This window comes from Sminthopsis crassicaudata, chromosome X (genome assembly GCF_048593235.1).
Source record: "Sminthopsis crassicaudata isolate SCR6 chromosome X, ASM4859323v1, whole genome shotgun sequence".
Classification (NCBI taxonomy): Eukaryota; Metazoa; Chordata; class Mammalia; order Dasyuromorphia; family Dasyuridae; genus Sminthopsis; species Sminthopsis crassicaudata.
In genome coordinates this window covers 47,156,758-47,223,626 of record NC_133623.1, presented here as the reverse complement: position 1 = coordinate 47,223,626, position 66,869 = coordinate 47,156,758, and the positions used below count along the sequence as shown (strand labels likewise).

General features: G+C 44.6%; 1 protein-coding gene across 1 annotated transcript; it reads left to right on the top strand.

Moving 5' to 3' along the window:
- Window positions 1-6,404: 6,404 nt before the first annotated feature.
- On the top strand, window positions 6,405-50,165 carry LOC141549021 (rho GTPase-activating protein 6-like). Its single transcript, XM_074278380.1, has 12 exons — window positions 6,405-6,456; window positions 29,512-29,670; window positions 37,300-37,359; window positions 41,971-42,224; window positions 43,475-43,670; window positions 45,053-45,108; window positions 47,002-47,152; window positions 47,480-47,628; window positions 47,783-47,953; window positions 48,842-49,050; window positions 49,490-49,698; window positions 49,915-50,165. The coding sequence occupies exons 2-12, from the start codon at window positions 29,556-29,558 to the stop codon at window positions 50,163-50,165; spliced, it is 1,821 nt and encodes a 606-aa protein (XP_074134481.1). The 5' UTR covers window positions 6,405-6,456; window positions 29,512-29,555.
- The last annotated feature ends 16,704 nt before the right edge of the window (window positions 50,166-66,869 follow it).

The following is a 66,869-nucleotide window of genomic DNA, read 5'->3' as shown; positions in this document are numbered from 1 at the left end:
GAATAGTCTGTATAGCGTATAGCACAACCTATTCTCGGCTCTGGATGATCACTATTTTCCTTTCTAAATGCTCATCTCTTTAATATATTATTTTTTTAACAGAGTATAATGATCAAATCTACTCTCACTACAATTTACCAGTTACAGCTTCCTCCTATTTGCCTTTCTCAAGGCCTTTAGTGCCTCTTCCATTCCAACTGATACATCAAACATGTCTGATGATGACCGTATATACATGTGTGTACCATTATGTTTCCGTAGTCCTCCACCTTTTCAAGGAAAGGAAGGAAATCCATTTCCTCTTTTTTTTTTTTTTCCTCTGGGGCCAAGATTGGTGATTACACACATTGGTCTCCTTAGATTCCACCCTCCCATTTTCTCTTCCATCAGAATTGTTTCAGTTTTGTCTTCAGAACTTCTCATCCCTTTTCTCTAATCTCCTGCAGAAGTTTAGACCGACTTTTAGAAATCTATTCTCCCCAAAGCCAGGAGGCAGGTCAGACTGGCTTTCTTCCCTTTTTCAGTCACAGAACCTGAGGTGGAGTAGTCACTTTCCCCTGAGGTTCCCATCGTCTCAAACTGAGATATTAAGGCACAGTAGACCTCTCAATGTTTTCTGCTAGGTTGCTTTATGGTATTCCTCCAGGGGAGATCACCACCTCTCTGAGGCCTTCCCAGATCCCTTCTTTTCACCTCCTCCCAACTGAAAGTGAAAATTGCATGCCTTTACTACATTTCTCATAGTACTTAGTTTGGCTTTCCTTTGCCCCATCACATCTCCATTTGAGGGAACATATCCCCGGTCTCATGGTTTCATACTTCTTGTCCCAGGGCTGTGGGCACTGAAGTAGACAAATTGGGGGACTAACGGGGAATGAGGAATAAAGAACTTAACAGAAGAACATATTGACTCATAAGAAATGGTCTCCAAGAGGGACCTATAAGTGATGACCTTTATCAGAGGTCCTGTCTGTGGGTGAGACATTGGAAAGGTAAGTTTGTGCTTTATCCCTTCCCTTGGGAGAAGCCCCCCCCCAAAAAAAACACACAGCACAAGCAAGAGAGTAAACAAATGAATTTGTGCAAGAAATTGTGTTAGTTCATCTTTAGAGAGATGACCACAAGAGCACCCTGCCTTATACTGGCCTCTAGTTCCCACTCATGGAATCATGGGATCATAGATCTAGAGCTGGGAGGATGACAACAAGCATTTTTAAAGCCCCTGCTATGTGCCAAGCACTGTGCTAAGTTCTTTGCAAATATTATTTCATCAGAGCCTTACAACAATCAAAATTGAGGTAGGATGCTGTTTTTTAGTTGAGGAAACTGAGGCAGGCAGATGTTAAATGGCTTGCCCAGGATCACACAGCCAGTAAATGTCTGAGGCTGGATTTGAACTCAGGTCTTCACTCCTCCAGTCCCAGTTCTCTCTCCACTATAACATCTGATGATTCTAAGGTCATCTAGTCTAACTCTCTCATTTTATAAATAAAGAAATTGAGACCTAGAAATGTTAACTGGCTTGGCTGAGGTCTTACTTCGTACCCCTCAACTCCCTTAGCTGCTAGCTAGTCCCTTTTCCAATGGCCATTTTGGTTTCTTCTTCCAAAAATGCATCCATGTCTTCTGTTTTGAATTCCAAGCATATACTTTATTCTCTACTTCTTGCAAAGCCATCCTTTTTGTTAAAGAGAATAAAAAAGAAAGTGAAAAAAGTAATTCAGCAAAATGAATTCAATAACATATGCTATGTTGCAAACCCATAGCCCCCCACCTCTTCAAAGAAGGGAGAGAGCATCTTTGCTAGCGTCAACCTTGGTCCCAGAGACCATTTTCTTTCTTCTTTTGAAATTGTCTGTCTCGAAACGTTTTTGTTTGCACATTCCCTCCCCCTTCCCATGCCCATCAAGCCCAGTATAATAAAAAATAAGAGCAAAATGAAGAAACGGTCCAGCAGAATTAAGCAGCACATCAGCTGGGTTTGACAGAATATCCAATGTCCCATCTCCATGGACCCCCACCTCTTCAGAAAAAGGAGGCAGGTGCATTTTCTCAACCTTTCCGGGGGGCCCTTGATGGAGAGCCCTGTTGCCCTAGTGTGACTCTCCCTTACAGTCCCTCGAGAGTTCTCCCACCCCAGGTCGTTTACTGAGCACGTCTGGCACATCTGCCCTCTGAGGGAGGCCAGCTGGTTTACAGAGGTGGCTGGGAACCAAGACGCAGGGTAGTGAACCTGCTTACTCACAGTCAGGGGTTCGATGAGTGGCAGAGCTCATGCTGGGACAGGGTCTTTCATGGCAGTCTGACGCGAGTTCTGAATTTGCCCCCATCGTCTCAGAGGTGAGTTGGCTCTCAAACTCATCAAATTGCAGCGTTAGAAAGGACGTGAGAGGGAGGGGGGAGAGTGAACTCCAGAGAAAAACAGCTATTCTCTCTCCAATAATCCCAGAGCCACGGGCTGCTCTCTCAGTACTTCCACGGAGGGAAGCCTTCCGAGTTGGCAAGCTCCACGGAGACTCTGGCTCCACTGCCTCATTTCACAGATGAGGAAAATGACCTTCTCAGTCAGAAAGTCAAAAAAATTATGTATTAAGCACCTACTGTATGAAAGGCACTATGCTAAGCAGGGAGAATCCAAAAAAAAAAAAAAATAATAAAGTAAAAGATAGCCCCTGCCCTCAAAGAGCTTATAATCACCCAGGTAGAATGGAGCTGAAACTTGAACCCAGACCCTTTGACCTAGCTCATTGGGCCCTGATTGCAGGGGGTGATTTAGAAATCCGTTTTAGATTCCTGGGGGACAGGCTGATGGCACCCCTGCAAGCCTTCCTCTGTCCTGAGCAATCTCCTCTCCCTCTTTCTAAGCATTGTTCTGAAGGCCAGTGATTCTGACCTCCTCCCCACCCCCAGGCTCTGGTAAAGAGGGTGGCTGGAGTTCTGGAAGGCCCTTTGGGGATTCAAGTCCCTTCTCTAACTTCTGTCCCATTTCAGCATTCTGCCTCTCTTTGAGATTACCACTAAGAGGTAAGTCATCAACTGGGAGTTTTCTCAACAGAGGTATTCAAGGATGTGAGTGGGGGACTATGGGTACGTAATGCTACATATACTGCCAGAGTTAATTGCTGTGCTAATTGGCTTTAATCAACTGTTTTTCTTCATTTTTGTGCCATTTTTTTTCTCACAAGGGATGGCTTATTAGGTAAGCAGGGGGAATATATTTGGAAAGGAAGATATAGAAGAAAGAAAAGATAGCAATGAAGATCAAAAAGAAAAGGAAAAGGGAGGAAATGGTTGTTGGGATCAAGGGTGACTCTTGAGAAAATCTGAGAAATCCACCTCCCTCCCTCTCTCCCTCCCTCCGTGGCTGAGGTGGGGGACCACAGGTCTAGAACGTCACACTGAATATGCTTTGGTTGGCTTTGCTGTTTTATTTTTCCTCACAAGGGATACTGGGTAGGTGGAGGGATCTATTTGGAAATGAAGGTGATGTTAAAAAGAAAAAAAAAAAAAAGAAAAGAAATGATAGCAGAACAAAAAACAAACGTAAGAAGTAAAAAAAAAAAAGGGGGGGGGAAGGCAGGACGAATGGCCATTGGGACTAAGCTTGACCCTAGAAAGAACGGAAGCCGGGCTCCCTCCCTTCTTGCAGCGCTGAGGGACTAGAGGTGGGGAACATCTCCTGGTTAACATGGTTGTCAGTTTTGTCGGACGGCCATTTTTATCTCTTCTAAATAATTTTTTTTTTTTTCCTTATGAGGGGGATGGCTCACTGGGTAGTGGGAGGGCTATAGGTCGAAAAACAAGCTGATCGGAAAAAAAAAAGACAAGATGGCAATACAAATTAAAAAGAAAACAAAAGAAGGGAAGGAAAAGGAAGGGAAGTGGCCATTAATACCTGGCTGGGTAGTAGAAGGGAAGATTTGCGAAAATGCACCGGCCTCCCTCCTCTGCGGAGGTGGGGGTGGGGGTGGGGAGGGCAAGGGACCGTGGGTGTGGAACGTGGCTTGCCCTGTCAGGCTGTGGATGTTTGGTTAGTTTTCCTGAATTTTCTCCCTTTCTTTTTTGTTTTGTTTTGTTTTGTTTTGTTTTATTCCTTATTGTGAGGGAGGCTTTGCTGGCGAGGGGAAGGGGGCACCCGTTCGGCCATCAGGCTGATAGAAAACCAGACGACAGCGAGACCAATGGAACAACCACTAAGTTAAAAACCACAACCTCCGCAGAGGGTCGCGAGGCCAGGAAAGGCCGGGCTCCTTCGGGATGGCATTATCCGAGTGGCCTCCGGAGGGGAGATGTCGGGGCGGGGAGGGCCCTGGGGACGGAGGCTGGCCTCGGGCAGGAGCGAGAACGAGGCCCGGCCGCCGGAGCGCGGCCCGGATTCCTACAGGTAGCCCGAGGCCGCCCTGGCCCCCGGCCCGGCTCTCGGATCGCCGATCCGACGCCCCTCCAAACGCGGCCCGGAGGGCGCCCGGACCCCCGCGGCACGCTTTCGGCCCTTTTAGGGCCGCATCTCACCGACGAGTCTAAAAACTCGGAAATCGAACTTAATGCAGTCAACCCCCCCCCCGCCCAATCCGACCCCCCCGGAGCGAGCGGCAAAATCCTTGGTCATGCTGCCCGGAGATCGCGGCGCTGGCCCCCTCCTGGGCGGCCAGCGGCACTGGGGCATGCGGATGGTGCGCAAAGGCGGATACACACGCCCCGAGGAGCGCTTCAGCACCCGGGAATGAGCTCTTCCACAGAGCTGCATTTCCTGGAAAAGATGAAGTTTCTCCCCTTTGAAGCTCTCGGCGTGTGAGCCTTTCCAGCCCGCACAGTCTCTGCTCGCGGCTGGCTGGGGATGCCGAACTGGAGTCGTCCCCCCCCGCACTCCCTCCTCTCCGGGGGAAGAGCTCCCGGCCCGATCCCTCCTTTCCCGGGGAGCGAGCTCCGAGGCGCTCCGCTCCCGGGCACAGCTCGGAAGTGGCCGCTCCGGAATCGCCTTCCAGCCCGCGCTCGTTCGCTGCGGAACTCCGGCAAAGGTCTGCGCTCCCGCGGGGGGCTTCGGGAGGGGAAGGGGCGCCGGGAGGGGCCCCGTGGGCCGCGGCTCCGCCGGGGGGCACCGGGAAGGGGGCGACTTGGGCAACTTCTCGACCCCGGCGGGGACCTGTTGAGTGGCACGATCGGCGGCGGCGGCGGCGGCGGCGGCGGCGGCAGGTGTCCTCTCCCGCCGCCGCCGCCGCCGTCGCCGCCAGCCCGATCGTGCCGGGGTCCCGAAGGGGCTCGTGCCGCCGCCGCCGCCGCCGCCGCCGCCGCCGCCTCTCTCGGAGCCGCATCCCCCTCGGCCGATCGTGCCCTAACCGCCGGTTTTCCCGGAGAGGCTCATCTGGCCGCCGTTTCTGCCTCTGGGGCCGTTCCCGCCACCTCGCACCTAAAGCTGCCGGTACCGGCAAGTATGTCTGGGGTGGGGGGAGGCCTGCAAAGTTGGGCTTTCCGGGGAGCCGCATCGGCCCCGGCGGCGGGAACGGCCCCACAGGCACGAACGGCGGCCAGATGAGCCTCTCCGGGAAAAACGGCGGCGGCACGAGCGGCCCAAGCGGATCGTCCGGGGTAGCGGGAGAGGCGCAAGCCGGGGCCGGGGCCAGAAGCGGGCTCTTGGTGCCTGCGGCCCCGCTACCGCTTCTCCTGCTCCCCCCTCTTCGTACCCCCTTCCCGCCCCCCCCCCAAAAAAGCGCCGAGCACCGGGCACCGGGAGAGCGGGAGCTGCGGCGGGCGGGGGGGGGGGGGACTGAGGGGGCGAGGGAGGAGGCGGGATGGCTCCAAAGCCGCAGCCCGAGAGGCCCCGCCCCCTGCGCCCCCCCAAAGAGGGGACGGGCGGGGCTGGGCAGGGCCGGAGGAGCTCCCAGCCAATCAGCAAGCGCCCCACGCCCCCACCCACACCGTCGAAACTTTGTCCTCGAGTGCGCAGCTCTCCCGCTTCACTCGCGCTTCGCTCCGGACGACGGTCAAGCCTCTCCTGAGCCAGCCCGAGCCTCTCCGCCTTCCCTCGGCGCCCCCCGGCGCCCCCGGCGCCTCGCGGCGCTCCTTTCCCCTCCCCTGACGCCCCTCTCGTATCCTGCCACCTATTTACCTCCCCTCGTCCCCGCCAGCCCCGCTGCCTTCCGCTGCCCTCGGCTATCTGCTCCCCCCCCCCCGCGCTGCCCCCCGCCCTCTCCGCTCCCCGTTCCCCCTTCTCCGCGAGCTCCGATCGCTCCCCTCCCCTGTCGCTTCCCGCCTTTCTCCGCTGCCGTCGGTGCTGGCGGAGCAAGCTTAGCGTTGGCCTTGCGCTTTTCCTCTCCCTCGCTCCTAGTTGAAGCTGCTTGTCCCAGGGCAAGGGCTGAGGCTGGGGGCAGCCGAGACCGAGAAAAGCTCAAAGATTGCCTTTTCTTTTAAATTCCTTAACGTTTGACAAGGTGCGCGTGTCGGGTCTTTCGCCCGAAGGTAACGACTTTTCTCTTTTATTCCCCCTCCCCAGGCTGCTCAGTGTGGGCGCAGGGAGTGCTAGCTGGGTGGGGGGGCATCCTAGCGAGGTGGGAAGAGATGGCGAAATCCGACTCCCCCGCGGCCTTTGGGGACCCAAGGGCCGCGGGCTATGGCTTTTCCATGGACTCCAGGCCTGGAATGCGTCGCGGTAGAAAGAGGGGATTTCGAGGCAGATCGGGGAATGGGGGGGGGAGGGGAGCTAGCGAGCCCTTTGTAAGAATTACGGGGGGCCATTTTGTAGGCTCTAGAGAGAAGGGCAATTTTAGAGATGGCCTAGACCGTGTTTGTGTGTGTGTGTGTGGAAACTGAGGTATCGTGTATAGGAGACGTGCCTCGGCTAGCGCAGTAAGTGGCAGAGCAAAAACTCGAAGCCAGGGCTCCAGAAAACAGATTGGGGAAATTTGACAGGGTCTGAGGCTAGGACTGGGTGTGGGGGGGTCAGATTTGCTCCTGGTGCTCGTTCGCCTTTGGAGCGGGGGCTGTCATTTATGAGCTTTGCGGGGAGGGGGGGCGAGGAGGGGGGGCAATTGCGGAGGAGCTCTGGGCAGGGACGTTGGCGACTCTGGCTTGGGATTTGGGCTCTTGCATGGATGCGCACTGGAGAGGACTGTCGGAGGAGCGAGCAGCACCTGTTGCCAAGGCTGGCTGTAAGATCGTCTTAGTGTTCTTTATATAGAATAGAATCAGTGGAGCCGAAAGGGTCTCGGGACCCCCGCCGCGTGCCAGGCCCCGTGGGGCTAAGGTCTAGGGCGGTCAGAAAATGTCGTCGCCTCTAGTCTCAGCTCTGTCACAGACTGTCTGTAGGGCGAGGCCCCCCCCCTTCCTTTTTTTCAGCCTCAAAATATTGAATATTGGACTAAATGATCACTAAAATCCTTTCTAGCTCTAGATCGTAGGGTCTGAGGCTGGACAAATCAGTGGGGGGGGGGCAGTAGATCTCATTTGGGGGGAGGGAAAGTGAGGGAGCTGAGCGAGGCGGGGGAGACGGCAGTGGAAAGGTACAGACAGTGGAGTGTGGACGCGACGGATGGGAGGGGGAGGGAGAGAGGGAGGGAGGGAGGGAGCGAGGGGTGGGGTCGATCGAGCCAGGAGCTTGTTTTGGTGCTGAAGAGGAATGGCTGAGAAAGATGGTGTGGGGGTGCTTGGTTTTCAGAGGTCCCCCAGATGATCAGCATGGGGGGAGGTAGAGGGTGATTATTGGGGTTCCCATCCCTTAGCTCCCCTCTTCAGTGTTAGCTTCTAGCTAGCCACTGGAATTTCTTTCTGACAGGACAATCCCCCTTCAGAATCTGAGAACCAAGCACCCTGGTGTGGGGGGGGGCGGGGGAGGGGAGATTTGGTCTTGTTGACCCTTGCTCATGCCCTGAGGAAGTGGATTGAGCCTCTGGACAAAAGGAGGGGAAGGGGAAGAAAAGCCCCATTTTGAGGTATATTTGTTGGTGCGATTGAAATGATGATAAATGATGATGAATAAATGAAATGATAAAAAAATGAAAATGAAAACAATTCTAACCTTGGTATGGTATATTTTGCTTTGCAAATTGCTTTCATGTATGTTACTGTCTTTCATCTTCAAAGCAGCCCTGGAGGGGTAATTAGGATAAAAATCCCATTTTACACAGGGGGAAACTGAGGCTCAGAAGTGAAGGGATGTGGCTGAGATCATCTAGTTCCCACGTCTCTTATTTTATAGATGAGGAAACTGAGGCAGTGAGAACAGGAAGGGATTTGCTCTTGGTTGCACAGCTAATAATTGCACCAAAAGCTAATTTTATTTGCCCCCCCCCGAAAAAAAATGATTTTCCGATCTTAAGAGATCATCTGGTCTCACCCTCCTAATTTTTAAATGAGGAAATCGAGGCACTGCGCTGCAGAAGGGACTTGATCCTGATGACGCAGTTAAAAAGAAGCAGAGCTTCCTGCGCCCCCCTCCCCCGAAACCGCTCTCCCCCCTAATTCCCCAGAGTTTAGCACAGTGCCGGGCACATTTAATCCATGTTTGTTGATTGAGAATACCTGATTTTCAGACTTTAAAGATCATCCGGCCCCACCTTCTCATGTTATAAATGAGGAAACTGAGGCACGACAGGCACTGACGCAGTTAAAAAGCGGCAATGCCTGATTTAAAAGCCGGTTTTCTCCCTCTCCCCCCGCCAAAAAAAATGGACTCTCAGAATTTAGAGATCATCTGGTCCCACCCTCTCATTTTACAAATCAGGAAATCGAGGCACGGAGACAGACGGGATTTGATCATGTTTATAAAGCTAATAAGAAACAGGATTAAAAACCAGTTTTCTATTGCCCCCCCCCCCCAATTTTCCAGAGCTGAGCACAGTGCTCGGCACATTTAACCAATGCTTGTTGCTTAAGAATACCTGACTCTCAGTTTGGAGATCTCTGATCCCCCCTCCCCATTTTACAAATGAGGAAGCTGAGACACCGGGGAAAGTGTTGCGCAGCTAAAAAGAGCCAGGACCAAGATTAAAAGACATTTTTCCCTGCCCCTCTATCCCGCCCCCCCCCCCCCATTCCTTCTACGCAGTCATATTAAGGCACACACACACACACAGGGCTGGAGGCTAAGGGATGGGCTATGATTCGAAGAGTCCCTGAGCAGAAAACCTGTCCCTCAAGTGTCTCAATCCATCACGAACAACCCCTCCCTTCCCTCCCCCCCATTTAGCCAGCCAGCCCCCCAGAAGCCCTGTGACGCAGTTCATATAGCAGCAATGCATCTCCTTGGTGTTTGAAGGGTTTTTTCCCACTCTGGTGCAAATCCATCAGGGAAGAGCCACACCCTCTGCACCTCTTGCCCCGCCTCCTCCTCTCCCTCCCGCCCCCTCCCCTTAGCTGGGACTAGTTTACCCCAGATTAGGAGCTACGCCCAGCTGCAGTGTGACGCAGGATAGGAGGAGGGGGCAAGGGCTCCAAGGAGGTGGGGATTGGCCTCCGGAGGCAAAAGTCCCCTCCTTTGCAGGGTTGCTGGAGGGGGGAGCAGCCCTTTCTGGGGGACAGTGAGGAAGCTTGAGCTGTTCTTCAGCCTAAGAATATTCTATCTTCAGAATTAGATTACTGGTTGTCTAGTTCAGTCCCCTAATTTTCCAGAGGAGAGGACCCTGCCCCTGTGAGGATGAGGGACTGGAATAGGTTCTCCCAGCTGGACATCCAGAGCTGCTTTGCCCCCTTTCAGACAACATCGGAGCTGGGATGTAGACCAGACTGTCAGAACTGGAAGAGACCTTGCACCAGAGGCTGTCACAGCTGGGAGGGACCTTGAACAACAGAATCTAACAGCCAGGGAAGACCTTAGCATATAGAGCAGTATCAGAGATGGAAATGCCCTGAAACGTCATAGATGCTTCATTTTACAGAAGAGAAAATGGGGTTCAGTGAACCTGGGAGAGTCCAGACAGAGCCACAGATTTCTCCTGATGCTAACACCACTAGCAGCAATAAGGACAGCCCCCTTTGGTTCATGTTGCTTTAAAGGCTTGAATTAAAATTGTCAACTGTCTGGCATTTAGAAGAAAGGCCTCCGATTTGATCTGATCTCCAAAAATTTGGATTTAGGCCCCTCCCTAACTTGAGAATCCGATGCCATTTCTGTGCCTCAGTTTCCTCATCTGTAGATAAATTTGATCAGGATTTCTCAAATTGTATGTTCTAAAGAGCCTGAGTGTCCCCCTGTGGTGTGAATAATGATGGTGATATGTGAAAATATGAAGTGATGCATGTTTCAAAATACATGCAGTGCTTTTTTGCTATGAAAATGAGCTTAATTTCCTCTATTTTCCTTCTAACTCACTTCCTCCCCTTTAGCCTAAGAGGTACTCAATATATCTAGAGACATTGAAAATGTTTGTTGAATTGAAATATGGCTACATAAGGTTGAGAAATATAGGCCTAGTATCTAGAAAATTATGTGATTTTCCAGCATCAATTAAACCTTTTAACAAAATCTTTGTAAAGATTCTAGATTTATCCATGAAAGCGCCACGCAGGCCGGGGGAGTGATCTGCCTGGTAACACGCAGCCACGACTCAAGACAAGTGGCATATGACGCTAGAGATAGTGCTTTTCCCACTAACTGCGTATGCTCCTGTTGGTCTATTAGCTTGTCATAAGCTCCATTTTGAGATCCTTGATTTTAGAGAGGTGAAGGGTTCCTTTTTCAGTTTATTATTTCCTTATTTCTTCCTTGGTTCAGTACTAGTCGGCTGGAAAAGTATTTTTCTGGTTGGTTTTGGTTTTAGGTTTTGGTGGTTTTGTTGTTTGTTTGTTTGGTTGTTTGGGTTTGTTTTTTTTTGGCAGTCTGAGGATATGATCTAGAGGTGACGTGTGTATATGTGTTTGTGGTGTATTATTGACATAATACATGCATTTATTTTGAAAAGAGTCAGCCATTGGCAGAAAATTAGAGCCTGTACTGGAGAGCATTCAGGGAGGGGAGGAGGCTATAATCCTCCAATCTGCCAATTTCTTACCTTCTCTGGCTCCTTTTTGTGCATGGATTATTAAACCATTGGGGGAAAATTGCCTATGAGTGTCTTTTTTTTTGCAACATCCTCTGGCATGATAATGGGGGTGGGGGTGGGAGTGGGGGGGGTGGAAAGTGTAAGGGGATGTTTGGCACAGTCTTGACTCAGAGCTTATTTCATATTCTGTTTGCAGCTCAAAAAGGGGCCCCTTGCACCATCCCCAGAAGTGGGCCTTGGGAGAAGGGGCGGGGCTTTAGGAATCAATTGCACAACTAGTGTGTGCTAGAATTCAATTCAAACAGACATGTATTAAGCAGTTCCAATTTGCAAAGCATTAGCCAGGGGATGGGGATGAAAAGATGGGGAAGATATTGCCCCTTTCCTCATCAAGGATGTAATCTAGTGAGGGTGGGGTGGGGAGGATGTCCACACAGAGATCACTGATTTCTTGTGGGATCTGGAAGTGCCAAGAGAGGTTTATGGAATCATAGAATCTGTGGGAGCTGGTAATGGACTTCAGAGACCATCCAGAATCTGTGGGGGCTGGTAATGGACTTCAGAGACCATCCAGAATGGCCTCCCTCTTTATCCAGAGGAAGAAACTGAGGTCCAGGAGCACAAATCTAGAGTTCGCAGGAACCTCAGCCTAAGTCCAACACACACACACACACTCTCTCTCTCTCTCTCTCTCTCTCTCTCTCTCTCTCTCTCTCTCTCTCTCTCTCTCTCTCTCTCTCTCTCTCTCTCTTTTGCAGAGGGAGGGGGAAAATGAATAGGTACAGTGACTTGCTCAGGGTATTGCAAGTGGTGATTCTCAGAAGATGAATTTGAACCCAGCTCCTGTGGCTTTAGATCTGGTGCCCTTTCCACTCTATCAGATATCTGAGATGAGGGAGAACTCACTTCTGATTAGCAGAGAAGGGGAAATGGAGACCATGGGTTTGGGGCTTGGTGGATCCATTTGGGATGTGTCAGAAAGATAGGTGAGAAGTGGATTGTGGCATGGGGAGGGCTGGCCTTGCACGCCAGGCCAAGGACTTTCTATTTAATTGGATGGAGGATGGCAAGCCACTGGGGGTTTCTAGAATGGAGGGACTCCGTGGCACTCAGGAGTCAAAATGAGGAAGCTCATTTTGGCAGCTGGATTGGGAAGTAGGAGAGATCAGAGACAGAGACAGAGACAGAGAGACCAGTTGGGAAAATATTCCAGGTGATCTGGCCAAAGAAGCCATGGGGGATCGGGGTAGGGTGTAGGAGGGGATGGGTTCTAGAAATTTCTGCAGTAAAATCTGGGACTGGGAGGGCTGAGGGGAGGGAGCAGGGAGAGGGGGCGGGGAGAGGAGGGAGGGGAGAGGAGTGTGTGCAGCGTGGGAGGATTCAAAGATGACTCAGTCACACTTGCAACCTGGAACTGAGGAAGGGTTCTCCTTCTTCTGCAGGTAAGTCAGGGAAAATGGTCCATTTCCAGCACTCCTCAGAGGAACAGATGACAGGCAATAGGTTTCCACTGTAGCAGGCGAGACCTCAGTTAGAAACTGAGGCACTTACCTCCGTGATGGTGCTGTAGACATCTCCTGTGCATGTGGCCTCTCTCCCAACCAGCATCTCAGGTCCTCAGTCCCAAGGATGCCATCTTGCCATTTCCATCGTGCCTCACTCTCGGTGCCCAATTTGGTTCCTCGAAGGCCAAAGTTGGGTGTCCAATGCCGAGGTAGGCCACTTAATTTCCCTCTCTTTCATGGCCACAGACCACAAGAGGGATTTGTGAGGAGCAAGCCAGAGTGAGTGGTGATGTCTAGCTGCAGCAAATTCTCCCTGTTTGACTCCGAGCTCCCAGCTCATGTCATACTAACATTGGGTGAGTAGCACTCTTTGCATGTTTGAGGTATGACATGGACCATTTTTCAGGAGGGGGGCTACTCCGTTTGCCTCCCCAGGGCCACAGGTGCTCCTCCCCTGACTATTTCAGGAACTGAAGGACTGGCAGTGCAAAAGGCTTGGGGTAGTAAAGAGAAAGCTTGTTTTGAAATCAGAAGGCTTGGATTCAAATTCAAACCCTGTTCCAAGCTAGCTCCGGCCTTGCCTTGCCACTTCAAAACCAAGACACATTTTGCTAATCTGGAAAACCAGGGTGGGAGGGAGAGCTGGGAGGGAGGGGAGAGGGGATCTTGAAGGTTCCTTCCAGTTCTAAAGATCTCAGATCCCCTGACCACAGCTGCGCGGACGCAGCGACCCCCTGTCAAATAGAAAGGCCAGAAGTCTATCTTCTGAAGCTGCCTGCCTCTGAAAGCAGATGATTGAGTGGTGTCTGGCCTCCTGGCTCTGTCACCAAACAGAGAAATACCCATAAATAAGATCCCAAGAAACCAGGGCCGAGGAAAAGAGGCAGGTGGCCTAGGAAGCCCTGGGTGCAGTCACAGGGGGACGGGGGACTGGCCAGGGAGTCCCTGACTCCTTCGGATGGCACCTTGGCACCAACTTGATATTAAAGTAGACTGAAGGAGGTGGTGTGGATGTAAGCAGTCAAGGGTGTGAGGGAAATGTGTTTTTCCCACTGTCAAAAAGTGGGGGGGGTCCTCTGGTGAGCAACTGCCCCGTTGACCCCGATTCTTTTGTCAAAGAAGAGTGATTGGCAATTGGGTAAGCCAGTGGCCATGTTGGCCCGGGGGGAGGGGGCTTCATGCCTCTCTCTCATGCCCCAAGCTCAGAAAAAGGGGGCCCAACCCAACCTGCTTGCTAAGGCCAGAGGACCAATGGCAGCCAGGGGGACACATAGCCAGCTGGGGGCTGAGGGAGAGCCCACGCTCCAGATGGCAGGGAAGCCCACCTAGTATTGTTGCAGGGCTTCCCTGTTCTATGAAAAGCCAGAATGATTTCAGAGATCCATTTTGGCAGCTGGCTGATGGGTCCCTGGACTGCTTTATGTATTTCAATTTCTGGAATGATATTGCTTGGAGATAGCTCCATTCGAGCCTGGGGAGGGTCTGGGGTAGGATGGGCTTTGTGGGTGATCAGAAGGAGGAGGCAGCCCCCAAATTAATAAAAGGATTGAGGAAAATAGCTCCCTGGGAAAAGAGATGAAGGGGAAGCCGAGTTCTAATCAAACCCACCTTTGGCAGCCTCTTTCAATTTTTTTCAATTCTATCCCCAAAATAATGACTGTCATCCACCTATTTTTCAGTGCCAACATCCTCCCTCAGAACTGGGGGTCCTCTCTGCCTTGGCTTAAGTTCCAGGGGCTCCCTTTCTCACTATGGGATGCCTGGGTTCTATGAGGAAGGAGAGGAAGGGAAATGATGTTGAGGAGAGAATAGGGAGCAGTGTAGGCAGTTGTACTTGCTGAGCACCAAGCTAGGCCCCCAGATGAAATCCAACTCTGGAAATGACTCAGCTAGGGTAACTTGGGCTTGGGCCCATTTTGGGTCTCAGTTTTACAGGCTGCTAACTAGCCCTAGCTTGTCATTAGGAAGTGCCCTAGCTAGCCAGCAACACTGCCCCTGTACAATTAGGACAAAGTGGAGGCCTCTCAATTGAGATATCCCTTAAAACTTTGCCAACTTTTATATTGCCCTTGTCCTGTTTGCCACCCCTAGAGGGCGTGCTCTCCCTCCCTCCCCCTCTTTCAGTGGCCAGATAAGGGCCATTGGTAGTTCAGTGACCACACAGCAACAGTCCCTGCATACTAAGTGGCTTCCTCAGGACAGGGCCAGGATTGGACATGGAAAGGAGGCTTTGAAGTGGACTCGCCCCCTCCAGGAATGAGCTTAGCAAATCACAGGCCCCCAGGAGGGGCACGCCCTCTCCCAAACCCCTATAGGCATAGCATGACCCCACCAGTTAGCAGCAGAAGCCCAGTCCACAGGCAGGGGAAGAGCCATCCATACAGAGTCCTTAAGAGAGCTAATTATGTGCACAGTGGCCTTGAATGGCTGGCACAGAGGCAAATGGCAAGCTGGTAAGTGCCCACTGTATACATCACCTGAACTACTAACATTGATCCAGTGCCTACTATGTATAGAGTCCTTAAGGGGCTGGTGAACAGACAAAGTTTAAATACTAAATGCCCACTGTGTACAGAGCCTGCCCAACTAACATTTATTGAGGACTTACTGTATACCAAGCTCTTAAGAGGCTGAGGGAGAGGCAAAGTTGATATTAATGCCCACTGTGTACAGAGCCTGCCCAACTAACATTTATTGAGGACTTACTGTATACAGAGTCCAGACGGGGTGGGGGAGAAGCAAAGTTGATATTAAATGTCCACTGTACACTGAATTTATTGAGGTCTTACTGCATACAGAGTCCTTAAGGGATGGGAGAGAGGCAAAGATAATAGTAAATGCCCACTGTGTACAGAGCCTGCCCAACTAACATTTATTGAGGACTTACTGTATACCAAGCTCTTAAGAGGCTGAGGGAGAGGCAAAGTTGATATTAATGCCCACTGTGTACAGAGCCTGCCCAACTAACATTTATTGAGGACTTACTGTATACAGAGTCCAGACGGGGTGGGGGAGAAGCAAAGTTGATATTAAATGTCCACTGTACACTGAATTTATTGAGGTCTTACTGCATACAGAGTCCTTAAGGGATGGGAGAGAGGCAAAGATAATAGTAAATGCCCACTGTGTACAGAGCCTGCCCAACTAACATTTATTGAGGGATTACTGTATACAAAGTCCTTAAGGGGCTAGGGAAGAGGTAAAATTAATAGTAAATGCCCACTGTGTACAGAGCCTGCATAACTAAAATTTATTGGGCACTACGGTATACAGAATCCTTAAGGGGCTGGTGATGAGGCAAAGTTAATAGTAAATGCCCACTGTGTACAGAGCCTACCCAACTAACATTTATTGAGGACTTACTGTATACCAAGCTCTTAAGAGGCTGAGGGAGAGGCAAAGTTGATATTACATGTCCACTGTGTACAGAATCTGGCTAACTAAAATTTATTGGGCCTTACTGTATATAGAATCCTTAAGGGGCTGGTGAAGAGGCAAAGTTAATAGTAAATACCCACTGTGTACAGAGCCTGCCCTGATAAAATTCACTGAGGTCCTACTATGTATAGAATCCATAAGGGGTTAGAAGACAGGCAAAGTTTAAATATTAAATGTCCACTGTTTACAGAGCCTGCCCAACTAACAGTATTTGGAGCTTACTGTATACAGATTCCACAATGAGCTGGGGGATAGGTAAAGTTGATATTAAATGCCCACTGAGTACAGACCCTGCCCAAATAAAATTTATTGAGGACTTAGTATATACAGAGTTCTTAAGGTGCTGGGGGAGAGGTAAAGTTAATAGTAAATGCCCACTGTGTACAGAGCCTGCCCAACTAACATTTATTGAGGATGTACTGTATACAGAGTCCTCACGGAGCTAGGGGAGAGGTAGTAAATGCCCACTGTGTACAGAGCCTGCCCAACTAAAATTTATTAGGCCTTACTGCATACAGAATCCTTAAGGGGCTGGTGAAGAGACAAAGTTAATAGTAAATGCCTACGGTATACAAAACTAAAATTTATTGAGGGCTTAGTGTATGCAGATTCCACAATGAGGTGGGGGATAAGCAAAGATAATATTAAATGCCCACTGTTTACAGAGCCTCCCCAAATAACATTTATTGAGGTCTAACTATGTATAGAATCCTTAAGAGATTGGGAGACAGGCAAAGTTTAAATACTAAATGCCCACTGTGTACAGAGCCTGCCCAACTAAAATTTATTAGGCCTTACTGTATACAAAATCCTTAAGGGGATGGTGAAGAGGCAAAGTTAATAGTAAATGCCTACTGTATACACATCCTGCCTAACTAACATGTATTGAGAAGTTATTGTATAAAGAGTTCTTAAGGGGCTGGGAAAGAGGCTGTATACTGGACAGTTAGAAAGACATGGTCAGACACCACCACAGGAGGGCGGGAGGAGTCAGAGCTGATAGCGCCCCCTACTGGTTCGGTCACCACATAGCAAGAGTGCCTGCATACTAAGTGGCTTCCTCAGGACAGGGCCAGGATTGGACATGGAAAGGAGGCTTTGAAGTGGACCCGCCCCCTCCAAGAATGATCTCAGCAAATCACAGGCCCCCAGGAGGGGCGCGCCCTCTCCCAAACCCCTATAGGCATAGCATGACCCCACCAGTTAGCAGCAGAAGCCCAGTCCACAGGCAGGGGAAAAGCCATCCATACAGAGTCCTTAAGAGAGCTAATTATGTGCACAGTGGCCTTGAATGGCTGGCACAGAGGCAGATGGCAAGCTGGTAAGTGCCCACTGTATACATCACCTGAACTACTAACATTGATCCAGTGCCTACTATGTATAGAGTCCTTAAGGGGCTGGTGAACAGACAAAGTTTAAATACTAAATGCCCACTGTGTACAGAGCCTGCCCAATTAACATTTATTGAGGACTTACTGTATACAGAATCCTCACAGGGCTAGGGGAGAGGTAAAATTAATAGTAAATGCCCACTGTGTACAGAGCCTGCCCAACTAAAATTTATTAGGCCTTACTGTATACAGAATCCTTAAGGGGCTGGTGAAGAGGCAAAGTTAATAGTAAATGCCTACTGTATACACATCCTGCCTAACTAACATGTATTGAGAAGTTATTGTATAAAGAGTTCTTAAGAGGCTGGGAAAGAGCCTGTATACTGGACAGAGAGACATGGTCAGACACCACCACAGGAGGGCGGGAGGAGGTAGAGCTGATAGCGCCCCCTACTGGTTAGGTTACAACACAGCAAAAGTCCCTGCATACTAAGTGGCTTCCTCAGGACAGGGCCAGGATTGGACATGGAAAGGAGGCTTTGAAGTGGACCCGCCCCCTCCAGGAATGATCTCAGCAAATCACAGGCCCCCAGGAGGGGCACGCCCTCTCCCAAACCCCTATAGGCATAGCATGATCCTACCAGTTAGCAGCAGAAGCCCAGTCCACAGGCAGGGGAAGAGCCATCCATACAGAGTCCTTAAGAGAGCTAATTATGTGCACAGTGGCCTTGAATGGCTGGCACAGAGGCAAATGGCAAGCTGGTAAGTGCCCACTGTATACATCACCTGAACTACTAACATTGATCCAGTGCCTACTATGTATAGAGTCCTTAAGGGGCTGGTGAACAGGCAAAGTTTAAATACTAAATGCCCACTGTGTACAGAGCCTGCCCAACTAACATTTATTGAGGACTTACTGTATACCAAGCTCTTAAGAGGCTGAGGGAGAGGCAAAGTTGATATTAATGCCCACTGTGTACAGAGCCTGCCCAACTAACATTTATTGAGGACTTACTGTATACAGAGTCCTCACAGGGTGGGGGAGAGGCAAAGTTGATATTAAATGTCCACTGTACACTGAATTTATTGAGGTCTTACTGTATACAGAGTCCTTAAAGGATGGGAGAGAGGCAAAGTTGATATTAAATGCTCACTGTGTACAGAGCCTGGCCAACTAAAATTTATTGAGGTCTTACTGTATACAAAGTCTTTAAGGGACTAGGGAAGAGGCAGTCAATAGCAAATGCCTACTGTATACAGAACTAAAATTTATTGAGGGTTTACTGTATACAGATTCCACAATGAAGTGGGGGATAGGCAAAGATAATAGTAAATGCCCACTGAGTACAGACCCTGCACAAATAAAATTTATTGAGGGATTACTGTATACAGAGTCCTTAAGGAGTTGGGTGAGAAGCAAAGTTAATAGTAAATGCCCACTGTGCACAGAGCTTGCCCAATGAACATTTATTGAGACCTTACTACATACAGAGTCCTCAAGGGACTAGGGGAGAGGTCAAGTTGATAAATGCCCCCTGTATACAAAGCTGGGTCAATAAAAATTTATTGAGAGCTTACTATATACAGATTACACAATGACCTGGAGGATAGGCAAAGTTGATATTAAATGCCCATTGTATATAAGCCTGCCCAAATAACATTTATTTAGGACTTACTGTATACAGAGTTCTTAATGGGCTGAAGGCAAAGTAAATAAGAAATGCCTACTGTGTACAGAGGCTGTCCAATTAACATATATTGAGGCCTATCTATATACAGAGTCCTTAAGGGGCTGGGGAAGAGGAAAAGTCAATAGTAAATGCCTACTGTATACAGAACCTGCCCAACTAAATTTTATTGAGGACTAATTGTATACAGAATTCTTAAGAGCCAAAATTGATAGTAAATGCCCACTATGTACAAAGCTTGGCCAATACAGGTTTATTGAGGACTGCTTGTATGCTGATTCCACAATGAGCTGGGGGATAGGCAAAGTTAATATTAAATGCCCACTGTGTACAGAGCCTGCCCAACTAACATTTATTGAGGCCTTACTGCCTACAGAGTCCTCAAGGGACTGGGGGAAAGGCAAAGTTGATAGTAAATGCCCACTGTGTACAAAGCTTGGCCAATACACATTCAATGAGGGCTTACTGTATACAGAGTTCTTAAGGGATTAGCGGAGAGGCAAAGTCAATAATAAAGGCCTACTGTGTACAGATTCTGCCCAACTAAAACTTATTGAATTTTTAAGGGTCTAGAGGACAGGCAAAGATATTTTGTAAATGCCCACTGTGCACAGATCCTGCCCAACTGAAATTTATTGAGGCCTTACAATATACAGAGTCCACAATGGGTTGGGAGATAAGCAAAGTTGATATTAAATGCTCATTGTATACAAAGCCTGCCCAATTAAAATTCATTGGGGACTTACTGTATTCAAAGTCCTCAAGGGGCTGGGAGAAAGGCAAAATTGATATTAAATGCCCAGTGTGTATAGAGCCTGCCCAACACATTTATTGAGGCCTTACTGTATATAGAGTTTTTAAGGGCCTGGGGATAGGCAAAGTTAATGGTAAACACTCACCTTGTGCTTGACAAGAAATAAAGTTCATATTAAATGCCTCCCATGTACAGAAAATGTCCATCTAACATATATTAAGGGCTTGCTGTGTACAGAGTCTTTAAGGGGCTATGGCACAGTGAAAGTTGATATTAAACGCCTACTCTGTACAGAGCTTGCCCCACTAACATTTATTGAGTGCCTACTGTGAACAGAGTCCTTAAGGGATCAATGAGAGGTAGTGTAGATATTATATGCCCCCTGTGTACAGAGCCTGCCCAATTAACATTTATTGTGGGTTTGCTGTATGCAGAATTCTCAAAGGGCTGGGGGAGAGGCAAAATTGAAGGTGGCAAATACTCATTGTGTTCAGTAGTCCCCAGTAACCTTTATTGAGTGCTTACTAATTATAGAGTCCTAAAGGGCTGAAGGAGACAATGTTGAGTATTTGTTCATGAGTGCCTACTGTCTACAGAGTCTCTTTGTCTATCTTTTATTAAGTGCTTATTGTGTGTGCTACCCTATTCTTAGAGTTTGAGACAAACAGAGTTTATAAGGTTAGAGGGTCAAATAATCTCAGGAGCTATCTATTCTAACCGCCTCACTCTGCAAATGGGTAAACTGAGCCCCAAAGAAGGAAATGACTTGCCTAATATCACACAGGTAATAAACATCAACACTGAGATATAAGGTTAAGATAAACAATTCAACAACCAATTATTAAGCATCTACTGTATTCAAAGCTTATCCAGCCAACTTTTATTTAAGTGCCAACTGCAAATTGAGTCCTGGGCTGTGGGAGATTCAAACTTGAGGTAAGCCAATTCAACTATTATGCATTTACTAAGTATAAAACCTGGTCTACTAACCTTTATTAACTTCTTATTGTATTAGAGGACTGAATTAAGGTTTGAAGAGATGTATAGTTGAGGTAAATCAACTAAAAAATTGTTAAGCACTTACTGTATAAAGAGCTTATCTAAAAAGAGTTATTGAGTACTTAATAGAATCTTGTGCTCATGCTTACTTTATTAAGCACCTACTATGCACAGAGTCAGTGGACATTTATTTATTAAGTACTTTCTCTGTGTAAAAAGCCTGTGATCAGATTTGGTGGAGATAGAAACTTGTGGCAATTCAAATAGATTAATTTATTAAGTGATTGCTTTGTATAAAGTCTAACATATATTAAGCACTTACTGTATGCTGAGCTTTGTGTCCTGGGTTAAAGGTCAAATATTTCATTTAAAAGTCATTCATCAAACATGTCCAAGTAATATGCATTAAGTATCTACTGTGTAGAAGATTCAAAGTTCAGATGATTCGACTGTTTGTTGTTAAGTGCCTGCTGTATACAGAGTCTCAATAATTTTTATTATATGTTTGCTGTATATAGGATTCCATGTTCAGTTTAAGGTGCTGATATAGAGTTAAGGAAGTTCAGTGAAAAGTATTTATTAAGTCCTACTGTATACAGAGCTGTCTAAATAACATACATTACATATATATATACATACATATATATACATATATATGTGTATATATAAATATATATACATATATATACATATATATGTGTATATATAAATATATATACATATATATGTAAAATATATATGTATATATTATATGTATGTATGTATGTATATATATAAATTGTATATGTATACCTGCTATATTTAAAGACCTGTACTCCAGGCCAGGGAAAATACAAAGTTGCGATAAATGAATTCATCAGTTATTTATTAAACAACTACTGTATGCAGAGTCTGGGTAATTGACATTTATTAAATTATTATTGTTTGCAGAGCTCTTTACTCATGACTGGGGGCCATGTAGAACTGAGATAGTTCAATTAAAAATTCTTTAGTAAGTGCCTGTTGTGTGCAGAGTCTGTTCAACCAAAATTTATTAAACTATTTGCCAAGCTCCATGGGAGATGCAGAGTTGAAACAAATCAATTTAATAACGAATCACTAAGCACCTACTGTTTGCAAAGCTAAGTCAACTAATATTTATTAGGCATTTAATATATGCAGAGCTTTTGACCCAGGGCTGCAAAGATGTAAATTTGAGATAGCCATTTAACCACTATGTATTAAGCACCTATGAAAAGATCAACTAATCCAATTCAAATCCTATTTGTTAAGCATCTAATGTATAGAGAGCCTAATCAGATGTTGTTTATTAAATGCTTATTGTATATGAAGCCATGTGCTCAAAACTACAGGGCATGAAAAATCAAGATAATTCAATTGATAGTGATTTATTAAGTCCCTGCTATATGCAGATCAGGTTTAAACAACATGTAGTAAGCATCTCTGTGTACAAAACCCCATGGGAGATGCATAATTGAAAATGAATCAATTTAACAATCATTCATTAAACACCTACTGTTTTCAGAGGCTGGCCAACTAATATTTAATAAGTGCTTGCTGTATGTAGATCCATATGCTTAGGGCTAGCAAAGTGCAGAGTTGAAAGAATTCAATTCAGCAATGATTTGTGATTTATCGAGCAGTACTCTGAGCGATCCCTAAGTGACTAACATATATTAAGTGCTTATTGTATACACAACCAGATATTTAGGCTGAAGAATTGCAAAGTTGATCTAATTAAATTCAATATAGATTTATTAAATTCCTGCTTTTGATGGAGCAGGATCAAACAGCATGTATTAAGCACTTATGGTTTGCATAGTTTTTTGGGAGATGCAAAGGTGAGATAAAGCAATTCAACAATTTATAATTTTTCAAGCTATACTCTGCAAAGCCTGGTCAACTGACAAATATTAAATGCTTATTGTATACAAAACAAGTGGTCAAGCTGAAAAGCCACAAAGTTGATCTAATTCAATTCAATAAAGCTTTATTAAGTGCTCCACCTTTGGTGAAGCAGTATCAGACAGCATGTATTAAGCACCCATTGTTTACATAGCTTTGAGGGAGATGAAAAAGTGAGATAAATCAATGCAATTATTGCTCATTATGTGCTGAATGTATGCAAAACCTTCCCAGGTAACATTCATTAACTGCTTATTGTATTCAGAGGCTTGTTTATTAATTATGTATTCTATGTCAAGGCTAACCAACTCACATTTATTAAAGGTTTACTGTATGTATAAGCCTGCCCTCAGTATTGGGGACAATTAAATGTTGAGATCATTCATATTAAAACTAAGTTATTTATTACTTATTGTGTGAAAAGCTTGTCCAATTAACATTTATTAAAGCTAGTGTAACAGAATCCTGTGTTCTGGACTGAGGGAGGTACAAAGTTGGGATTATTCCATGTTATAGTCATTTGTTAAGTGCCTACTGTGTGCAAAACATGTTCAATTAACATGTATTAAACATCTGCCTATTCTGGGTAGCTTAGAGAAGCAAAAAATGAGGTGTCAAATTCCTAACTATGTATTAAATACTTATATTCAGAGTTTATTCAAGTAACATTTATTAAGTGCCCACTCTATTCATGGGTTCAAAGAGATGAGAAATCAAGATGATTTAATTCCAACCATTTATTAAGAGCCAACTGTTGGTAAACCCTTATTTAACCAATCCATCTTAAGCACCTATTGTGTGCAGACCCCTTTTAATCTGATCTGGAGGAAGTACAGAATTGAGTTAACCTAATATAGTAATTACTTATTAAGTATGGTATTCAAAGTCATCTCACATACCATTTATTCAGCACTTATTGTATGTGGTTCCTGTGTTCAGAACTGGGGAAGATGAGAAATTAAGGTCATTTACTTCAAAAATCATTTATTACATGTCTACTGTATACAAGAGGTTATCTAACTAATATTTATTAATTGCTTGTTGTATGTAAAACTGATTAGGGGATACAAAGTAGAGATAATCCAATTCAACACACATTTTAAAATGCCTTTTATGTTCCCCACCTAGCTAACTAACAATTATTGAATTCTTATTGTGTCCTGAGCTCTGTTCTCTCGGAAGGGGAAAATGTAAGGTAGAGATACATTGAATCAAAAACCATTTATTAAGTGTCTACTTGAGCAATAGTCGTCCAAATAACATTGATTAATTGCTTGCTGCATGCATAGGTCCAATTTTGGGGACCAGGGAAAATACAAAATTAAGAGATTTCAATCAAACACTACAGGCATTTATTATGCTTCTACAGTTTGCAGATCCTATACTCCAAATTGGAGAAGATACGATATTGACAGAATTCTTATTAAGCTTCTGCTAGTGCAGAGCACTATGCTCTAAATTAGGAAGATACAGAGTAGAGAGAAATCAATTCAACTCAAACATTTATGAAATATTGCATAAAACACTGTGTTATCTCCAATCTGTGGAATATGCCACATTTAGGTGATGCAATACAATAAGCATTTAAGAAGTACTTACTGCATGAAGTGAGATGGAGATACAAAAAATAGATGAGAATGATCCCAACCCTTCATGGAGCTTATGGGACCCTTTATGCCAGAGTAGTTTCTCCTGTTCCAAATTTAGTAGGGCTTCCCTGACTGACATTTGCCTGTGTCAGGTTTACTAAGACAACATTGTCCTTGAACTGTACTAAATATTGTTGACTGCCCTCTGGGGTCAGCTCAGCAGTGCTTGGTATAAAAGTACTCAGAAACTTATCAGTGCCCTGAACTCTTAAGAAATGGCCACCCACTTGGGTATGATATTCAATGACATAAAGATAGCCTGCAAGTTGGCACAAAGTTTTCTTCATGGCTCCTCCAAAGAGGTTGGCAATGGCTCCCATTTCTAGAGCACTTTAAGTGAATCTAATTAAAATAAGAATATCTTGTTTCTACCACCTGTCTTCTATTGGGCAAGTCATCTCATCTACATAGGAAGACTCTCCTTTCTTCTCTGTAAAATGTGGAGGTCAACTTAGATGACCTCTAAAGAACCTTCCAGCTATGATATTTGATGGCTCTGTGGCAAACTAGCCATGCGACATTAGGCAAATCACTTCCTCTCTGGATATCAGTATCCCCATCTATAAAATGAGGTGGTTGGACTATACAATCTCTAAGGTCCTACTGAGCTTTAAACTTTTTGTTCCTGTAAAAGGTGCAGCAAAAAAAAAATGATTTAAGTTGAATCTAATTTCCCCACAGAAACAGTGGTATAATAAGGGTTGTATTAGTGACTCAGGAGGTCTGAGGTTGGTCTTTCACAGAAATGACGACAAACATCACATTTAATCAACTATAAACGATCTATCTGTACAGTATAAAGCTATCTAACTTGCATGTAATTTAATTAAGCATGACAACACACTAACCAATTACAAACGATTTTATTTAATATAAGATAATATCAGGGTGAAGTATACAAGGTCCTTATTTCCTTGATAATTCTTGCTTTCCTTTAATGCAGCAAATCAAAAGGTGAAATGTCATTAGGCTCATGGAATTCAGAATGGCTTTTTGAGGGAGATGTTCATAACTATTTTGAGAAGACTTTGGGCTACCCTGAGATTTTTGGAGAAATTAGTTCAGGGATGTCTATTTGGTGACCCTTTTTTTACTTACTTCAGACACCTCTGAAGAAAGTGGTGATTAGAGATCAAGTTATTATTCTTCCCTTGTTCAAAAAGAGAAAGCCTTCGTGCTTTCTTTAACTGCAATTTCATAAGTATAAACAGCATTACCTTGCCCTTAGGTTTTATAATACATAACCTGTCATTAAAATACATGAACTAACTCTCATCAGCAATGGATTTTTCATCCCTTTTCTTTGCTTTATAGCACCCCCAAACTGACTTGGTTGGGGGCCAAACCAAAAAGCCTATACCTTAGTTGTCCTCAAACTTTTTAAATAGGGCGGCAGTTCACTGCCCCTCAGACTGTTGGAGGGCAGGACTATAGTAAAAAAAAAAAAAAAAAAAAAAGAAAACTCACACTCTGTCTCCGCCCCTCAGCCCATTTGCCATAACCCAGCAGGCCGCATAAACGTCCTCAGTGGGCTGCATGTGGCCCTCGGGCCATAGTTTGAGAACCCCTGGCCTATAGCATTGAGTTGGGTCCTGAATCTACTTTTCTTTAAGTATTGCCCATTGTTTTATGATAGTGTGTTACAACCATTATCAGAGTACAGCTTATTCTTTTGATCAGCCAGCTTTGAAGGACAGAAGATAAACTGTGACCCTAAAGTCACAATATCCTTTTTGAAAAACAAACTTTAGGAACTCATACATTCAAATGAACATTTTTCAGTGTGTTCACCTTAGGAAGGCATACAATTCTTTAGCTCAAACTATTTCTGAAATTCCTCCTTTGGCTTTCAAAAACACCAAAAACAAGAAAATTAGTTTTTAGAGTTACTAGAACCCAGCTAGTGAGTAGTAGAAAAGAGAGTTAGATGCCCTAGGGAGCACGGGGAAGGAAAAGATAAGGCAGAAAATTAAATAATTGACAATAACGGGCTGTAATAATGGCAAAAACCATGATGCAGGCAATGAGAACTGTGGGCATATAGGAGAGAGCACTGTGGCCTAGGACAATCAGGAAAAACTCCCTGGAAAATATGGCACTCAAATTGGCTCTGGAAAGATGGATGGGTTTTAAATTAATGCAGAATTGGGAAAGGGAAAGAAAGCATCAAAATATCTTGGCATTCCATTTCTTGGAAGTCCATTGGGTTGAAAGAACAAGACTATTTCTAAAGTCCAATAACTTAGAGAGTATATATCCTCCCTAAGAATAATATCGTCCTTATTTATATTCCCACTTTTTGAATAATAATAATGTATCTATTTGTTGATATTCCATCTTATTGAATAACAATATATCTACTTATACCCCCTCTTTTAAAAACTAATATATCTATTTACTTACCTCCCTTTCGTAGGAATAACAATATATCTATTTCTTAATATTGTCTCTCCCCTTAGAATGGTAGCCCCTTGAAGGTTAAGATTTTTTTTTTTTGCCTTTCTCCAGTTCCTAGTACAGGGCCTGGCATATAGTAAGTACTTTAATAAATGCTTACTTGCTTAATAAAAGCTGACATTCAGAAGGCAGTGTGCTATAATGGATAGAGAGCTGGCCTCATGGTTGGGAAGAACAAAGTGAATGATAAAATGCAGTGTAACTGTTAGGAAAGAAGGAACGTACTGAAGGCACTGAAGGTTTAGAGCAATGCCCTTAAAAACCCTGAGATAGCAACATCAAGAAGGACCATGATTGTTCATAGAACCAGAGCATCTTAGGGTTGAAAGTGCCTGGCACATAGTAGGCCCTGCTACAATAGAAGCTTTTAAACTTAATATGGCTACAGATGATCCTACTGGAAAGAATCTGGAAAGAAAGATTGTGACTTTCTGGGCAAGAAACAAAATCTTAGGGGCACAGATGGTGTTTCATCACATTATATTCGCCCCTCCAGAGAAGGGGTCTAGAAGGGGTTATTCAAATACTTCAGGATTTGTGAAACAAACTCACCCAGGAGGATGGGGTCATGAAAGGCAGCTTCCCTAGCTCCTTACAAAACTGTTGTCAGAAATTTTCCTATTTGTTATTTCAACTCAGGACCCACTGGGTGACAACTAGCTAATCTGTTAAAATGATCTGAGTTAATCTTTTAATCCAATTGTCTCAGATCCTCAAAATGCAGGATACAGTGGGCTAATAATACAACATCAGTCCTCCTTGTGGTTTAATTCATTAATGACTCTTGTAGTAGTCATTTCAAGATGAAAAGGAGCGAGAAAGACACAAGACTGAATGGGGAAGAAGGATACATTGGGGGGGGGCAAAGAGGAATTGTAGGATTTAGGGCTAGAAGGGTTTCTAAACATTGAATTCAAACCCCATAGAAACATCTACGTGGAGTAATGGATAGAGATCTGGGTTTGGAGTCTTGAGTTCAAATCCTGCTTCAGACACTTAGTATCTGTGAAAAAAGTCACTTACCCTTTGTCAGCTGAGTTTCCTCAGTAAAATGGGGTTAACAATAGCACATACTACTTCACAGAGTTGTTGTGAAGATGAAATGAGATAGCATATATAAAGCTCTTTGAAAACCTTCAATCAGTACAGAAATACTCACCATCATTATTATTTTTTTTTTTTTGGTGAGGCAATTGGGGTTAAGTGACTTATCCAGGGTTACACAGTTAAGTGTTAAGTGTTGGAAGCTGGATTTGAACTCAGGTCCTCCAGACTCTTGGGCTAGTGCTCTATCCATGACCCAGGATCATTTTCAAAAGAGGAAACTGAGACCTTGAGAGGGTGAATGATTTGCCCAAGATCACATGGTAATGAAGTAATCGAGTTGGGATTTGAACCTTTGGCTTTTGATTTGAAAAGCTGAAGTTCGTTCTTTTGCTCTGTGTCTGCTGTCTTGGAACATACTTGAGATAAAACTGCATAGGTGGCCTCCTCTCTTGTTTGTTGGGAAGCTTGACTAACCTAGAGTGAGGCTTAGGAACAAGTTGGCCAATGATGCAGCAAACATATAAAGTGTTGAGTATCTCCGATGGGTCTTGCCTTACGCTTCGCATCTTTCTCCTGCTCTGCTTCTGGCTCCTTTTGCTTACTCTCCAGTAGGGCCTACGAGGGTTATCCTCCCCTCGTAGCCTCTAAGCTTTGCTCCACCCTTCCCAGCCTTATGCCTTTTTTTGAGATTTATTCTTCTATTGCTGGGCCAGAGGAAATGACCATTTTGGGGGGGGAGGGCAATTCATATCCGTTTGGTTTCCTTTTAAGATGATAAGTTCTTGGGCTGGTTTTCAAGAGTTGTGTGGTTTCTTGTGTTGCTCTTTCTTTGTGGGGATGATCTTAATCCTGATGGCTAGGGGTCAGAGTGACCTCCTTCCATGATGGGATTGCTGGGATGGGTAAGAGCAGATGGGAAACCCAACTCCGGACACCTAACGACTGACACTCTGGGAGCCAGGGATCTGGATTGACTGTCCCCAGAAGTGGAGTGATGTTGATTACAAGCCATTGATAGCACTGTTGAACAGTGCTAGACAAGCCTAGATCCCAGACTGCCTTTGGAATCCTCATCCAGATGATGGAGTACAGGGGCAGGGCAGGTTGGAAACATGGAGTGTGCTATGCAGGACCTGACTTGGAGTCAAAACACCTGGATTCAAGTCCCCGCTGTTATACCTCTGAGCTGTGTGATCCTAGATAAGCCATTTAAGTCTCTCTGAACCTCAGTTTCCTCCTATGTAATAGGAGGCTAGTAATACTTGCGTATCCTCTTTCATGGGAGGCATAGAAAGCACTTTGGAAATTTTGAAGCTATCATAATTGTAACCATCCCAGATAGAGTGCCATATTAGGGAACCCTAAACAACTGGGGGTCTGAGTCTCTTGAAAAGGGGGAATCAGGGCAAGCCAGTTGAAAGGAGTGATGTTGATTACAAACTTCCCAGGTTTGCTGGGGGCTATCTCTGCCCTTAGATCCTCCACTGGAGAACTAGAAGTAGAATAGGGTGAGAAGCTTAGGCTTTTGTTTACTACGACCACAGTCTGTGGTTCCCTTTCTGCCTGAAGCATCTCCCCTCCCCACCAACACCCCTGCTTGCCTTCTCACCACCTAACCAGCTCTACCCCTCCGGTTTGGTCCTGTGACAGTGAGACCATTCTGTGTGGCTCCTTCAACCTGGAATCAGAGGACATGCTAAGGAGATGGTCAAGCCCAGAAGGGGCAACTTAACAACTTGCTTCTCTGTTTTTGTGCTTTCTTTAGTGACTACTCTCGGCAGCATCCCTGGAATCGGAAGAGGCCTAGGGATGCAGGCCGTATTCATTCAGAATCTCTCGGAGCTGGAGCGTACCAGGCTTCGGGAGATAGCCTTCTTCTGCCTTCAGGAGAAGAATCCCACCTGGCCCATCAAGATGCCCAAAGGTAAGACCAAAAGGACCCAAGAAGGGCCATTGAAATATTTCTCCTCCCACTTTTGTCTTTGACTCTCCTGGGCAACTGGAAAGATTCTCACCAGCTTCTCAGTCTCAGCCAGTCCAGGCTCCAGAGGGGAGGGGGACAGGGCTGTTGTTATGGGAGGTTTTGGAGAGAGGACCCGGATTTTCCTTTCAGTTCTGCCACATCATCATCGGATGCCTTAGGACAAATCTCCAAATTGCCCTCATTTATAAAATGAGGGTACTAAAATGGATTTTGACAGGGGCTGGAAGGCTGGCCCTAATCTGCCTCTGACACTTATTTGCTTTATAACAGTGGGAAAATTGCTTAATCTTTCAGACCACCCCCTAGCAATTCTCTAAAACTTCAACAAGATCAATTCAACTTTTCTACAGTAAGGGCAGTTCCAGATCCCTGCCCTCCTCACCCTCCAAAAAACAAAAAGAAAACAAAGCAGCAAAAAGCCCACAAACCAATCCCAACCTTATCTTTAGCTCCGGAAAGTACTTCATCAAGATCTGTTTACTAAGGCAGGTGGTAGAATGGGAGAGGCACCTGGCTTGGAATCCAGATCTCAGAATTGACTTTACTCGTGATTCTGGTATGATTTTGAAGAAATCACTTCCTTTTCCTTAGAGGTCAGGTTTTACTCTGCAAAATCAGGGTGCTAACTAAAGTGATCTCGAAGGTTTGCTTTGGCTCCTAATTCTTTACAACCACACCATACCAGAGACCACTGCCAGGCCTGGAGGATTGCTAAAAATCCTTTCCAGCATCTTCATTTGGTTACTGCATCGGAAGCAATTTCATCACAAAATTCATTGCAGTTGAGTACAGGTGCCCACCACTCTGCTTTATACACGATCGACTAGTGTTTTAAATTGGATTTTGAAAGGATTTTAGGCAAGCTGCAGGTTGGGATGAGAGATGAGTGGAGGGTGAGGTTCAGGAATCAGCCTCTCCTGTTGAAGGTGTCATCTCTCTCTTTGCCAATCGTGTTTGGGAAAGTCAATTCTGAGCCTTTTGTGATGACTTAAGCACCTTCTTGCTTATCCTCTTACAAACCCCTAAGCTCTTGCTCCTTATGTTTGAGACTAGTAGTCAAGCAGAGCATGGGGGATAATAATATCAATACTTATTGGGAGCTGCACAGACATACTACAGTGAACAACTGAGTCAGTAGCCTCAGTCGAACTTGATTTGCCCCGCAGTCCAGTTGGCACACATTGGCCGGACGTGCCATGGGCATCCAGTTGGCACACATTGGCCGGACGTGCCACGGGCACCAATTTACTGGAGTGGCCTGGGGTCTGGATTTCACTGAGCTGGGTAGGTGGTATGCTGTAAATACAGTCTTCATCAGTTCCAGTTGCCGTGGGCAGAGGCATTAAATAATGCATGTCATTGTCGGACGGTAATAACACTGCCCAATTATGTGATCAAGGCAGCTTCAGACCCTTTCTGAGGTAAGGAATTATCTGCAGGCATTAGGGCTAAGGTAGCCATGATCATCCCCTTCCTTTCTTCTTCTTCCCCCTCTTCCCCACCTCCATCCTCAAGTCAGAGGGATAGAGATTGCTATGAAACCTTTTGCATTGACTGATTTGGAAATGACCAGAGTGAAGAGAGGAGGAAGCCCAAAAGTCCACGGTGGGTGGGTATGTGTCGTGGAAGGGAGGGGTGATGATTGCCAAAAACATTCTAAACATTGGTCAGTCCTTTGTGCCAGTTACATCTTCAAAAAGTGACCACCCACAAACAGATTTGCCTCCCCATTGTCCTCTTTTGAGAGAGTCAGTAGAGAGAGTAGTAAAAGAAAACTGGATTTTGAGCCAGAAATCTTGGCTCTGCCACTTACTAACCATATATCCCTAGGTGGAACCTCAGTTTCCCTTTCTGTAAACGTGGGATGTTAATTTTTCTCCTGCCCACCTCCCAGAACTTTTATGAATAAAGTGCTTTGTAAAGCCTAAAGCACTCTAGAAATGGGAAATATTATTTTTGCCATTTTGACAAGCAATTTAAAAAGAGACATGCTAGGGCTAATGGCACAGTTTCTCCCTTTGAGCAAACGATCTTGAAGGCTCACCCAGCCAATACTGCTAGCAATGGCGGTTGTGTAGTCCAAGCCCTTGAGAGGCACCAAAGGATGAAGAATATTTCTCCTGAGAACCCAGTCCTTGGGGACACTCAGTCCCAAGGTAAGGGCTGAATGATTGATAATAGTCAGTAAACAATATACAGAGCCATGTGATAAGGGGTCCCAGGCAACAGATAATGCAGAGAAAGTACGCGCTCCACTTAAATGGTTGACTCTAATGTAATTCTGAGAAACCCTAACATAGATGGCTTGGTTATTTGTGTCTCTCTAATTTCCCACTCGGAATTACATTCATGTTTGGGTAGCTTGTTGCTGCTCTTATTATTTCGAAGAGATGTTTATTAAATTTCCTTTATACTAGGACACAATCATTTGGTTTTCTGGTTCTGCCCATCATTCTCTTCAATACCCCCTCCTTCTTCATGATTCTGAGGCAGATGGCCTTTGAATTCTGGGTTTGGGGTGCCTCTCATTTGGGGAAACTAGAGTTGGGGGGCAAGGAAGGAGCAAGGGAGGAAAATAGCCCTTTTTCTTTCCATTTCTTTAAGCTGTTTGTTCCTTTTCCATTCCCTATTCCATGGTTTCCCCCCCACCCCGCCCTCGGTATAAAGAGAAAAGAATATTTCTGGGTTCACATCCCAGTTCAGCCACTTACTATCAGTATAAACTTGGGCAAATCTCATCAAAATTCTAGTTGTCAATTTTCTGATCTGCCAAGTGGGTGAGGGGAGAGGAGGAATGCTCCTAAGTGATCACTATTCCTCTGGCTTTAAAATCATGTTATCTTGTTGTTAAGGAAGAAACAATGGAATGCTTTGTATTGAGGGATCATTATACCTAGAAGGTCTTAGAGGCCATCTAGTCCAACTTCCTCATTCAACAGATGAGGAAACTAAGGCGCAGAGAATTGGACTTGCCCAATATTACATAGGAAAGAAGTAGCAGAAATGGGATTCTAATTCAGGTCCCCAAATCCAGGGCCTTTCTCATGCCTTCTGAAGTCCCTTCCAATTGGGGCAATTCTTAGATTTAAGCAGAACTTTCTGTTTACAAAGCAATTATGTGTACCTTATCTCATTTAATCTTCTCAGCAATAATCTGAAGGTATGTTGGGCAAGCATTTTCATACTCATTTTATATATGAAGAAAACAAGGTTTGGAGGGGTTAGGTTGTTAAATGACTTGGCCGATGGCTTACAACAGTGTCCCATAGTAAGGCGGAGCTTGACCTTGAATCCAGCTCTTATGACTTGTGCTATAAGTGGAAAATATAATGAATTTGTAGTCTGGTATCCTGGGGCTAGTGTGAGCACCATCCTGTATTAGCTATGTGACCATGGACAAGTCATCCAACCACTCTAAAGCCTTAGTTTCCTCATCTATAAAATAAAGGGATTTGACTATATGACCACAAATAATTACTCTAGTTTGAAAATAAGATGATAGTATATCTCCAAGTGTAGTAGAAAAGACTACAGCATGTTGCCTTCTGGAAAAGGCACTTTCTTGCCTCTTTCTTGTACTAAAACCCCATTGGCTAATGTTGATGGGTTGAACCAGTTTGCTCAAGGGTTAGAACCTGTCATTTATGAGATCAAAGCCACGAGTTCCATTTCTGTGTTGGCCAGTTAGCTATAGAAAGAAAACAATTCTATTCCATGGTCTGGACTAGACTGACTCGTTCTAGATTGGCATTCTCATCCTCAGTGTGAGTTATCCCCATTACTGGAAACCGGAGCCAAAGTGACCATTCTTTCTCTTGATGGTGGGTGCACAATGTTTCTCTATGCAAGATAGTCCATTTTACCCCGGGAGAACCATAAAGGGAGAATCTGCACTTGTGGGTCTGGAACCTCCTATTCCCAGTGGAGTGGTTGTGCTAATACAGTCAATTAATTGCTCTCCTGCAGCTCAATTGCTTTGTTGTGTGACTGACTGATGCTTTGGCTCATTTGGCTTGGTTGGGTGCCAGTTCCTGCTGGCGCTGCTGAATTGCTTCAGGTCTATTTGGCAAGCACTGCTTAAGTACCAGCTGTGTGCAGAGCACTGTATTAGGAACTGGGAGAGATGCAAAGTGTAAATGATTTCACTCAAAAAACAGTGATCAGGCATCTACTGTCAATCAATTAACAAGCCTTTATGAAGAGCCTCCAATGTGCAAGGCCCTTTGGTAGGCACAGAGGATACGAAGACAAAAATGGGGGGAAAATCCGTCCCTGCCCTCAGGGAGCTTACATTCTATGTACAAAATAAATAGGAGGCTATTTTGATAAAATTGTAGAGTTCACCTAAGACAAGGCTCCTGCCCTCATGGAGTTCACAGTCTAGTTGACTGATGGAGGGAATCTCGTTCAGGAGCCATGGGGACTATTCCCGAATTAGCGGGAGACACACTTGTCTGCCTTCTTCACATTTCATTTCCTGTCCCAGTGCCTTTGTACTTTGTACTGGCTGTTTCCCATGCTAGGGATGCCCTTTCTCCTCACTCCCATCCCTTAGAATCCTTTATTTCCTTCAAGGCTCAGCTCAAGTATTTTTCTCCTAAGTGAGATCTTTTCTGGAGCCATCCCCCCATCTCCAGCCGCTTTTTCCCCTAAAAATATCTTGCACATATTTCATATTATATATATATATATATATATATATATATATATATATATATATATATATATATATTCCTGCTTTCTGACTCCTCAATACCTAATACAATGCTTGGCACATAGTAGGTGCATAATAAATGCTTGTTAGTTGATTGATGATCACTTGTCAGAGATGCTTTAGGGGTTCTTAACCTGAGGTCAACGAATGGTTTTCAGAGGGTCTGTGGACTATGATGGAGAAAAGTTTGTATTTTTATTTTCATTAAGGTCTAATTAAAATCGAGCATTTCCTTCAATTATGAATTTTAAAAGGCACCCATTATTCTGAGAAGGACTCCACTGGTTTTTACTAGCTTGCCAAAGGAGCTCCGAACCCCCAAAAGGTTAAGAACCTCTCCCACACAAGGAGCTCACACCCTGGGTGGGAAGTAAAGCAGATAGTCTCCAAAATTGCTTCCAGCCCTGCGAATCTCTGATTTCTCACCCGAGTCTGATTTTTTTTTTTCATCTGTGTGGGCTGAACTCGGTGAGATTGAAGGTAGAGACGACTGGCATCGGTCTGATAGCTGAAGGCACTGAGCAGAGCTAGGGAGTCAGCATGGCAGTACTCGGCTTGGGGCATTAGAAGCTAGAGGCAAATTGAGGTTTGAGGGCATCTCCTGTTCTTTTTAATGAAGAAGAACTAGGACCTTAATATGAGTCAAATTTAATAACATGCAATCCCAGATTTGAGTCCTTACTGGGGTCACATACTGAGCCTTAATCCTATCTCCAGACTGAGTTCTTGACTTCTGGCTCGATTGAACTGTGACCTTTGCCCTAAACTGGATCTTTGCCTCTGGCTCCAGACTGAGCCCTCCAGTGTTATAGGGAGAAGAAAGTACTCTTTCTTTTTCTTTCTTTTTCTTTTTTTTGCATATCTTTTGTTTTTACATCACCTTCATTTCAAAATATATTCCTTCCCATTCCTTTCTCAGAGAACCATAACCTACAAGCAAGAATTAAAAAGTGAGAAGAAAAAGGCAGTTCAGCAAAAGCAATCAACTGAGCCTGGCAGTGTATGCACTATTTCACACCCCTAGTCCCCCTCCTCTGCAAAGAAAGGAGGGGCATTTTCTTATCTAGAAGCGCATTTTTATGACATTGGATCTCCCCAACTCTGCTTTCCCTAGTCACAACTCCCCCTTCATCCCTGCCCCCCCCCCCCACAAAGCCTAGGTGATACGTGACATTTCCATAGCTGAGGTTATTGAGGAATTAGGGAAAGGGTGTCCAGAATTAAGAGAAGTGATGAGAGGGAGGAAATATGAGCGGAGAAATATAAGCCAGCAGAGAGGCTGCCCGAGGGGTGTATTGCTCTCCCCCCACCTCCATTTTCTTCTCCTGGCTCTTAGAAGGTTCTATGGTGAATCTTGCTGGAGAGGAAATGGTAAACAGAGGGAGACTTTGAAACACATTGAAGCTTTTGGTCCAGGAAGGCAAATGTGGAATTAAAAGCCAATAAATAACTACGAGGAAGCTTTTTGGTGCTGTTCCAGGGCTCCCTGGCCTCTGCAGCTTCCCCAGAATCCTGCTCAAGTCAGGCTGAGACTTTTATAACTACTGCCAAACTGACTTTTCTGCAGAGCCATGGGGCGTATGCCTTTTCCTTTATGGACACCCACTCCAGAAGCCTCCCCCAGCCCAGTGCTCTGGACTGCCTCTTTTGGCAGATGGAAACAGACAGAAAGAAGGAAAGACAGTCAGACACACAGAGATAGAGAGACAGAAGAAGAAGAGAGAAAAGAGACAGCAGACAGGAAAGAGAGACAGGAGCAGAGAGGGAGGGAGGGAAAGAGAGAGAGAAGGAGGGACAGAGAAGAGAGAATCAGAGAAGAGAGAGTCAGACAGGCAGAAGAAGAGAGAGAAAAAGAGACAGGAAAGACAGAGACAGGAGAGACACATACAGAGAGAGAAAGAGAGAAGAAGAGAGAGAAAAGAGAGAAGAGAGACAAAGATAGAAAGAAGAGAAAAAGGAGAGAGAAAGAGAAGCAAAAGGAGGGACAGAGAAAAGAGAGAATCAGACAGAGACAGAAGAAGAGAGAGAAAAAGAGACAGGAGAGACAGAGACAGGAGAGACACAGAGAGAGAAAAGAGAGAAGAGAGACAAAGGTAGAGAGAAGAGAAAAAGGAGAGAGAAAGAGAAGCAAAAGGAGGGACAGAGAGAAGAGAGAATCAGAGACAGAAGAAGAGAGAGAAAAAGAGACAGGAAAGACAGAGACACCTAGCTTGTGTTTGGAGTCCCAGGAAGGGGGAAGTTGCCACTTCCTTTCTTGGTTTTCCTTAACAAATATTTTTCCCTCTCATTTAGACCATTTAGGCTTCTGGGCAGCTTCCAGCCATTGCTCCTAGATCTGCCCTACTGGGCCAAGTGGAATGAGTCTAATTCCTCTTCGCCAGCCCTTCACAGACAGCTAGAAAATCTTCCCTTAAGTCTTCTCTTCTCTAGAATAAACACCCCCAGTTTCATGTTTTGACCTGTAGCTTTCTACCTGACATAAACAGGAAAAGGGAGAAGTTTACAAGAAATCAGTTTTTTTTTTTTGGGGGGGGCTTTAAAATTAAAATGAAATCTAAATTATTATTAGCTTCTAGTAGGGACCAAATGTTAACTATGGCCATAGTGTTTGATGGTAGAGGCATATAGAAGAGAAACAAGTGATTCCCATAGCCAGCTGGCCTGTCTCATTTCCGTAATAGTAGCCTACCAGACTGGCCTTCCTGTTGGACCTCCTAGGTGGGGGCCTTATAGGTTTAGCTGCCTCTTCCCTCTCCTCCCCGCAAATGAACTTGCCCAGGATTCTTAAGGCTCTAGAAAAGGATGGTGCTGAACCCATATTTTTGATTTGTTCCCCTTTCTTTCTGTAACTTTAGCAAACAAGAAGGGCAAATTCCTTCGCAAAAGGTTGGATGTTCTAAATCGTGACAAAAAAGGTAGGACCTCCAGTCATTGCCTGTTCTGGGTTGCCATGATGTGGGAAGATAAGAGGCGTGGGTAATATCGCATGATGCTGAGCATGGGGAGGGCAAAATTTGGGAGTGGGGTGGGGAGTGGGATTCTGATGTGACAATTCCAAGGATAAGGGGTGAATGGGAGTTTTGAATGGGGGCTATTTTCCATTTTGCCTTTGTACCCCCCCAGTGCCTAGCACATTGCCTTGTGCATAACAGGCATTTAATAAATTCTTATTGAATTCAACTGAATAGGGTGGGGGGGTGGTCAGTGGAACTCAGAACTTGACAATGGCTGTTCTTCTGCCATCACCCCTCTTGGGCAAGTCCCAGAATCCTATAAATACTACATCGAATAAAGGGAACTCATTGAACACTTCTTTCCAAGACTACAGATAGGGGATACCATTTCCACATGCTGTGGAACAAACTCCTTAGAATCATAGGATACTGGAGGAGATCCTGGAGACCACTGAATCCAACCAAGACCAGACTTGAGCCCCCTCTACAACATTCCTGACAAGGAGACATCCAGCCTCTGCTTGAAAGCCTCCAGATGATCGTGGGAATCAATCATCTCCTTGATCTGCCCATTCTCCTTAATTGCTAGCTGTCCAAATTGTTAGCCATGATAATGTTATAATAGATAATTGTTATCTAAGAGAAATATTTAATGATAGCTAGCCCAAGTTGTCCTCTCTGGAACTTCTACTCATTGCTCCTCTTGTAGCCAAGCAAAACAAACCTGTCCCTCTTCCATAGGACATCCTTCAGATGCTTGGAGATGATAATCGTGTCCCATCCCACTCCAAGTGTTCTCTTCTCCAAACTAAACACCCCCAGTTTCTTCAACTGATCTTTAGAAGACCCTTCATCATCATCCTAGCTCTCCTCTGGACATGCTCCAGTGTGTCAAAGTTTTTCCTAAAATGCCGTTCCCAGAACTGAATTTAAAGCTGGAGTCTTTCACCTGGATAATGTGGAAGATTTTATCAGATGCTTTGCTAAAATTTTATTTTTATAAGCTCATACTATGCTTTTATGATTTTTCTTTATTACCTATCCATATTTTCATCTCTTGTACATGACCTTAAAATCAAAGTTAGGATGAGTCCCCTGTGCATCCACATTGTTCTTTTCAGACATCTCTCTCTGCCTTTTCTTCCTCATTAAAATTGTTTCATTTTGGATAGTCTGAATTTCATTCTGCTGAACTTCTCATTCTTCCAGGGAAGGCTTACACAGCAGAATTCTAGGCTATGTTTTCCTTTTATGAAAGGAAACATTTTCCTTTGAAATGTGCTCTCCAAAAATCTAAGATAGTATATCAGATTATCCCTGATTTCCCTCCCCTTTCATAAAATCTGAAATGGAGTAATCACTTGTCCTCTAGGTTCTCATTATTTCCATCCCAGAAATTAGTTTCTCTTTATTGTTGAGAATCACATTTAGAATAGAAATTTTTCTTCTTCTTAATGACTCCTTTTCCTTCTCTTGTTTCTTTCCCCCTTTTGTTCAAGCCCTTCATCATCTCCAACCCTTCTCCTTCAGGTTGAGCTCTCTCTGTCTTCTTAAATTTTTCAAGTTCTTCCAAATTTCCCCTTACCCCAAATCAATCTCTGATCTTTTCCCCAATATCTTCATAATTCCTTCTCCTTTTCCTTTTTCAACCCAAATATTTCTCTTATATTCTCCTTAGAGTTTCTGTCTAGGATTCTTCAGTCCTCTGTACATTCCTCTGTTTTTCACCTCCCAGAAGCCAGCCTGACTTAGGTCGAATGGGAGATAATGAAGTCAGAACAGCTGCATTAGAATCACTGCTTTGCTAATTACTGCCTTTGTGAATTAGCATGAATCAATGTTTTAGGGCCTCAGTTTCTTAATCTGCCTCTTCATTAACCTTTTAGAAACTCAAAATTCTGATTCTTCAGAACATAGTAGTATGTGTCATACAAGCAGACCACATCACTTGAAAAACTCTAGTGTTAAAAAGATAAGTTTTTCCTTCCTGGGGGAAACTTGGGATCATGGAAAGTATTGTATAGTTTTCCAAATGCAATCTAGATTGCTCTCATCTAATCAATTCTGAGCACTGCCATCTACAATCTAAACAATAGGCATTCTATATCCAGTTGATTTTTCCCGTGTGCATTATAAGGATAAATTCTTCTTTGAGATGATTGAGTTCATTTAATAGGCTTTACAGTATTCTTGAACTTGATATAGTCCAATTTCCTGCAGACAAGAGCATGTGGAGGACTTCACCTGTATAGATACAGGGAATATCTCTTGTATTTGGCTTCTGTTCTGGACATCTTCCATCATGAGCAAATAGCTTTTGTGATTCATATGCCTTTCTGTTTCATGTTTCAATTGATTTTTAAAAATCCGCAGATTTTTTTCAACAAAGTCCTGTTTTATCTATTAAGAAGCCCTGCGTGGTATTAACATGTGCATGGGAAACACTTTGTTGCAGGAGAGTCTTTAAGCCTGCATTCTGTTCTACCCAATCAAATGCTTTTAAATAATCAACAAACAATACTTAGAGTGGGATCTTGTACTCCTTGAACCTTTAAGTCAAGTATGAGATTGTAAACAGTGTCTATTGTAGAATATTATTTATAAAAGCCTGCCTCATATTTTCACAAAGGATGCCTTCGATATGTAGGTAGATTCATCTCATAAAGATTTTGTTGAGATGAGAAAGTAGGCTTGTGGGTTGGTAGTTATCAATAACTTCTCAATCATCTTTTTTGTAGAGTATTAACATCCATGATTTTTTCCCACTTGTTTGTTATCTTTCCTTTTTTCAAATATTTTGGGTTTTTTTTTTTTTTTTTTTTGGTCTCTCCATTGTGGTGATTGATTTAATTTGATTCAACTTCCATAGGAATTAGTGATAGTCCATGTTAATGTCCCTTGTTCCTTCATCCATTTATTAGACATCAGTAGCCATTTAATTAGGTCAGCTTGGAACTGTTTTGATTGTATACCATGCTCACTTTTCATCTTTACACTTTTTTCCTAATTTGGTATTGATTTTGATCTTTACTTTAGCAAGTCAGTAGTCTTCAACATGACACCTGTGTCGGCAATAAGTTGTTTCATGTATTATAAGAGAAAGTCCGTTTCATTTTTGAGATGTTTCTTGTGAATGTCATTTTTTTTTTGTTATAAGCATTGCAAGATAAGATGACCAACTACTCTTTGAAATGATATTTCTTGTCTTTAGAAGTACAATGAAATCAACTTCATTTCTTTCCTTGTATTTTTTGGTATCATTTATAGTGAGAATGTCCAATATTGGATAATTTAGTTCCTTCGATGCTTTCACATTAGTTGGGGAATGGACAAGCAAGCATATCACATTTAGAGTGCCAACAGGTTAATAAATTGTCTAAAATAGTGTGATTCTTAGCAACTTCTACCCCTTTTCTACAGCTTTACCATTATAATTCAAGAAATGGAAGGGAACCATAGAAATCTAGAGTGCCATTTTGTATTTTTTTTTTGTTTTACAGTTTGCCATAGCCAAAGAACCTATCATCTAGATTAATCCCTCATGGTAAGGTTGTCCCCAGACAATCAATTAAAACTCAAGTAAGGGAACTTGGAGTTTTATTGTTCAGTCATTTTCAATTGTGTCCAACTCTTCATGACCCCATTGGGAGTTTTGTTTTTTTTGTTTTTTGTTTTTGTTTTTGGCAAAGATGTTTGAGTAGCTTGCCATTTCCTTCTCCAGCTCATTTTACACACGAGGAGACTGTGGATTAAGTGATTTGCCCAGAGTCACAGAGCTAATAAGTGTCTGAGACCAGATTTGAACTCAGGAAGATGAGTCTTCCTGACTCTAGACCTTGCACTCTATCCACTATGGCACCTAGTTCCCCCTTAATCTGGAAGTTACTGTCAGCCATTCCCTGAAGAATCACCTAAATTCTGTGTAGAACTCTACTCAATACTCCTCAAGCAAGTAGTAATGGAAGTAAAGAAGTTTCAGACAAGGACAACTAAAGTAATTGGAAGGATGGAGTGGTGGTGGCTATATGAGCCTGGCCAAAAAAAAAGTTGAGGCTTGATGTTTCTAGGCTCAGGAATGATGATGGAGTTGAGCAAATAAATTTGTTTATCAAGCTCTGGATGCTAAGTGGAGGGAGACTCTTGGAAAGATGAAAAGGAAAAATTTGGACAAAACAAAAGTCAAAATTTACTTTTGGGAACTCCTCTCCAGGGAGGATATAAACTAAAAGGACAAACAGTTTGATACGTGATTGGATCAATTTTTGGGTGACAGATCTGGACTGAGAGCCAAGAGATCAGGGTTTGAATCTCATAGCCACTGAGCAACGGTGGTTCCTCTTCCTTCTCTTGGCCTCAGTTTCCTCTTGTATATGATAAAGGGGTCTTACTGCTTAGATGATGTCTAAGATCCCCTTGGCCCTTGATCTATGAATCAATAATCCCTTGAGGGGTGATTGACAAGTCTTGAGTTCTAGCCACCTCTGCAAATTCCCATGAGCACACCCCTTATCCAAAAATGTATGCAGCTATCTTCCTGCACCTTCCTCTTTTGACCCAATTTAGTTTCCCCAGATAATGCTCAGACCTTTGGGATCCCCCTCTCCCAAGTCATTGCCAACGACTTGGCCAACAAACGGCAGAGGGAAGCTATGAAGGTTCCTCGGAGACAAGGCATTGATGTGGAGGCTTCCGTGCTTCGGTTCCTCACTGAGAAACATCGCCAGTGCATGCAAGGAGAACACTCCCTGCTGGGAGCCCTGATGGAGTATCACAGGGAGCCTCTGACTCCTCTGTTTGCAGATCATCCTCCGAAGATCCAGAGAAGGGTGAGTTCCAAACTTAGTATGGTACGAGGAAGTATTGTGTGTGCCTTGAGTACTATGTAGAATTGGGAGTTGTGATAACAATTATTCCAGAGAGGGTACTACCCTCACAAGGTTAATGGAGAAGGGCCAGAACTGGCTTCTCTGGTCCTTTCTTGGTGGAAGCAGCAGTAACCTGAGTTCTTGGACACTTGTCCTACAGTGAACAGTCTTGGATGGCTTAAGGAAAGTGGTTAATTTATCTAAGTGAGTATTGCTTAGGAAGTTATCTTGAACTTGCATGCTTTTTCTGATTTAAAAAAATTAATGTTTTTAACTAACACGCATTTTAAAAATTAATCTGTCCCTTGTCTATCGTTCCTTGTCCTTCCTTACTTTCTTGAGCAAATTAAAAAGAACCCCCCCTCAATAAAGCCCTCAATATCTAGTCCGGGAAAACAAATTCCCACATTGGCCATGTCTGAAAAAAAATATCTCTTTCGGCATTTTAAGTTCATCTCCTCTCTGTCAGGAGGTGAGTGGCATGTTTTGTGTTCATTCCTTTGGATTCGTGATTCATCATTGTGTCGGTTGGAGTTCTAGAATCTCTCAAAGTTGCTTTTCTCTGTGACGTTATCATTGTACAGATCGTTCTACTTCTGCTCACTTTGCTGTGCATCAATTCATAAAGGTCTTCTCGTCTTCCTCAGAAATTGTCCATATCACTGTTTTAATGGCACAATAATATTCCATTGCATCAATACATCATGATTTGTTTAGCCATTCCCCAATAGGACATCCCTTTAGTTACTGATTTCTGGCTACCGTAAAAAGAGCCACAATGAAGATTTTGTAGGTTCTTTCCCTCTTTCTTTAATTTTCTGGGGTTATGTCTATTAGTGGTTTATCTGGGTCAAAGGCTACGTACAATTTGGTTACTTTCTGGGAATAGTTCTAACTTGCTTTCTAGAATGGCTGGACCAATTCAGTTCCACCAACTATGCATTAGTGTATCTGTTTTTCCATTAGCCCCTCCAACATTTGTCACTGTCCTCTTGTCATCTTTGGCAGTCTGATGTGTGTGAGGTGGAATTTTAAAGTTGTTTTAGTGTGCATTTCTCTAATTGTGCATGGCTTCCCTGTTACACATTTCATGCTTCCTGGTTGTCTTGGCAGTTTCCAGGAGAATCCCAGTGGGGACAGAGTGGGGAGGGGACCAGGCTTAGAGTCCTCACTACCCAATTCCTTCCTAGAGTCTCCGCATTTTTCTGCAGGGGGGCTTATCTGTTGACTGCATTTTCGATTTGGATCAAGGCAACTCGCGCCTATTGGAGGCCCTGCAGCTCTCTCTCCCTGCCAGTCGGGAGAATGTAAAGCTCATGGGCAATGAGGAGAAGTTGGGGCTCAACCCTATTTTCCGACAGGTCCCCGTTATTGTGGACAAGTGTTGTGAGCACATCGAGGAGCATGGTAAGGATGTGAGGGAAGGAGGGAGTTTTAAGTGGGGTGAAAAAAATAGTAAAATGGGTTTGAGCAATGTCCAGTCATCCCACCTTTTGCTACTGCATGTAATCTGATCACTTTAGATATAAGCAGCACTAGCACAGAAAGAAAAGGAAAAAAATCCATGGAAGAAGAGATTAGGGAAGTTCAGTTTGGTGAGGAGAAACTACTCCTACCTTTGTATGTTAGAAAGGTCCTCAGAGCTCATTTAATCCAACCTGCACCTGAATGACAATCCCATACTCTCCACAACACACCCAGCAAATGGTTATCCAGTATCTACCTCAAGACCTCTAGTGACATAGAGTTTGTTACTCCAATAAAAATAGCTGAAGTTAATTGTTACTAATCAGGTCTTTCCTATCCAGAACTTGGTTAATTGATTTGCAAAAATACATAGGAATTTGTTTATTCCCTTTAAAATTTCATATCATTAAGTTTTCCAGCCATGATAGAATTGTGTAACTTGATTATCTCATCTATCATATTTGCTCTGCCCCCAGCTTTGTGTTCTCTGAGAAAATGAGCATCCCATCTATGCCTTTATCCCAATTAATGACAAAAATGTAGGCTGGCCAGGACCACAGAGTCCTAGTGGCTCTCTAATTGAGGTTGACATTGTTCTCATCTACCAAGACTCTTTGGAAGTATTTTTTTTTGACTAGCTAAGAATCTACATAACTGTACCTCCCCACAACTTGTTCACAATGGCATCGTTACGGATTTTGTCAAATACTTGGTCAAAATCAAGACATACACATCTATGGCATTCTGCTGATTTCCAAACTTAGTAACACTATTTTAAAAGGAAATGCAATTAGTTTGACACGAATTATTCTTCATAAACTCATTAGCTCCTAATTATCATGGTGTGTTTTTTTTTCTAAATGCTTATAACCTCTTAGTTTAATTGTCAGTTCTTGCTAAGGATTGATAGCAAACTGAGTGGTCTACAGGTTTGCGATTCCACCCTTTGCTATGACTTTTTGAAAACTGGAATGACATTTGTGGTCAGAATATGAACAATTCACTGATCGAGGTTAAAACTCAGCATAGGGCTGGGGTTAGGAATAAGTCTAGAACTAGGAGCAAGGTTTAGTCTGAAACCAGGGTTAGGCAGAAGCCCCACACAGAAATTAACAATACAGCCTAATGAGATATGGAGATAAAAGTGAGAACTTCCAGAGTGCTACTCCAGTAGATTCCAGAGCCATGATTTCCATCAAAATGACCCCTGGATGAGAGAAGGAATCCCTGTCTTGGCAGTGGACAGTAGGCATCAGGAGGTGGATAGTGGACTGGCATTTAGGGCTAGTGTTGCCCCATGTCATGTCTGACTATTCTTTCAGGTCTGAAGACCCTTGGGATTTTCCGTGTTGGAAGCTCCAAGAAGAGAGTGAAGGAGGTAGAGAGATATTTGCATGACTGATTTTGGGAGAGATACAGGGATAAGGGTGGGGCTTGGGGACAGGTGTATGTGTGGGAATTCCCTCAGAGAAAAGTCAAGGTATGCTCCCTCTGGGGACTTGCCCGATTGGCTATTTCTCCTTGGACACTCTTCTGGGTGACCTAGCTTCCATGTCTCATGCAATGGGGAGAGACAAAGGGGAAGAATAACAGAAAGCACATTCAGGAATGCTAGGAACTAGAAAATGGAAGAGGAGAATGAAATTGATGAATGTTCAGGAGAAATACTAATGGGAAGGGAAGTCGGGGAGGAGGAAGTTTAAATTGTTGGACAAACTAAGAAAGGGAGTACGTTTTCTATATTTTCCAAAGAATTTTCACTAGTATGGGACTAAGAAAACCAGTTTCTCCATTGAGGTTAAAGGCTTGGGCAGAGGAAGATAAAGGGAAGTGTAGACAAAATCCTGTCTGATGGTGGAGACAGCTTGTCATGAGGAAATTTTGGGCTTGACAGGGAAGAAAAAATTCTAGTCTCAGGGAGTTACCTACCATTCTGAGAAAGGCAGTATGGTATAGTAGGTAGAGTGCTGGATGTGGAGTCAAGAAGACCCGCATTCAAATGTAGACTCTGACACATTGGCTGTGGGACCTTGGAGAATTCACATCAACTCACAAAGTCTCATTTTCCTCATCTTGAAAATGATGGGGTTGTATCCAGTGGCCTTTAAGGTTTCTTCCAAATCAAAATTGAATATCCTCATATGGGAAAGCTACTCATTTGATGGGAGAAGTTACCCACAGGGAGATCATGGTAGCGTGGGGGAGCCGTGGCCCTTCCCATGAAGAAGACCCAGTCTGATGGGGGAAGCACAGTCTCTGAAGAGTTCCGTGATGGGATGAAATAGCTAATGGGCAGGATGGGAGAAGCATGGTAGCATGAAGCCATGGGTGGGTTCCAGAGGAAATTGGGAGGGAGGAATGCAATGGGCGGTGGGAGGGGAGCATAAGGGAAGTGATGAAAATGGTGGAGGGGACACCGAGGAGATTGGGGTGAGGAAAACTCCAGGTGTTCTGTGGATGGACCCGATTGTGTTTGATGAGTTCTTTGAGCTTATTTTAGCAGGTATCCTTGCTGGAGCACCTCTGAACTCCTATAGCGAATTGTGCCTCTTTTGTTCCTATTTCTTATCACGTCCTGACTCTTCTGGTAGTTTCTCGGGTCCATGTCTTGTCGTGTCGTGTCTTGTCTTGTCCTGTCTTTTCTTGTTTCCTTTTGGGAAGTAGAAGCTCTCTGAGGGTTCTCATGTCTTAGGCGCCTCTGGACCCCCCATCATTCCATGGGATAGCAATCAGCCAATCAATCAAAAGCTATTTCTTATACATTCTATGCCAGGACTGGAGATACAAAGACAAAAGGGGGTTCCCTAGAATGTTCAATATATGCTCGTAGTTTCAGTTCTTGTAGCACTTAACAATTTACAAAGAGGTTTCCTCCTATAACTGGGGGGTGATTGCTATCCTGGTTTTACAGATGAGCACACTGAGTTTGAGAGAAGGGAAATACTTGGCTTTGGCCACATAGCTAGTAAGTGGGGGAGCCAAGACTAGAACCCAGGTTTCCTAACGGGCCCGAGCGTTTCTCACTGCACTGGACTGGGAACAAGTAGCAGGCGTTCAATCCCAGGAATCCCAGTTCTCCTGGCTGCATACCCAGTGTTTCCTTGTTCACTGTAGGTCTCTAGCAGACTGTTTGGAAAGGTGCTTTGAAGCTGGGAAGCCTTCCCAGAGCCTCTCACACTGCTCCAGCTACACAGAAGACTAAAGGGAGGGAAGGGGAGGAGGGAGGGGCAGCAGGACAGCTGCCTTATTCTTCCTCTTTTCCTCCTTTTAGCTTCGTGAAGAATTTGATCAAGGCTTGGACGTCACCCTGGATGAGACCCAGAGCGTTCATGATGTGGCAGCACTGCTTAAGGAGTTTCTGAGGGATCTCAGTGAGCCCCTGGTGCCCCGGGAATTCTATCAAGTTTTTCTCCGAGCCGCCAGTAAGTATATTCTTAAATCCTGTGGAGCTAAGTAAGGGCAAAGGGCCCAGTTTTGAGCACAAGTTCATATGGGATGAATGGCAAAGCAGGAGGGCATGGAGAGAAAGGCTGGGAAAGGTAGGACCTGGTTGTTCCATAGACAGAGGACATCCACTACTCTTCCAGAATGGAGAAAAGTCCTCAAAGTAGGCACCTCAAGGTCCTTTCAGTTTCCAGAGACACCATCTTTTCTTTGGTCGCAGGCAGCTACCAAGCCGCATCTCCTAAGATCCAGGATGTCTGGTGCTTAGCTAAGATGGCTCAATCTCATGCCCTCCTTCTCCACAGGTCTGCCTACTGGTGAGAGGCTGGCTATCTTGCAGCTGCTGATTTTTCTGCTGCCCCCATGTAACTGCGATACTCTGTACCGCCTCCTGCAGTTCCTGGATAAAGTGTCCAAGCATTGCGAGGACACCATTGGGCCTCAGGGCCAGATGGTAAATGGGCAAGGAAGGAGGTTGAGGGAAGGGATGTGAGAGGGACAACAAGGACTAATTTGACCAGATGCAAAAAGACACACTAAGGAAGTGACAGAAATGTCTGACTGTGTCTTCTTTTGTTTCCTGCTCATTCCTTCATTTTCCTCTGTAGATTACTGGCAATCGGATGACCACCGCCAACTTGGCTATGATTTTTGGACCCAACATCCTGCAGAAGGACAAGATGCACGAGAAGGACACCAAAGTTCTGGGGATGGAGGAGAGCACAGCCATGATCACTGTGCTCCAGACACTGATTGAGAATTTCCAGCTCCTTTACATGGTATGAAAAAGAAGCTCATTTGGGTGATCTTGCCTTACCATCCCCCAATTCCTTTACCCACTCTCTCTGTTGGTAGTATATGGTGTTCCACCATCTTGGAACTCCAAATAATAGAAGAAAATGATGAGTTTTAAAGGAGTTTTTAAGAGAGCTGGGGACATAGCCCTGGATGGAGTAGGTGGTCAGTAGGGGACCTAGAACTTCAGTGAGGCAGAACCCATTACTTCCAAGACAATGCATTTTGTATGAGAGCTCTTCAAGTAGTTGAAGAAGTTTGTCTTCAACTTAAGTCCTCTCTGTCCCTTCCCCATCCTCATAATGATATGATCTCCAGGTCTGTCATCTTGGTTGCTCTCCAGCTTACTAATACCCTTCCTAAAATGTGGCAGCCAAAACTAAACACTCCAGATGTGGTCTAACTAGGGGTCGGTAGCAAGAGACTGTCATTTCCCTGCCTCTTTCAGTACAATGACTTTCTCAACTTTTTTGGCTTCTGTATCACACCGTTACCATGCATGAAGCTTGCGGTGCATTTAAGAAAAGCCCTGCGCCTCTCCTGATCGTATAGTAACTTAGTTTTCTTGACTCTTAGGCCATCCCTGTGAAATGATCTAACTAGAATAATCCTACAGGCAATTCTTACAGGAAGGGGGAGAAAGAGGAAATAGAAACCCAGGGGAGAGGTAACTCTCTGGAAAGCTATAGGGGTAAAGGGGAATCATAGGGAGGAAGCTTCCCTGATGGCCCTGTCCCTGAGGAGACTGACAGTGAAGGATGCAAAGTCTCTAGGCATTTGGCTCCAGAGTTTAGACTCCTGGAGAGAGATTCTAGCCTGGGAGGAAGAAGGCTTTGGATGGTTGTCCACTGAGGAGCCAATTCCTTTCCCAGGTGCCCCCTGATGTGCAGAGCGAAGTGCTTCTCAGCCTGTGGCACACTGACCCTGATGTCATTGAATATCTTCTGCGTCAAAAATTCAAGACCCCCTTGGCGGTCCCCGAGACATCCGCTTCTGATAGCGAGTCCACCTCTGCTTCTGAATGTGTCTCTGCTTCTGGATCGCTCTCCTGCTCTGCCCTCGGATCTGCCACATCCTCCATGTGAGTAACTCAGGAGAGTGGGTGATCATCTCAGGCTCGGGGGAGGTGGGACCCTGGAAGCCATATTTTTCAGCCATGAGGAGTAAACAGAGGCAGCAAGAAATGAGAGAGAATGACATCACATTATCCTCCATGAATCCCTGTTTATGCAGATTTTGTGTGCGGAAGGGAAGGGGCTAGAATTTCTATTTTTCAGTTCAGTAGAAGAGTATACCCAAACTACCTCCAATGGACAATGGTGGGCTGCTGCCACAATTGTGAATGTCAATTCTGAAAGTAGCTCAATTTGGCTTTTCCTGCTTCCTTCCCCCACCTCTGCCAAAATGGTTCTGTCCAAATCTACCTTCCTTCTTCTCCTTAGCAAAATCCACCATCCTTAAATACAGATAATGAAAAATTAGCCAAAGATCCTGGAATAGCTTGCCCTTTTCAATTTCAGGGCTGTGCGCAAGGATGCTGATGAGCCCATGCCCAGTACCAGTTCTGGGGCAATCCAGATCCCCACTCTTTTCCCGCCGTTCTCCTTTCTGAGGCTCCCTGGCCGCATGGAAAAGGAAACTGCCAAGAGCTCCAAGACACTCTTCTGCCTGCGCCCCTTCCGGTCTAGCCATGGAGCTCAGAGCCCTGACGATGCCTCCTCCAGCCAAGGTGAGCCCAGAGTCTGGCGATATGTTTCGGAGGCCATGTTGGGCAGGGGCCCTCGAGATCCTCTCAGAAGCCCCTGTTGGCCACTGCCAAGCCCGATACAGAGCTCCATTTCAGCCCTGGGATGTGGTTTTTAGTGCCTGAGGAAAACTGAAAGGGTTACATGATTATAAGATCATTGATAATATTTGATTGTTGATGTTTGTTAATATTTTTCAGGAGTCTGCATGAGGCTGTTCTCATCTCACAGCCAGCGCCAGGTGGCCCGTGCCGAGGAAGATGTTGTGGAAGAGCAGGCCAAAGAGGAACAGGATGAGGCCGAATACAAGGGCAAGGGCAAGGGCAAGGGCAAAGGCAAGGGCAAGGGCAAGGGCAAGGCCCCCGCAAAATCTGACAAGCGGGCCAAATCTCCCCCTTCTGATGACAGCGATTCTGACCCTCGCCCTGGCTGCAGCTGGTTCCAGTCCTAAACGGACACCTATCTATTGCTTGCTCTGCGATTTCTGCTCCCCTCCCCCACTATCACCCTCACCCCTGTAACTCCCCTGCAACGTGCCGGGCAGGATCTGACAGGTGCCAACTTGTAAAGTGGTGTGAGAGATCTAGGTGGGTGAGAAATTTGAGGCTGAAACTCCAGAGACTGAGTCAAACTTTTGTGGGGAGGTGGAGAGGTTCTCGTAAGATCTCACACCTGGAGAGCCCTCCAGGCCAAGATTTCCAAAATATTTCTGTCCTCAACAGAAGGGATGGTCCGGGTCTTCATCTCTTCTGACAGATATCACACAAACCGATGACCCAGAAACATTCCCAACTTCTTTGGTGCTGTTCTCTACTTGAGAGCCTCAGGGGAGAGGGACCAAAGTTTGAAAAGACCGAAAGACCATGGGATGTGAGAGCAGAAGGGGACTTTGGGGACCACTTAGTTTTTCATCTTAAAATGAGGTGGTTGACCAATGGTCTTTGAGGTCCCTTTCAGCTCTCCATCTCATGCGCCCAAGACTCCCGATTCCAAATCCAATAAGCAAGAACCAGGTGTCTCAGGCACCTTGTCCCTCTAGTTTCATTCGAGCAGACCTGTTACCCGTGCACAATTATCTCCCTGTTGATGTATCTTTTGGTGTAAGAACTCCTTTTAAGGCACACTGCCTAACCACTCCCCTTCCCCTGCCGCTTTTCTCTTGTTGGATGCATGCCACTTACGTATACTATCCCTACCCCCAGCTATTCCCCACAAAGAAGTTCAGTAAGGACCTTCTCAGGCCCCTTGTGGAGGTGGAACCTAGAAAGGCTGAGAAACTTGAGGGGATACACATACTAGCTCATAGCCACCTCTGGGTTCTATTCTAATACAGTCAGACCACTAGCCGCCCCAGACGGCCCTTTTTCCATCATGGTGCAGTCTGCTCAGGTCCATTACCAATAAACCTCACGTCAGACACTCTTACAAGTCATACACAACCGGTGAATGGTTTACAACTGGAGAAGGTGCTTGAATTGTCTAGTTGAAGATGCTTTTGCGTGTAGAATGAGTCGTTTGCAGATATCCTAGGTAGGTTTTACGTAGGAATCTTTTATATGCAACCTTCTCCTCTACCGTTACTGTATCTTCACTATGCAGGGTTTCAGCATTCGCAGGCTATGAGCTGGAATGTAGGATTGAGCATTTCATCCGACAGTTAACACTACTGTTGGCTATGAGCCACTATGATCTATCTTGTGAGCAGTATAGTATGTTGATTGAAAGTAATCGAAAATGTATTACACTGATGGCTAAAAGCTGCTGGGGAAATCAAACTTTAGATGTATACTGTTTCTGTGGTGTGTTGTAATAAACAATGTGATTTCAGCATCAAAATGTTGTCTTTGGCTATGATTTCGAGATTGTACTGCGGGCGGGGTTCACGGAGGGGCAGCAAGCGCTGAGCTGTCCTTTACACTCTTGGGGGGAAGTCTCTAGAAGAGCTACAGAACAAGTTGGATAAGAGTGGTGGGGATTGCATTACCATGAACAGAGATCCGAGGGGCTCATCTCATAGCACAGACCAATCCAATATTAGCCATTTTCTCCCACATATACAGAAAAGGTCAAAGGTGACAGGATGCTGCTGAACATCTATCTATTGCTCTCAGTGTGGGGAAGAGCCCTCTTATAAAGTTGTAAAAAAAAAAAAAACAAACACTGGAGGTTAAGGCAGAAGACCTGGGTTTGAAACTCAGCTCAGATAGGTACCTTTAGAGCCTCAGTTTCTTTATCAGTAGAGTGTAGAGGCCAGATTAGATCATACCATGATCAATTTGGAGCTGCAGTACCCATGACATTGGGCATTCCTTTCCCACATATGGATTGTAACTCCTCTATGCCTTATTATTAGACTGCCCTTGTGAATTTTTCCTTGCCCCCCCCCTCGCTCCAGTCCACCCCTTGATATTCAACCTCTGGTAATAAACCTCTAAAAATTAAGTTAGGCTGGTCCTTGAACTAATGGGCTGAAAAGTAACCTTAGAATTAATAGATGAATCAGTCAACAAGCATTTATTAGTCGCCTACTATGTACCAGATACTGCAAGGTGCTGGGAGTACAAAGACAAAGACTATAACAATCCTTACTTATAAGGGGTCTTTCTTTTCCCCTGAGAGGGGAGCCAACAAATACATACATACATATATGCACATTGGGTCACAAAGAGTCAGACATGACTGATACAACTAAGCCACAAAAATATAGAAATTTGTGCCTCTGATTCCAATTCTACCCCAGCTCATCCTGGCAACATGAGTCCCCAAAGGGATGCTACCTTGGGTTTTAGAGAGAATCCTATGGGTGACTGTCCTTCTAATATTGTTCTAATAGTGTAAGTCCTGAGCCCCCACCAACGTATTTTCCTCTTAGCAATCAGCTGGTAGAATTAAGAAACATTTTAGAAAAGGAATTTGCTCAAATGGAATAATAAGTCAGAAGTTACATAGCAGTTGCCCCCAAACCTAGGGCACCTTGTTCCACAGATATACACAGAGATCATGGGGGAAGAATGTGATATAGTTTGAGCACCAAAATGATGTGTGTGGGTGTTATAGACATCAGACAATGGCAGGCACCAAAAGTTGAGGTTTGGTCACGTGAAGAATTCACAATGGCCATTCTCTTTGGCCAAAGGTAGACGTATTTAGGGGGATACAGATTACAGATAAAATGGAGGGATACAATAGGCATTGGGAATGATAAATATGAATTAAAATTGTGTTAGAGTAAAGGGCAGATCTCAAGGGCAGAGTATAAGAGGCACATGGAGGCTTATTCTGCCTGAGCCTGACAAACAATGCAAGGATGCCTTGAGTAAACCTCATTAACAAGGGAAAGTCTCCTCGCCCTTGCTGATCATGCACCTGGCTCTTACCCTCTCAGCTGGGGACTATAAAAAGGGGTTGGAGAAGATGGGGGGGGAAACTCCAGAAGGAAAGAACTCTGGAGGGGGAAACTCCAGAAGGGAAGAACTTTGGAGGGAACGTCAGGGAATGCTATGTATAGTATAGAATAGAGACCTACTGCCGCAAACTTGAGTGACTTTGGTGTTCTGTGAGGAACCTCAAGAGAGGTAGCTCTCTAATTGAGATAATTAGAGGTGAAGACGTCCAAAGACCTGGGCAAGGTAAGAAACCAGTTGACCTCCGCTGAGGTGAGCAATGGGGAGTTAACGGAGTTGAGAGAATATATAAAAGACAAGTTCCTTAGTGGAACTCACAATTCTTCAGTAGAAAGGAAATATGCCATGAGTTTGGGGCATGCCCTTAGCTGGCAGGCAAATCTTGGAAGGGACTTAGCACTCTAAAAGAGTTAGCTGTAAGGGAGAGAAGTGGGGTTGGGAAGCCTAGTGGAGTTAGCGTGTGGGAAGGGGAAGGGGAAAGATACTACAAGGCAGAATGCCATAGCCAACTGACCCAAAGGAAGGCAGTAGCCATGGGATGATCCACAAGTAGACTTTACAGGGAAAATTTAACTTTAGAGACACAACTGGAATTTCTGATTGAGCATGGCAAGGTGATACTGCTTGAGACTCAGACTCCATTGGATGGGTGCCTCAGCTAAACTAACTCCCCCTCATAGGGTACAGTACCTGGATTAGATTGTTTTGCCAGCGGGTTGAGTTAAACAAGATGCTCAACAGTTGAGTGGTTCCACTAAGCTGGGAAAATGGCTTGGCTGCTGGAGTCTCAAGGGACCCCCTGGGAAAGATTTGTAGAAAATGGCAAAAGAGCAGAGTACAGAAGGAAGAGGGAGAGTCCCAGGCAGACGTGAAGAGGGAAAGCATCCAAGTCATGGGGAAAGGTCATGGGGAAAGGCCAAGGCAAAGGCACAGAGATGAGAGAGGGATGATCATGTATAAGGCACAGAGATTGGTCACCTAAGCCAATACTCTCATTTTACCCATGAGAAAACTGAATCCTAGAGAGATTAAATAATAACATGGGCACTAAGTGATCATGCTCAGATTCCAAAGCAGGTCCTTCCAACTCCACATCCATTCTCTTTGGAGTCCCATGATCCCCAAAGGCCTCTTTCTGTTCTAAGCCTATGCTCTTGGACTCAATGGACAGCCTTTGAAGATCTGTCCATGGATGACGGTGCAACAGTCTGTCAATTAGACCACATTTGAAACCTTTTCAACTTGGGTAGACCTGCCCCACCTTCTGCTTAATAGGCAAGACCACTGAATATTGAAAACTCTTTATTAAAGTAAGCAAAGTAACATTCAAATAAGAAAACTCTCTTTGAGGGTATACTTTTATCATGCCTTAAATGTCATTGACCCCAAGTTAATCTGCTCCTCATCTTTCTAATGACAATATCCGTTAGAATGTTCTCTCAATAACTCAGTCACGGTCTCTAATATATGGAGTCCCAACTATCAAAGGGTGGAGGTAGGACTTTTTGCCCTTCAGTTAAGTAAGTCTTCATAACTGCCTTTATTGGCGGCAGTCATCCATTCATTCAACTGAAAATGTGTTAAGCATCTACTTTGTAGTAGGAATTGAGTAGCCTACAATTAAGACAGCTCCTGTTCTCATAGAACTTACCATCCAGCAGCTCTCCCTCTAAGCTGTTCCTTTCTACCTTGTAAAGAGAAGCAAGGGAAAGAAAACAACCTCATTGGGCTTTGCTACATTGCTGCTACAGTTCTTGCTAATCATGATGACTGATATTTGTAGCACTCCGAGGTTTACAGAAGGCTTTCTTTACAATGCCCCATGTTGTGGAAGGAAGTATTATTGCAGCCATTTGACAGATAAGGAAACTTAGAATCAGGGAGGTTAAGTGATTTCTTCTGGTTTATGTAGCAATGGCAGAACTGAGAGCCGAACTGAGTCTACTCAACTCCAAATCCACTACTTTCCGCTCTACCACGCTGTCCCTCAAACCAAAAGCAGAGGCCCTGCCCCGAATAGCTTTCTTCTAATCGTGTGTTTCACTGCTATAGTTCTCCAATTTTACATGTCTTATTATGGGTACATCATTGGTAGGGGGCAGGGATTGTGGCTGCTGTGACTCCTGATGTCTTTCCTCACCACCTGACTCTCAGGTGAAAATGGACTCTGTTTCTTGGTATTTAACAGCAGAGCTGCAAACAATACGACTCTCACCCAGCCCAACCCCGGATAGGTACAACTTTCAATTCCATGGACCACTTATTCCAGTGTAGGAGAGTTACTGGCATGCTAAAGCAAACAAATCAAGAACATCCCAGACTCTCATCTGTCTCGTTCAGCCCCCAGACTTCAGTGGGCTTCTGACCACCTTGGATGGTCATGGGTGCTCTCCCTGATTATTCTCACAAGTGACGTTTCCAAGATTTCATTATTGTGACTACTCCTTTCACAGACCAATTATAATCCCTTCATGCCTTGGTAGATCTTTTATATTGCTATGACCAAAATGATTGATTCCCTGGCAGCCAGGCCTCTGATAACTTTTGTTCGGCTTAGCTCGACTGGTCTGAGAAACACAAAGATAGTCCATTGCTTTGCCTTCAAAGCTTTTCCTGGCTTGATAGGACCTGACCACTAGTGTATGTGCTTCCTGATGGACCTTTAAGACCTCAGGGTCACCTCTGCACATATGTGGTAATGGAGAAGGATCCTAGGATATGAAATGTAGACTTGGAATGAAACTTAGGGCCTATTGAGTCCACCTCCCCATCCTACAGAGGGGGAAACTAAGGCCCAGGTCAGGTAATAATAATAAGACCTAATATTTATATAGTACTTTAAAGTCTGTGAACAATTTTACTTATATGATCTCATTAGATTTTCATAATCATCCTATGAAGTAGGCCCCCAAATCCCCATTTTACACACGAGGAAACATGAGTTGAAAGAATTCAAATGACTTGCCCAATTCCATGTATCAAGGATGTGTAGTAGTATTCAAATTTAGCTTTTCGTGATTCCAAATCCAATGCACTAGCCAAGAGGCCTCCCAACATTCTGCTCACCCCCAAGAGTATTTTAGTAGAAGAATTTCCCTAGAAACTTTCTAGCTTAAAATAGCCTGGCTCCCACAGCCCTGGGAGGATACACTGATTAAAAGTGGTTAGCATTTCAACCCATATGTTCTTGTTCACCACAGAACAGGTAGATATGTCCCAGATGATCTTCCTCCCCCTAGGTTTCTACCTGTAATTTTCTGGAATGGCTCTCCTCACTATCATGAGATCCAAATGGAGTCCTTTCTTCCTTCGCCCCTCACCTCCAGAAAGAAAAAATTCTTCTCCCCCCACCCCTGACAAATTTGGACCTCCCTTAGCTGGAACTCAAATTTCTCTACTCAGATCCCCTTAGCAACTGTTGTAGTTTTCACAGTCTGCTCTCAGTTCCCAAGCACTTTCCTAACAGCTTTCTTTTACCAGGGAATAACTTTAAGAACAACATTTAAACAGAAACACTGACAAGTTTCATCAACAGCTTTCATCCATCGGTTTAAGTATGGGCACAAATGAACATTCTATAGCAAAACAGCGAGATTGCTCCTCTCTGCTTTCTCTTCCTTGTCTTTTTCTCTTTGCTCTGCCTTCTCACTTTAGCTCCCATCCCCTGTCCCCATGTCCTGGCTTTAGGTGATTCCTGCCTTTCCCTTCCCATACAAATGTCCACACCCTGTGCCCCATTACGTGGGACTGCTACCTACTCCTTTCCCTCTTTGCCCTTTTCATAGATACAATTTGGGCTAACGAGCAGACCATGTCTGGAGAGGAGGAGACCCAGCTTTGAGTGGTTAGTGCCCTCCGGGTCTGATTCGCCAACCAAGTTGGCCACATGGGCAGCCAACTGGAATCACTTACAGAACGTCTTCATGTGGTCTAAAGTCCATTTGGGGTTCCATCAGCCAGGCCCACTGCCCCTGCTCATCAGACCCCAGTATATATGGCCTGTCTAGGCTCTCAAGAAGCACAACCACACAATTATGACCACAATGACTACAAATGTTTCTGGCCACTTCTTCCAGGAGCTGGGAGCAGGTGTGCAAGCAAGTACAAGTACTCCCCCCCCCACACCCACCTATACACACCCACACACAGAGGTGCAAAGACAAAGGGGCTCCAAACCAGCACGATCATGCATGTGCTGCCCCGTTGAACTAGCCAGGCTCTACTCGTGAACTCAGTCCATTGTAGCCTTTTCTGCAAGTCACATTATATTCCTGGTTTAAGGAGCAGAAGTGCTGCTCTCTCCACTGTAGCCTCGGTATAGACAGACTCTTCCAGAGGCCTCCCCCAAGTCTTGCTATCCTTCCTCCCCTTATTCCTCAAGGGACCCATTCCCCTCTGCTGGTAACCTCTCCACAATAATTCTCCAACTAAGCTGGAATAGGACTGAGCATGATACTCATTTATCCAATGTCAGCTCCTTGCATGCTAGAGTTTGTTTATAACCTGCTATACCTTCCTCCATGATCTCTGTGGCTTCTTCTGGAGGTCACTGACATGTATACGTCACTTTAGAACTTTGCTCTTTGTTAATGAGTCCATTAGAGAAGGGGCTAATGTAGTTCCCTTCTCAGGGAGCATATTGGGGCTGAAAACAGGGTAGGGGAGAGGGCAGTTGAGTTGGAAAAACTGGAAGACAGGGGCTTTTACCAATAGCTCCAATGAGATTTCTAGCCTTTCTCCCTACTCTGAGGCCATCTGCACAAAGTAGAGAAAAACAGAGAGCCAAGAGGCTTGTGGGCTGATGTTTATGCCATTCCATTATACTGGACTACTAGACTTGTACACGTATAATCATAAGAACAGAGATTTAAGAAGGGAGAGGACTGTTAAGGTCATAAAGTCTAGCCCTCTCATTTTGCAGATGAGGAAAATGAGTCCCAGAAAGGTTAAGTGATCCAGGGTCACACAGCTAGTAAGTGTCTGAGGCAGAATTTGAATGAAGGTCTTCTGGATTGCAAGCCCACTGTGCCACAGGTAAGCCTTTTTCAGCTCCAGGAAATCTGAGATCAGTTATCTATGTGGATTTCCCCGTATGCCTGTGCTGCTCTGTGTCTTATGCATACATAAGCCAGTGCCGGGAGCCACTGGAGGTCTTGCCATGGAGTTTAACAAACGCCAACCACAACTATACTCCAGACTCCTGAGCCCTCCCCTGTTCTTTCAGGTACACCTGTCTTACCTTCCGGATATGCATTTAGCAGGCACTAGGAGATACTGACTAAATAAAATATTGTTGTTCCATTGTGGCCAACTGTCTGAGACCCCATTTGGGGTTTTCTGGGCAAAGGTACTGAAGTAGTTTGCCATTTCCTTCTCCAACTCATTTTACAGATTAGGAAACTGAGGGAAACAAGGCTAAGTTAATTCCTCAGGATCACACAACTAGTAAGTGTCTAAGGTTGGATTTGAACTCGGGAAGAAGAATCTTACTGGCATTGGGCTGGGTATGCAATCCACTGTGCTATGTAGCTGCTCCAAAGTAAGAAGAATGCTGGGAATTTCAGAAAATTTGACAGACTGATGCACAGAGGGGCTTTTGATAGAATCTTTCACTTTATATTCTCTAGGGCAGGGATTCTTAGATATTTTTTAAATGTCATGGGTCCATTTGGCAATTGGACCTCTTCTTGGAATACTGGTTTTAAGTGAATAAAACAAAATACATCGGATTGCAAAGGAAATCAATTACATATCTATATTAAAAAACAGACCACCACTCCCTTTCTCCTCACCCCACCTCAATTTAAAAGCCCCTGCTCTAGAGCCAGCTCTTCGGGAAAGATCCTTTTGTGGTTGCCTGACATGATTTCATCTTCACAGATTAGAATTAGGCAGCCTACTCTCTGTTCCTCCCCCACTTCCTTAATGGCCTGTTAAAGCTTGTTGAAGCTTTTCTCACCCAGGGTCCTCTTGTTCTGGACTCGGTGACTTCCTAAGGCTGCCCCAATACATTGTCACCTTGTAAGCTCCCAGCCTGCTGTTGCTTCCTTTTCCAGATCAATAAGATGAGGCTGTTAATTATCAGTCCCAAGGAAGCTTGTTAGCTTGGCCTGATTATTTTCCCTGGATGTGAGAAAAACTTTCTGAAGTTACTTTTCCAAATTGCTTTTTTCTCTAAAATTGACGTCAATGATTCCCAGGTATTAATGACATCCCAGGCAGTTTATACCAAGGCTGGCCCAGGTGTCCCACCCAAAGATTTAAAAAAAAAAGTCTTTATTTTTTTGAAGCAAAGTGTTTGTTTTCCAGGAGTCCAGGCCTCCTGATTCTTTAGGTTCAGTCTCCTTTTTTTCTTTTCTGAGGCAATTGGGATTAAATGACTTGCTCAGGGTCACACAGCTAGGAAGTATTGTCTGAGGCCGAATTTGAACTTAGGTCCTTCTGACTTTAGGGCTGGTGCTCTACTCACTGCACTAACTAGCAGCTGCTCCTGGGTCTCCTTTGTCTTTACCATTTCCCAGGAAAGGTGTGTGACAAAGTTCCCTTCATTTCCCAGGACACGGGCTCCAATCATTCTGTCCCTTTCTCCCTTACCATATTTTGGAAATTTGAGAAACTAAATCCTCCTGTTCTATTCCAAGCATCACATGTGCAGGCACAGACAGCCAAGAATAAATAAGTTCAAGACTTTGTACAGTACAGAGGAAAGAGACAGAGGCTAGGACAAATGGCCACAGGGCAGATGGCAAGTCCCTGGCCAGGTAGACCATAAGGGAAGTAAATCAAATGGTTTGGGGCAAAGAGCCACCCAGATTCAGTAGACCAGGTACATTTGGCTGACTGCCTCATCCATTGGAGCTCAAGCCCGGGTGGTGATTCCAAAGCTGAATAGATTAAGGGTACCCAGAGGGTGGTCTCAGAAAGTCTGATGGTCCAGGGGGAGCGTAGATGAATGGATGTCAAAGAGATGGCAGGGGTGGGTGGTCTGTTGGGATATGAAACATGGAAACATTTCTATTCTTAGGCATTCTCTAGCCTCTGACTTAAGTTCAGATAAGGAAATAGAAAGCTGAAAGAAGCCAGCCGGGAACTGGGGGTCCAAGAACTCTCCTTATAGGCTCACCTGGGTATGCACAAGGCATTCACTATGTCTTTCTCTGCCAAGTTTCTATTTTCTCTTCCTGGGGGAGGGGGAGAGATAAATCCTCTCTCCCTGCCCCCCGACTGCTTTATTTGAGTCTGGAAATCCAAGTGAGAGAAAGTATGAGATAAGGAAAAAAGGGGATGGGGCTGAGGCACTACACATCTCACTTTCATAGATCCTAAAGGGATCCACTCTTCTGCCCAGAGTCCATCTTTCTAAGCCCCAGTCAGCAAATCATCCGGAGGAAGCTCTTATCTCTGAAGCCTCAATCAAATAGATATTGGTGACTCAGTTGCCCTCCATGGCTGGTACCTCTTCTAACAAAAATTATTCCCTATAATCTCAAGTTCATTGAGGGGAACTCATTAAATTGATCAGAGCCTTATCCAATTCATCCCCTTATTATTCAGAGATACACAAAAGCAGTTTTCTCTCTCCCCTTTATTTTCGATTGGAAGGCTATTTGATTAGACTCTTAAGACTCCAAGCAAATGTTTACCAGCTCCTGGTAGGTCCTCCCCATCCCTGGCCAAGAGCTTACCATATTTTAAGTCACAATCCCCAAATCCAAATCCCATCCCCAGACACCATCTATAGTATCTACTGTGTGCTAGGCAGTAGGCTAAGCATTTTGCCAGTAGCATCTCATTTGCTCTTCACAATAAACCTGGAAGATAGGTGCTATTATTATCCCCATTTTATAGTTAGGAAACTCAGGTAGAGTTTCCTGTGACTTTCAAGAATCACATACCCATACCTAGTAAATATCTAAGACCATAATTGAACTCTGGAGCAGCCCTTAGGGGCCAGGATGGTTTTCTAACAGGATGGCTTAAGAGCCCCCACAGGTGTGCTTCTGATCATTAATTAGCATGATATCAATTAGTCAACTTTTAGAAAAGAACCTTTTATAAGGTAGTAGTAATATAGTAACAGCAATGGGTATAAAACATGCCCCCTCCTATACCCTAATGTCAAATGCCCTGCTAGTATATCCATAGTCCAGGGTGAGGGAAAGGTGAGTTCAAGCTTGTGGCAAAGAGGTAACTCATAGTTCCTGGAAGGTGTAATTCCAAGATGATCCCTTTTCCTCAGTGTGTCAAGTTTGTCTGTGACATCCCTCCCGTCACAGACTCTGTGGTTACTGCTAGGAAATTCATGAGCATCCCCAATCCTTCAGTTCTCCAAAGTTTACAGGGTTCTCCTCTGGTCAAGGATGTAAAGGGAAGGAGAAAAAGCTCTCTTTTCTTTCTCTCTGCTCCCTGACCTCCTGGCCCCCAAATGATTTCCTCTCAGAGACTTGGTTGGACTACTCTCTCCTCTGCTCCTTGACACCTGAATCTCAACTCCAAGCCTATCTGTTATAAAATCTACAGAATATGCTTGTGTTTTCTCAGTCAATACCAACATACCTCCTGCACAGCATCATTCCATTCCATTTGATGGCTTTCAAGAACTTCTCACTTAGTCAAATGTCCTTAATTGATCAACTAACTTAATAGAGAGATGTCTAGGCCTTGTTTATACCTGATTTCTTGATCCAATACCAGGTGTTCTCACCTGATAAACCTATTAGCATCTTGCTAGTGGCTTTATGTGGGGTAGGGTGATCGATTGACTCAATTGCCTCTTACACTTATACTAACAAAGTCTCCCAGTATCGGTGCCATCGATTCTAGTTTTCTTCACTGTAACTGACCCCAGTCATTTCTTTCTCCACCCATCCAACCTCCTTTTCTCTAGTCTAGGTTGTATTCTTCCTCCTTCAAAGCCAACTTATCCACCTATAGACCAGGGTCACTGAAGGGATTGTAGGGCTGGGAGAGTAAGTGGAAGTTATTGCTTCCACCATTAAGGGATGATGAGGTCAGCTGAGAGTGTGGCAACTTCCCCTGGATCCTTTGGAGACGTCAGACAGTGGAAAGGCTTTGGGAGTACAAGTAGTGGTGAGAACAGTACCAAGATCAGCTGCGACTTAGAAAATATGGCATAGAGAGGACATTGGGCAAACAGTAGAGGAATGGTGGAAGTGAAGATGTTGAGAGCAGAATTGGCCCTTCTTAAATCAGTAGTATAGGAAGAGCCCCCTTAAGCCCTTGCACCAAGAAAATAGGAACTGGGTTTTGCCTAGTTTTCCTATCACAAAGCTTCTACTTGGAGAATAACTTTCTAGTTCTCTCCCAGAGACTCCACCTAATATTGAGAGAGAGAATGGTATAGTGAAAAGGATACTGGGAGTCAGAAGACCCAAGTTCAATTTCAGCCATTGCCATTTACTACTTGTACATATGACCTTGTTAATCACTTCAGCTCTCTGGGCCTCTGTTTTCTCATCTATAAATGGGATGGTTGAACTCAATGAATTGGAGGTCCCTTGCCAATTAAGATCTATGATCCTGTGCCAGTTCATGTAGTCTAGTGGAGGCTTGCCTTTGAGACTCGGTGTCTGTGGTCCCTGCTAGTACTAATGTTCATAACCCAGACCCTCCTGCTTAGACTTTTACCTATGTTCTGTTCCTAGTCTGCCCCTGTCCCAGAGCTGGCCCTGACATTGGGATCTGCTTATTACCCAGTTAGTCTGGTCCTGTGGAAACACAAGTCCAGGTCCGAACTCTTCCCCTGGACATTTAATTGTCTATATGACTTCAGCAAAGTTACTCCAATTACCTGTCCTTGTGTACAAAATGATCATCTTGAAGTTCTCTTCCAGTTTGGATCATAGGAGCCTTGCTCTAGAGCTGGAAGGAACCTCAGAGGCCAACCAACCCATTTCACAGAGAGGAAAACAGAGGTTCATAGAGAAGGGGAAAGTGGTCGAGCTGGGATTTGAACCCAGATTATGTAATTCTGAATCACCTCATCTCCCTTTCTCCTTCCTCCAGGTCCCTGGCCACCTTGCCACTGAAGACCCCATTTTGACAGTGAGTGGGGAAAAGACATGGCCCTGAGTTCTAATCTCCACATACTGTGAAATCTTAGTCAAGTTGTTCCCCTTCCTGGGACTCAGTTTTCTTCTCTGTAAGATGAGGGGGCTAAACTAAATGTTCCTCCTCTGAGTGTGTGATATTTTGGTACTGTGCCAGGCAGAAGGGTAATATAAAAAGAGAGCTTGAGGTGGGTAGGCCATGTAGCAGGAGGAAGAGAAGGAGGGTAAATAGTCAGGGGGGGTCACTGGTGAAAGAAGGGGATCTCTGGATGAAGGGCTCCCTATAAGCAGGTGTCTCTAAGGCAGGCACAAGCCTTGGATGCTTCTTTGCAAAATGTGGATTTTTCCCTGGCTTGAGAGCAGCAGAAGGAGTGGGGGAGAGGAAGAGTCGTGTTCCTTGGAGAGACTACCCAGCACTGCAGTGAGGACTGGATTCCAGAGAGGTCAAGTGCCTCTCACTTGATTCAGCCTCTGTGATGAGAGCTGAGCCTTCAGAAATAGGGCTGTTCAATGACTTTGTGATTTGGGTTCATATGCCAGCCTTGGCAGACAGTTTCCCAAATGCCTTAATAGTTAATACGTGTCTCAGAGGGGGCTCTCTTTCATGCCCAGGGAGATAGGACAGTTGCCATTGAAATGAGAATCATGTAGTCAGGGGAATAATAGCCAAAGGTATTGAGACAGTAAAAAGAAGGGGGGACGAGGAAATACAGCAGGGTTATGAGCACCAAGAAATAAGCAAGGGTTGATTTAAGGGGAGACATGCTGAAACCACCATGAGCTAGATTTTCTTTCTTTTTTTTAAATAATAGCTTTTCATTTTTAAAAAATCCATGCAAAGATAGTTTTCAACATTCACCCCATTGCAAAATCTTATATTCCAAAATTTTCTCTCTTCCTCCCTTAGACAGCAAGTAATCCAATATAGGTTAAACATGTGTAGTTCTTCTAAACCTATTTCCACAATTATCATGCTGCACAAGAAAAATCAGATCAAAAAGGAATAAAAGTGAGAAAGGGAAAAAAGTAAGTAAACAACAATAAAAAGGTGAAGCTACAGGTGATCCACACTCAGTCCCACAGGCCTCTCTCTGGGTGCAGATGGCTCTCTCCATCACAAGACCATTGGGACTGGCCTGAATAAGCACATTGTTTAAAAGAGCTCGTTACAGAGCTGGGTCCATCACCGTTGATCATCACATAATCTTATTGTTTCCTTGTACAATGTTCTCTTGGTTCTAGTCACTTCACTTGGCATCAGTTCATGCAAATCCATGAGCTAGATTTTCAAAGAGGACCACTCTTAAGCTGTAGGAAGCACTTTGACCCTGAAACTGTCAGGTGGATCTTTCCCTCTATCCCTACCTTAGGAAGATTTCCCCACATATACTGAATGTAGTATAGTTGAGAGAATGTTGGATTTGTGTCATATGTAATAAGGTTAGAGAGGGAGTCTGGAGGCTGGTTTGGAATGGTTGTGAATGCCAAATAGATTTTTGATACTAGACATAATTGGGAGTTTACTGAGCCAGGAAAGAATATTATCTTTAAATGGAACAGCTCCCAGCTGCTGCGGTATAAGTAGCATCCTTATTGCAACAACAACAGTAAACACTGATTAAGCTCATTCTGTGTGCTAGGCACTGGGCAAGGCACAGGTGATATAAAAGCAATGTGTATACAAACATATGTGAGTGCATGTGAGTGAGTGAATATTTGTGGGTGTGAGTTAATATGTGTGTTAATATATGTAAGTATAAGTATGTGTGAGTGAATCGTGTACATGAATGTGCATGTGGTTGTGTGTGTGTGTGACCTTTTGAAACTCACAGGGCAGGACACAGGTTTATTTCCCTAAAATGGAAAAGAACTGCCATGGAGGAAGACCTGCACGGAGAGGCCACACATAGCCTTGGTGGAAAGAGCTGGCTCTAGGCGTCTCCCACACAGCTTTCTCTCTCACTAAATGCCGTCACTAAATGCTGGACCAAGAATGAAATCCCAAAGGTGCCAGTTACCATCACCTATGATCCAGCTCATAGCAAAGGCGCCTAACTACAAGATTAGTGAACCAGAAACAGTCATAGAAGGTCTAGGAATTGCTCTAAACACTCTTAAAGGTACTTCTGTTATACACCATCACAATTCTCCGGAAAACAGGTCTTCTAGGTTCTCCAACAGAAGGAATTTGCATGGGCCAGTGATTTTGACTTGATTCTGGGCAAGTCACTTAGCCTCCAGGTGTTCTAGGATCTTCTTTATTATAGAGAAAGTGCCATTTGAAGAGGGAGTTTTCTGTGCTCATGAAAATCAATGAATCTCTAGATTGCCTTTTTCCTAGAGGCAATAGGGAGCTACTGAAGCTCTTGAGCAGAGGTTAGGCCTCTGTAGGAAAACCTGCAAGAGCTTAGAGGCAGGCAGATCAGGTTGAGTCAAGGGCTTCTAAGACTTTCTAGAGACAGGCAACAACTGAGGCCTGTCTGTAGCTTCGGCATGGAGCAATGACCAATTTCCAGGAAGTAAAAGTCAGAAGGGAAGTTATCTAGTCCAAATACTTTATTTCATAGATAGAGAAATCAAAGAGCAGAGGAAAGAAAATCCTGGCCCAAGTTCACCTTAGAAACCCATCAAATCAGAAGACTTTGAGTTGGAAGAGATTTTGGAGATCCTTTAGTCTAAGTTGCCTAGAACTCAAGAATTCTTGGCCAGGGACCTAGCAAGGAATTTTGGCACAACCACATTGTTTTGCTCAGAGACTGTGTACTTACTGGGGGGAGCTTCTATCTTGAGTATGCATGTGTCTTCAGAGTCTGGCACAGTACTTGACACTCATGGATTGACTGGAACATCTTCATTTAAGTTGAAGAAAAGGAGTCCTAAGCCAGGACCAGTCCTATGACTGGTTAAAGTGATCTGCAGAGAGAATTAATAAAAATTTGAACATTGAGACCATGTAGCCAGTGTGTCTGAAGGACATAAGAGCTGGAGTAAAGATGGCCAGACATTGAACTTAATGGGGAAGAAGTCAAGTGACCCAGAGATGACGGCAACAAACATCTGGACAGAATGAAGAGATTTTTTTTGTGGAGACAATTGGTGTAAAGTTGATGTGGCTGATGTAGACACCAGATGATGGCAGGCATCAAAAGTTGGGGTTCAGTCACGTGAAGGATTCACAATGACCATTGTCTGTGGCCAAAGGTAGATTTATTTACAGACAAAGTGAAGGGAGACAATAGACATCTGGAATGGTAAATATGGAATAGAGTTGGGAGAGGATAGAAGGGGTTTTATGGATAGGGCAAGTTCCCCTAGTGGAACTCACAATTAACCAGGAGAAAGAAAACATTCCATAAGGTTGGGACATGTCCTTAACTGCCAGGGTCAATCCTGAAAGGGACTTAGATCCCTAAAAGAGTTAGTTATAAAGGAGAAGTAGAATCTGGGGAGGAGAGGCCCCATAAAACATGGTGGGGTTAAGAGATACCACATGACAGGGGGAAGGGGAAAGACACACCTAGATAGAGTTTTATGGTGGACTGACCCAAAGGAGGGCAGTAAGTATGGCATAGGCCTTAAGTAGATTTATAGGGAAAATTTAACCTCGGGGACATGACTGGGATTTCTGACAGGGCATGGCAATGTGAGCCTGCCCAGGACCCCTACTAATGGTGGGCCTTG

Bases quoted from the DNA above. Each gene is read 5' to 3' on its own strand.
- LOC141549021 (XM_074278380.1), top strand. From the start codon at position 29,556: ATGCAGGCCGTATTCATTCAGAATCTCTCGGAGCTGGAGCGTACCAGG. The intron at 37,360-41,970 runs GTAGGACCTCCA...TAGTTTCCCCAG, and splicing joins TCTAAATCGTGACAAAAAAG to ATAATGCTCAGACCTTTGGG. The intron at 43,671-45,052 runs GTAAGGATGTGA...CTATTCTTTCAG, and splicing joins TGAGCACATCGAGGAGCATG to GTCTGAAGACCCTTGGGATT.